Below are 72089 nucleotides of genomic sequence, written 5' to 3'. Positions count from 1 at the left end.
CCCAACAATGTTCTAATTTTGGAAATATTCCCACCGATAGAAATGCATCACTTTATAGGAATTGTCAATCGTCTTTTCAAGATACTTAAACTGCTTGAATAAAAGCTTTTAAGTGACCAGCTGCCCACAATATTCAAATGAGCGCGTATCAGAGCCAGTTCGTGGGAAATTAATGCAGGAAGTTTCTTAAAAATTGGGTGTGCTCCAGCAACAGGTTCCCAACATTCTTCACGCAACTGAAGTATTTAAAAGTTTTTAATTTAGTTGTGAAAGCTTACTTTAGATTTATCTTTCAGCCGCATTTTGTTAAAATGTTTGAAAATTTCAAAAGATGTTACTTAACGGTAACTGGTGCAAGCGTAACATCCAAATTTCACACCATCTTCTACCACATCAAAGATTTCATCAGTCACAAAGGATTCCCCTTGGGGTCCTATAGTAAACAAACTGTCAAAACTGCTCATCAAGATTTTTAAAAACATAAGTGAAGGTATAAACAAAACAATAATTATCCATACTAGAAAGAAAGATTGTTATGCTGCATAACTGATGTAAACAGTAAACATCTTTAAAAAACTGCTACCATAATTCAATATATTAGATTAGGCAACAGAAAGTCATAGCTTACGGTTTATAATAAACATTTTAACCAATTTAATTTGTCACTGCTGTTAGTAATTATGAATTTAATATTGCATGTAAAATTATTGAAGGGCGTTTGACTAAAAGAGTATATTAAGTAGGGTGAACAAGTAAAAGATTATATTAAGTAGGGTGTGTCGTTTTTAAATTTTTTTTTTCAAGAAAAAAACCGGGGAGTTAATAAAAGTTGCAGAAATTCATGAAGAATATGGCTTTAAATACCGAAATAAAAAATGTTTTTCTTAGGTGATTTGACTTATATTTCAATAAAATTTTGACCTGGTTTGACACAAATGTTTTCGCATTAAATTTATAATATTTATTGAAACACCTTGTTTTTAAAAAAAAAAAATACCTCGCTCTATTTCTAACATCAATACCAATAAAATTATTATGCGATTTTAGGCCTAGCTGTATTTAAAATACATTAAAAAATAGTTTAATTTTTATAAATCAACCTCAATCTAGCTTGCATATTCATATAAAGCCATATTCTCCATGAAATTCTGCAACTTTTAGTAATTCCCCGGTTTTCTTGAAAAAAGATCCAAATCGACACTCCTGACTTTAAAATACTCGGTTTTTACTTAAACATTAATAACCTTTTTTTTTACTATATTTGATAATTATCAGTTGGGATATAAATGTTGATTAAAACTAATTTTAATACGAATATTTTTACTTTAAGAGCTTATATATAGTTTAAAAGAAATATTTTTATTTCAAAATTAGACTTTGAATTTAAACTTTAATATGCATGTTAATTTAAAACTAAAATTAGATTGAGATTGATTTATAAATATTAAAATATTTTTCAATGTTAATATTAATTGTTAATTTAAATTAAAATTGTTAACTTTTTTTCAATCTTAAATACAGTTTTGGCCTAACATCGCATAATAATTTTATTCGTAATAATGTTAGAAATACAGAATTTAAAAAAATCAAAAATAGAATTGTTTCAATAAATTTTATGAATTTAATACAAAAAGATTTAAGTCAAACTTTAAAGGTCTTGTTTACTATTACTTTTAGGCATTAACTTTCTACTCGCCTGTTGAGTTCCAACAAACCTTTCTCTCTTTTCATGTACACTGTACTAGAAACTTCAGTAACTTGCTTTACGCAACGTTCAACAGATTGTCCATGACATGGCTAAATCAGCACCTGCATAGAAGTTGACAAAAACAAATTAATTTCAGAAGTTGTTAGAGAGGTTGGTAAGACTGGTTCATAAACCAGTGACTCCTATCATATCGGGTTTACCAGTTTTTTATTATTAAAGTTCAGAAAAGGATTTTTTCTTGGTTTAGGAGGAGAATCATCTTTTTGTTGATCTTCATTTCCAGGACCTCTAATATCTTTTATCTTATTAATTGCTACACTTCTATCCTCTTCAGTATAAAAACACAACAATGTTTATAGTATAGACTCACTGAAACAAAACCAAGCTGATCTTTAAATAGAGGCTGATACTATTTTAAAAACATATTTTTGAAATTTGAGTTGCTGCAGCTGGTAAAGTACATGCTTGGGATCTTTAATCCAAGAATGTTCAACTTTGATCTTAAACCAACAAGGAAAATAAACACCCACAATGTTCTCGGTGAGAGACCTTAAGTTTTTTAAATCTTTTCCTTGAATTTCTTGTTTAGAGATCCATATTCTACATATTCTACAATAAAACTTTGGCGGTAAAATATCATTTATAATGGCACAAATAACTTTATAACCATAAAATTGATCTGCAGACAAGCCATTTATTATTTTATCATTAAGAGAAATAAGTGGATCACTAATTTTATTAGTTTCAAATACTGGATTCATATCTACACCTTTTCAAGATGTAATTGAGAACTTGAAAGTTGAAATTAAGAAACGTAAGATGTAATTTAGAAGATGAAAGGTGTAATTAGGAAACTTATGTAATGTAGATGTAATTAAGAAGATGAAAGAAGAAGAAAGATGTAATTGAGAAGATGATAGTTGTAATTGAGAAACGTAAGATGTAATTTAGAACATGAAAGTTGTAAATAAGAAATCGTAAGATGTAATTGAGAAGATAAAAGTTGTAATTGAGAAAAGTATAAAGAATACAAAATTCTTTTGCATTTTTTATTTTGTATTCCTAATATACTTTGTAATTTAAGGCTGGAAATAATAATATAATATCAATAAAATATAAAAAGTCATGAAAAAGGCATTTTGAGGTTTAGTCGGTAACTGGAAAAATCCTATTGGGTGTCAATTAAAACTTTCTTTTATTTTTGTTTGTGAAAAATTTAACTGACATTTCAGATAAATACTAAATAAAACACAAATGTTTATTTACATAAAAAATTAAAATATTTAGTTAAGCACCCACTTGGACGTCTTTGATATTTAAAATCGTTGCCTAATGCGTGGTCGTATGTTGTACAGCGCGTGTACAATCTCCTCCCATTGCTGTATTTTTTGCCGAATTAACAATTCTTTCTAAGTACTGCATTCGTTGTTTCATAATCCCAGCACCGAATACAGGTGGAATGCGAATAACATTTTTAACATTTATTTTTATTTTGGACTAGATAGCTTCCACTGGGATTAACATTGGGCTGTCGGGTCTGAATCGTAACAACTTAGCCGGTGAATTTTAAAACACCCTTTCCAAACGAGCGTGACATGGAGCATTGTCTGTTAAGACAACCGAATCCTCTAAACGATTCCCGGATGAAACTCACTGGTTAAACAAAGCCAAAATCCACTCGTTACAAGAATCTGCTTTAAATGATCCTCTGCGGTTTTACATCATGAGGAAATTTGTTGTTGATATAGCTCCAATTAAATGTATGTTTGCACCTTTTATAGAAAGTATTTTCATTATTGCTTTTTTTCCCTGTTTGGCAAGTCCTTGCGTTTTTCTACAAAAAAGATTAAAATTTGTTTCATCCAACTAAACTATCTGATGACCATTTGTGATGTGTTCGTTAATGTTCCTAACATATTCAGCTCTTTTTTGTTTGTTTTTATTACAATTAATTGTAGTAGGCTCTTTGTACACTTTTTTAAATGAAAACAGTCTGCCTTCAATGTAAATGGCAATTGTGGTTGTGCTGACGCTAATATTATATTGTCTTAATATCCTTGTTTTAATGTCCACCAATGGCCACTGACAGTCACTTTCAATCCATGTTACTGTTTCTTCGATATGATCATCGGTTAATTTTTTTGATTTAAAACCACATCTTCCAAAATAATTTAAATTTCTGCTGCGGACCCATTGTATGCTGTCTTATGACTGACTCCTAAAATTTGCGCCAGAGTCACCCAATCGTTGTTTGGCTCAGCACGTTAAATTACTCTTCTTCTATCATTCGATGAAAATAAAACATAATGTTTTCTTTCAACTTGTTCAGTTGAAAGTATCTATCTGTTGACCAACCTTGCACCCCTTCTTCATCTATTAGGCCGGCGCAGATGTATTTTTAATACATTGTTTCCAGTTTAGGATGTTGAATGCTGGATTTAGTTGACTCAATGCATGTGTTTTGCTTGTGTCTCTGTTTTTATGACTAGGCAACTCATTCTATTATCTCCTAATGATAATACAGCTCTAAAACTCAGTTTTATGGTTCTGAGACCGGCTGGTAGTCACGTTTCCCGAACTCTGTGGTAACTCTAAGAGAGGCTGATTCCATCAACAGCTGAAAAATATCAAAGTATTGACAGTGCCATGTTGCGCATGGATGGTTTCCCTGTTTGTTATTTTGGTGTGCATTGCTGAGGCCACATTTGAAGCCCTTTGTTATGGCTTAGGGTTTATTAATAGTAATGAGGCAATTGCTTGGGCCATTAAGCAGTGTTCTGAGTACTATCTATGCTTTGAGTCAAGTTCTTCAACAAATTTAAAAATGAATAAAGTACCAAAAACTATGAAACACAAAAAACCATCATCATCACCAAGTTCTCTAAACCTATCATTCACTAATATTCGAGGTCTTCAAAGTAACTTTTTTTCTGTTGAATCTTATCTCTTGCAAAGTTCACCAGACCTACTTGCTCTTTGTGAGACAAATTTTAGTTCAACTGTCTCATCTTGCGATCTTAGTGTTGATGGTTATCTTCTTTTATTTCGTAAAGAATCCAATGGTCACATATTTGGCCTGGGCATTTACGTAAGACTTCACCCATTTATCGTAAAACTATGTTTGAATCCACAGTCTATTCTTTCATGCGCTTTCGTTTAGCACCACTTCACTCTATCACCTTTCGCTTAGTTCTATATCGCTCTCCTTCTTATCAAGACTGCACTCTTTTTGATGTTATTTCTGATCATATTGACCAAGCCCTCTCTCTTTATCCATCAGCTAATATAGTTGTTGTTGGTGACTTTAATGCTCACACTAATCCTAACCCTGACGGTGACTTTAATATCACACTAGTTGCATTACCTGATATTGCAAACAAACAGGTTGATCCATTGCTTGACATTCGTATCACTCCAGCTTCTTTATCTAAAGTGATTTCCTGCCTAGACTCTTCTACAGCTCGTGGCCCAGTCAACATACCTGTTATTTTCTTGCAGAAGTGTTCTACGGAGCTGCTGTCTATACTTTCAAAACTATTTAACAAGTACTTATCAGAGTCTTGTTTTCCAGTCTGCTGGAAAGTGACATCTGTTATCCTTATCTTTAAAAATTCCGGAGAGCGATCTGATTCGTCTAACTACCATCCCATTAGTCTTCTTTCTATCATAAGCAAGGTTTTTGAGTCTTTAATTAACAAACACTTAATTTCTAATCTTGAATCTAATAACTTACTTTCTGACCATTAATATGGATTTTGATCTTCTTGTTCTACAGCTGATTTGCTAACGGTAATAACCGATAGGTTTTATCGTGCATTAGATAAAGGTGGAGAGGTTAAGGCCATCGCTCTTGACATTTCAAATGCTTTTGATAAAGTTTGGCATGCAGGTCTTCTTCATAAGTTTTTTTTTATTGTGTATCTAGCAACATCTCTAAGATTATTGAATCTTTCCTTTCCAATAGTAGTATGAAAGTTGTCCTCGATGGACAACACTCTTCTTCTTATTCTATAACTTCAGTGGTTCCTCAAGGTTCTATCCTTGGCCCTATATTCTTTTTAGTTTACGTTAAAAACCTTCTAGGTATTCTCACATCTAGGGTGACTTTGTTTGCTGATGATACTATCATTTATTCTTGTCGTGATAAGAAACCAATACTCTTTGATTGCTTGGAGGTGGCATTTGAGATTGAAAAGGATCTCACTTCTGATTCAGCTTGGGGCTCACAGTGGCTGGTGAACTTCAATTCAGATAAAACTCAATTGTTATCGCAATAATTTAGATCTTCCTATATTTATAAACGGTGATGTACTCGATAAGTCATCTACTCTTCATCTTCTATGATTAACTCTTACTTCCAATCTTTCTTGGAAACCATATATCAAATCCGTTGCAAAATTAGCATCTGCTAAGGTTGCATCTCTTTATCGAGCTCGACACTTTCTTACTTCGGATTCTATTCTCTATCTCTATAAATCTCAAATCCGGCCTTGCATGGAATACTGTTGCCATATCTGGGGCAGATCTTCTAATGATACCCTTTCTCTTTCAGACAAGGTGCAAAAACGCATTGTAAACATAGTTGGACCTGTTCTTGCAGCCAACCTCCAACCATTATCACATCGTGGTAATGTTGCTTCTCTTTCTCTTTTCTACAAATACTAAAATGGGTACATCTCTAAAGAGCTAGCATCTCTTGTGCCATTTTCTAAATTTCATTCTCGCGTTACTTGTCATTCGATTAAGTCTCATCCTTTTTCTGTGACTGTTTCTAAGTGCTCCAAAAACTCTTACTCGCCTAGTTTTTTTCCTCGAACATCAGTTCTTTGGATTTTGATTCCTTCATCTTGCTTTCCTGATTCATATGATTTGCAATTCTTTAAGTCTTCTGTCAATCATTATCTTACGCTACAAGCTTTATCTTTTTTCTTCCAGTAACTTCCAACTTTAATTAGTGGTTGCTTTAAGCCTTGTTGGAAGTAAAGACGTTTAAAAAAAAAAAAAATTGTATATGTTTCATGTCTACAAATTGGACAAGGTGGTTCTGATTGTTCCAGAAGTGGAAGTAAACAAATTTGGTGAAATAAATGCTTGCACGGATTCAATTTAATAACGGACTTTCTGTTCATAGTGTTTTGAAAAATAACACAACGATCTCTCAAATCCATTACTGCATTACTGTATTGCTGGTGCATACAAATGCTAACCTTGATATTATTAAGTTATTAAAATCCATGTTCAAGACGATCTTTTATAATGCCCTTTAAGCTTACATTAAGTTCGCAATTACAAATAATGTATTCTCATTTACATATTACGATATCTAAGTTACAACTTTTGTTTTTCAAATTACATATTGGGATTTCTTAATTACACGTTGTGTTTCTTAGTTCCATATTGCGACTTCTAAACTACACGTTTTATTTCTCAATTATATCATACTTTTCTTAATTACGAATTTCAAGTTCTCAATTACATCTTGAAAAGGGGTAGCCAAATCAAAATTTGGCCCAATAATACCGGACCATTTATTGTTAAGTTTTGTTTGACCATCTAAATTTGTATGGAGGTGACATATAAGCCAAACAAGTTTTATTTTAAATTTCATTTTTATTTGCTTGATGACTCCACCCTTCCAAATGTAAACACTGGTTTACATTTGTAAAGTCTCCACCAGCAGCCAGTAAAAACCTTTCAACACCTCTTTCAGTCAACCATTTAACAGTCTTATTTGCTATAATCTTAGCATGCTTAATACTTTTTGTTGCTTTTTTAGGAGTAAAGTGAAATAAATAATTTCCTCAAGATCGGAAACAAACAGAGTAATGTTCTTCTTTACAGTTACTAGAAATTTTGCATTTAAGTGATCAAGTTCAATCATTTTTTTGGTTTGATGAATTCTCCCATTAGAAATCATGCATTTCACTACTCCACTTTTTGCTATTTTGTCAAAATCCTTACTAAGATCAGAAATAATTTTTTCTTGCGCTCTAGCAACTTTACTATGGTCAATAGCTAGTTTTTTATTTACAGATGTTATTAATCCTGCCTCAGTAAGTGTTGCTGTAGCAGTTGCAAATTTTTTTGAGATGGTTTTGCTAGCACTAGAGGTAATTCTACATTAGTATTGTCATCATTGTAATCATTTAATTCTGTTTCATTACTGAAATCATTTTATTTTTATGGTTAATCTCATCTTACTCAATTTTTTTAAATTTTTATTAAAATAACATTGCTGTCTTTATTCTAAAAACACTTTTCTCAATTTTTTTTTAGTAATCTTTTGAACTGTTTTCTGGTTTCAATGTTATCAGGTAATCCAATTTGAAGTTTACTAAAAGGTCCATTTTTAATACTTTGAAAATATATAACTTTAATGTCAATAGATGGTATTTTGTAATCTTTGATACATTTGCATTTATAATGAACTTCTTCGTCACAACCATAAGAACAAATAAAATCATCACATTTTACAATTACCATTTTTTACAATAGCATCAAAAAAATTTTCAAGTTTTTCTTCGATGTATATTATTTGTTTAGCTCTTTTTTTCTTGGACAAGAAAAAAAGAGCTGAATCTTGGCTGAATCTTGTTGTTCCACAACATCAATACTTTATCTCAAAGTGTTTTGTCAGTAAATAATTTAGGTAATGTAAATTCCAAACTTGCACTCGACCATTGCTGAAATAAAGCCGGAAGTATAACTCTGGCCATCTCTTTTACAAGATAGTTTAATTTTTTTATGTCTTCGCAGTCCTCTCTTAATAAAATTCCATATCTTTAATAAGGTCTCTGCTGGCGATGTTTTCAGTACCAATCTACGCAACTGGAGAAAGTTGGGAGACAATCGTGAGATTGTAGATTTAAAGAAAGCTTACCTGCAGGTTCGTATTGACGAAGCATAATGGAAATATTAACGCCCAGAATAATGACTAAAATCTTAAAAAAGATACTATCATTAGACAAAGTTGTCGAGTCTGGGATGGATTCACTTATTGATGACATCATTGTCAATAAAACATAGTGTTAAGTTGCAGAGTTTAAGAACTTTTAAAAAAAAGGGTTTCGAATAGTTGTGCATGGGGCTCTTTGGTGAATGAATGTGCTGTCAAATTAGTAAGTAGTTTAAATGAAAGATTTAAAAAGGAAGATCCCGTTCATGGGTTATGGAACGTCAAAAACACTTCTTAAGCATTAGTGTAGTGAGATGCAAGCAGTTTAGCTGTTGGCGTAGTTTTAAAAGTGGCTGGAAAATAGTAGAAGACTGTTTATGGCTGAGGAATCAAGATGATACGGCTTACATTAATTTCGCAAAGTTAGAAGCCGTGATAAAAGGAATCAATCTAGCAACAAAATGGGGGTTTGTATGGCTGGTTAAACTCCTTAATTATTTGTGACAAACCCGTTCGAGTCCACAATTTTATAGAACCACTTGTCCGTCGCCGGTGGTTGTTCATTAAAGACCTTGTGGAGAAGTGCGGTATAAAAATAAAACTTTTTCTGGTAAAGTAAGCAGAAAATAAAGCCAATGCTTTTACGAGGACCACAAAACCGGCTGCATTCGAACCATTCTGTAATGACAGCAAATGTCATACCGCTTGATGCAAAATCTTTTCATAATCTTCATCATTTTGGAGTCAATTGAACCCTTTAACTGATGAAACAAGCATATCCGAAGGAGAAAGTTTGTAGAAAAGACGTTGAATTAGCCGTAAAAAGTTGCGAAAGATGTTTGTCGGTGGATCTTGCGCCAATTAGATGGGAAGAAAGAAACCTTGAAGTTTGAAAGAGCTGACACCGTTTAACTAATGATGTAACGCACAATAAATCAGAGATTTATTTGTCTATTATTGACTGTGGCAAAAGGAGCAAGTTTGCAATTTGAAGAAAGCTACTGAACGATAAAGAAACAACGGTGTGTTTCCATTTAGAAGAAATATTCGGAGAAAGTTGACCTTCGTGGCAATTACTACTTGAAAACAGCGAGACTTTTCGCTCAAAACTTGTTGGTGAATTATGTGCAGAATGGGGATTGTTCATCCTGTTTCGTTGCGCTTACAGGCCATCTGGAAATGGAATTGTTGAACGTCATCATTGCACAATCAAGTGTATGGCAGCCAGAAGTGGCATAGATCTGTTAAACTTGGTATATGGTATAACTTGGCTTCCAGAAAAAAATGGCGAGGAAACATCGCTCTTCTACAAAAATAAATTGTGAGTGGAAACCAGACCCAAATACTGCCAAAACTAACGAGGAAGTTCTCCACAACTATACAAAAGGAAAAGAAGTATTTTTAAAACCATCGGACTTAAAATGTACGAGCGAATGGAACAGAGGAAGAGTCTCAGATGCAGAACGAAGAGCTTCGGTAGAAATCAATGGATTGCTGAGACACATGTCGGACATCCCTCCTGTTCCCATTGAAGCTGACTTGTCTACTAGAGAATCGGATGAACCCATCGCGGACAACTTGAGTCTTAGAAGATTGAAGCGAGTGCGGAAGTTTCTAAATAAACATGCGGGCTTTGTAATGTAAAGATCAAGGAGTGTTCCAATTAGTGTAAATAATTGCATTATATATAAACTATTTTCGTTTTGCATCAATAGAAAAGTTGTAAGTTGGTCATATATTATATTGTATATAACGCTTATAATCTTTATTATAGCCTCGTTGCTATTACAAATATAAAGATATTTACGAAGAGCATGAGAAAAACAAATATAGTCTTATTTTTGCACATTATATTTAAATAGTTGTTTGAAAATACTATTTATAATTCCTAAAATACTTTTTTGTAGCTAATTATACTTTTTATTCGCAGTAGTACCCAGTCTTTTCATTCCTGGAAGTCTTTTAATGATAAAACTGTTGTCACCAATATTAAACTTCAAAAATAAAAATGTTTATCAATTTAATATTAACTTAATAATAAATTAATAATATGTAACCAACTAAAAAATTATCCTTCATAAAAATATTTTATGAACTTACAATACTTATAACCAAGTAAAAAAATGCAGAATAAAATTCAGACAATTGTAAAGTTTAATGAACATAACTTTGAAATTCATGAATACGAAAAATAAAAACATAGAAAAAAAAAACACAAAACAAAAATATAAAAAAAAAATAATTATTAACATAAACAGTTATGAAGATCTAAGAATAAAAAAATAAAACTTGAATCTTCAAAAACTTTCAAGTATATTTTTTTTCTCACAAAGCCTGCTTACCCCGGCCAAATAAAATAAAAAGTAATATTTATTATGTTTAATTATCCTAATAAAACAATAATGTAGAATAAACATAAGTTTATTTTATAAAATGATCTGGTTGTATTTCTTGGTTAAATATGGACAAAACTGATGTGTAGCCAGATAAGATATATGTAAACATTTTTTCATACTGTTTTATATATATACTATTTAATAAATAGTATATATAGTTTTATAGATTGTTCATTTTTTAGCAGTTTATATAAATCAGATGTAAAATAGAATATTTAAGTAATCCCTCTGCCTTCCATATCGACATCGGAAAAAAATTAGGTACCAAAAGTGCTACTAAAAATAAGGTGCCAGATACTAAAAAATAATCAATAAAATTTTGCAGGTGCATTTGCAAGTGCAACATGTTTTGTCAGAAGTTTTCTGACAAAACCCGTTTTCACTACGCTAACTCTAGATGAACTAAAAATTGGCGCAGAATTTTAGCACAAAATTCGGAGCCGTAAAACGCAATTGTCACATTAAAAAAATTTTGTAAAAAGTTTTATAGTTGATAAAATAAATTTTGTAAAAATAATATTTATTAGTGGGTATAAATGTAGGTAATATTTATACCTACTAATAAATATTATTTTTATGGAATATATTTTATCAACAATAAAATTTTTTACAAATGTCAACTGACAAATATATACAAATTTATAACATTTCAAAAAGTCACAAAACATTTTATGTTTTATGACTTTTTGAATTTTTTATGTCATTATTACAGGTATCGATTTCAGATGTGAAACTGTGTGTATAGAAGATCCAGTGGGCACAGTACGTTTTTAAAACGTTCTTTGGGCGTTTTTATTAGGTTTAACCTTATAAAAACGTCTAAAAAACGTTTTAAAAACGTTTTAAAAACGTACCGTGCCGACTGGGGAGATAACATAGTGGTTTATCAAGCATCTTTTTTTAGACTTATTTGTTATAATTTAGATAATACGAAGAATGTGTAAAAACACATATATTTTTCCATGAACAAAAAATATAACTTATCTTTCAACATATTAACACATTAAAACATTTAACTTTTGACCAATTAAGCCATAAGCCTTGGTTACTTAACTACATATTTTAGTGTAGACTGAACCAAACGTAAAATGTTCCAGTCTACTCGACATTTAGTTTTAATAGCCGCGCGAACAATTCGTGCTGAAAAAATTTCGGCCAAAAAAAACACCGTGTAAAAGATTTCAAAATTTGTATCACAGGGTACCTTGATATGTACGCTACCACCCCATTTAAGACGGCATTATTAGGATTTAGGTCGGCATTATTAGGATCCGTGCTAACCATGATAAATGTAAAACTAAAATGAAGCAAAATTAAAATGGAAATAAAGTTGTCTGTAAGAATGAATAATTCTATTTAGTTTATGTGTTTATTTATGATGCATTTTATTTCAAATGTATTCGTTATACTATTGTGTTTATTTATTCGGCAATCTTTAAAGTCGTTTGTCAATAGCTATCTTGCTTTATAAACTTCATCTTTTCTCTTCCAGTAATTTCCAACTTTAATAGTGGTTGCTTCCACCCTTGTTGAAAGCGAAAAAAAATGTCAAGGTATTAGGATTTAGTTGTTTGATTAAACATGTTATTCAAGTATATTTTGATTAAAGACTATTTATGTACATGAATAGTGTGTTTAATCATTATCATTTAAAACGTATTTTATAAAAGCGCATACATAAATAGTATAAATTAAAAATATAATAACAACAATAATAATAATAAAAATTCTTCTTCTTCTTCTTCTTCTTCTTCTTCTTCTTCTTCTTCTTCTTCTTCTTCTTCTTCTTCTTCTTCTTCTTCTTCTTCTTCTTCTTCTTCTTCTTCTTCTTCTTCTTCTTCTTCTTCTTCTTCTTCTTCTTCTTCTTCTTCTTCTTCTTCTTCTTCTTCTTCTTCTTCTTCTTCTTCTTCTTCTTCTTCTTCTTCTTCTTCTTCTTCTTCTTCTTCTTCTTCTTCTTCTTCTTCTTCTTCTTCTTCTTCTTCTTCTTCTTCTTCTTCTTCTTCTTCTTCTTCTTCTTCTTCTTCTTCTTCTTCTTCTTCTTCATATTGTTATTATTATTAATATTATTATTATTATTATTATAATTATTATTATTGTTATTACTATTATTATTACTATCATTATTATTAGTAGTAGTAGTAATATAATAGTAAAAATAAAATAACATGAATAGCCTTGGTGTAACAACTTTTCAGTAACATAATGCTTATATAATCGTTATCCAGGTGTACCGCGGTGCGTGTATTATAAAGCGTTACTTTGATGCTAATTTTGATTTGTTAAATAAATAAAATAAAAAATTTATTTAAATTGGATACCCATTATTATTAGGTTAATTTTAGACCAATGCTCTACAATAGAGCTCAGTTTGTTAGAGCGTCAAACGAAATGTTAAAACCCGCACTGATGTGCGATACGAGTTCAAACCTTGAATAGCATTTCGGTACGCAAAACTGTTTAATGGACGCTACTTTGGATTAGTCTTTGTGACTTTATGTCAGGGTTACTATGCTACACAATAGTAACAAAAATAGTGCAAAACTCAAATGAACAAAAACAAAACAAAAATCAAACAAACAAAAACCTCTTTGAGGGCGTTGTTAAACAGATGACGTAGCAAGTTTAAGCACGAACATTTCGGGACAATATTAATAAACTAAAAAGCGTATCGGAAAAAACAAATAAGTGGCTCGATTATGTTAAAAAGATGTCGGGTAAAGACAAAATTAATATCTTTCCATCTCGTATGTAAGTATATTTTAATTTTGCTTTGCTATATTTTAAAATATGTTGATTTTATCTCTGTGTTTTTTTTAGAAATTACTCAATTTTATAGATTTGTTTGAGGCAACAACTCGATGTTTAATTAATCAATTACATTTCAGTTTAAAATTAGCTAAATATATTACAGTTAAGCAAACCTTCATAATTTCTCTTAGTATTAATAAAATAAAATATTAACCCCATTGAAGAATTATTGTAAATAATTTATCTAATAAAGGTATGTGTATAAAAATTTCAAATTGATTGAACATTATATTGTTATATATCATTGGAAAGAAGATCAATACAGTAGTTAAAAAGTAAAAAGTCGAGTAGTTCCTTTGAAAATTATGATGAACTAAATATCGATTTTTTAATATATAATTTTTTAAAGAAAATGTGATCAAAACAAAATTTGTATTGACAAAAATTGTTATGACTTTGTTAATTCTTATCAAATACTTGCAAATACTTGCAAATACTTTAGTATCAATAGAGAGTATAAGTATAAGAGTGGTTTAAAAGTCAAAGATGGCCAAATAGACCACCAACTTAAAAGGAAGCGTTAAACTTTTTCCATTAAAAGAAGCTGCAGAGTCGATCTCTTGAATCTTCTTCTAGAAGAAGAAGTATATTCAAGAGAGAGCTACTCTAGAAGTTCTTCATGTTTAAATTTGTTCCTTGTATCCTGAATTAAGAATGAAACCTTGACACTGTTAAGCAAACTTTATTTTTTTAAAGTGATTTTTATTGCAATTTTAAATAATTTTAGTCACCTTAAAAAAAATTAGGAAACATAAATTTTAAAAACTATAATGCTTGTTAAAAACTTTTTCTTTTTTTTTTCTGCATTATTAAATTTTTTTGGAATTTTAATAATCAGGATGGTTTAGATCATAGATAATTTATATATATAATATAGCTTATGTAGCTTTGCAATCTGTTATATTTTATATTTCATTACAATCAATTGTTTTTTTACTTACAGTTTTTTTTGAGATCAGCAGTAAAAATATTATAAGATATAAAGTAAATGACTCATTTCACTTCATTATTTTCATTGAAAATACAATAGAACCTTTTTGTTATTATGGTTTACAAGTCAGTATCAGAGAATAAAAGTCGTTTAGACTGTCAAAAAGCTGTTAGACTTAATATTGCTTGTATAAGTAATCTTAAGTTTTTTTAAGTTATAAAAATTTTACATTATAATAGTTTTTTTATTAGTAAAGCATTATACTGTGTATAATGTGCATTTGTTTTTAATTTTTTATACAATTTCAACTTATTACAATTTAAGAATATCTCTAGATAATAAATATAACTTTAAAAAAAATTTGAATCTTTTTTAAAAACTAAAACTTGCTTAAGTTTTAGTTTTACCAAAAGCTTTGAAAATTTTTAAAAAATTAGTATGAACTAAAATCAATATTTCATATCTCACTCCAATCAACATTCACTATCAATTTTATATTAAATGTTATATTTTTATCAAATATTTTATATTAAATGTACTATTTTTATCAAATGTTTTAGGGCAATGACTGTCATAAAAAATCAATTAAAAGGTGCTCAGAAGGGACATAGTTTGCTGAAAAAAAAATCTGATGCTTTAACTCTTCGCTTTCGAAAAATTTTAAAAAGCATAATTGAGGTTTGTTTATTGATTTTAATTATTTATTTTTTTAAATAAGGTATGCACTCATTTTTCATTTTTGTACTTAATTTATTCTACTTTATTTATCTTTTCATTTTCATTAATATAATTAAAGTAATTTCAATATTTTTAATTTAAAAGTCAGTATTTTTTTATTTTAACAAATTATCATTATTTTTTGTCTTGGATTTTTATTTATGGATTTACTTGGTGGAGCGTCGATCTACTGGCGTTTCGTTTTTACTGGCATTTTTAAATTAATTCCAAGTATTCCCTAAAAAAAATATTGTCCCTTTAATTAAATATACTGACTGTTTAAATGCAAGTGATTCAATAAAAGTCTTTTTTTTTTAACAGTAAATCTAACATGCATAAAGTTTATTTTAACAGCATATTGGCTAGGAGAAGCCAACTCCGACTTAAAACACCCCTGCCTTGGGGCTCTTGGTTGAGTAAAGGCTAGAGATAGTGTCTCAATAAAAATACTCATCTTGGGCAGATGTTAAATGCATCCGGCTACTGTCTTGTAGATGGCCTTTTAGGCAAAGACTTGAGTGGTAAGCAGATTCTATTTGTTGACCAGCCTTGCACCCCTTCCTCATCTATTTGGCTTGAGCAGATGTAATTACGATATATTCTTTCCAGTTTAGGATGTTGAATGCTGGATCTTCTTGACTCAATGCATGGGTTTTGCTTGTGTCTCTGTCTATATGACTAGGCAACTCATTCTATTATTTCCTAATGAAGCTTCAGCTCTAAAACTCAGTTTATGGTTCTGAGGCCGGCTGTTAGTCAGGTTTCCCAAACTCTGTAATAGCTCTCAGAGAGGTTGGTTCCATCAACAGCTAAAAAATATCAAAGTATTAACAATGCCATGTTGCGCATGGATGGTTTCTCTGTTTATTCTTTTGGTGTGCATTCCCAAGGCTACATTTGGAGTCCTTTGTTACTGCTTAGGGTTTATTAGTAGTAATGAGGCAATTGCTTGGGCTATTAAATAGTGTACTGAATACTATCCATGCTTTGAGTCAAATTCTTTAACAAAATAAAGTACCAAAAACTAAACAACACAAAAAACCATCATTATCACCAAGTTCTCTAAACCTATTATTCACTAATATTTGTGCCTTTGAAGTAACTTTTCATTTGTTGAGTCTTGTCTCTTGTAAAGTTCACCAGACCTACTTGCTCTTTGTGAGACTAATTTGAGTTCAGCTGTCTCATCTTGTGGTCTTAGTGTTGATGGTTAACTTCCTTTAATTCGTAAAGACTCCAATAGTCACATGTTTGGTCTGGGCATTTGCATTCGTAACAATTCACCCATTTGTCGTGAAACTAGGTTTGAATTGTTTTTTTTCTTTCATTTAGCACCACTTCACTTGCCTTTCTCTTATTTCTATATTGCTCTCCTTCATCTCAAGACTGCACTCTTTTTAATATTATTTCTAATCATATTGACCAAGCCCTCTCTCTTTATCCTTTAGCCAAAATCATTGTTGTCGGTGACTTAAATGCTCATCACACTGAATGGCTTGGCTCTAGTGTCAGTGACTCTGCAAGCATTAAAGCCCATAACTTTTGCCTTTCTCAATCCCTAACTCAAATAGTCAACTTTCCAACTCGCTTTCCAGACAACCCAAATCATTTGTCTTCTCTACTCAACTTATGTCTTGTTTTTGATCCTAGTCAGTGCTCAGTTTTTCCACATTCACCCCAAGGTGCTTCTGATCACAGTTTGATCTCTCTAAAACTATTATTTTATTCTTCATCATCATCTGAATCCCTGTATCATCGATTTTCTTTGTGATGGCTCTTGGATTGAAATCTTTTGTCTTCCTGCTGTCAAATGTGCTTTTTGCATAATTTCGTGGATTCAGGCTAGCATGGAATCTTTTATTCCCTCTTGACAATTGCAGGTCAACCCTCACTCCCTCACAACCCTCACAATGTGCTGCTGCAATTTTCAATGGAAACCGTTACAACAATATCTATCAGCAAAACAATTCTCCAGAAAACAGGTCTCTGTTTATTTCTGCTAGGAACCATTCTAAAAAAATTTTGTCATGCGATAAAGCATGCTGTTCTCAGGTCATGAAATCTTGTATTTCATCACAAAAATTAGGCTCTCATAAAAGTCTAATTTTTTATTTAATTATTTATTAATTATTCTTTAATAGTATCAATAATAAGGCCAAATCTGTTATTCCACCTCTCTTGTATAGTTCAGACTTTGTCACCTCAGATTTGCTAACAGTAATAACCGATAGGTTTTATCGTGCATTAGATAAAGGTGGAGAGGTTAAGTGCATTGCTCTTGACGTTTTTAAAGCTTTTGATAAAGTTTAGCATATATATATATATATATATATATATATATATATATATATATATATATATATATATATATATATATATATATATATATATATATATATATATATATATATATATATATATATATTTATGCTGCATAGGTAATTAAAGTTTTTCATTTACTATATACTTAAAGACAGAAAAAATAAGAGCCACTGTAAAATTAATATAACCATAATTGAATAAAGTAATATGGGCATATTCATGTAGTTGATTAGTTAATCTATAATAATTTTTTAAGTATTATATTTTACTAATTTTTTTAATTTCTTATTTGTTTTTTTTACAGACCAAAGTTATGATGGGGGATGCAATGAAAGCAGCTTCATTTTCATTAGCAGAGGCATACTTTACTGCTGGAGATTTTAGGTGTTAGATTTTTTTCAATGATTTTTTAAAATATTTTTAACAAAATATTACCATTACAGTTTTTTTATTTTTTATTATGCTTATTATATTATTTTTTATTTTATTTTTAATTATTTTTTTGACATCAAAAACTTTCAGTATTGAATTTTTCCTATAGGGACAAAGCTCTTCATTATTTGTGGTGTACCACACCATTCCATCTTTGATTCTGTGCTGTTCTTTATCAATATTCCTTATAGATCTTTCTGGTAATCTTTTTTCTAATGTGGTCTATTTGATGCATATTTGGTGACACAACAATAATCTTCAGTCTTGTAAAAAGGTGATCAATTTTTGATTTCAAAGACAGACAGTCTTTAATTTTCTGTGACAGTGAGGGACTTAATAAATTTAATTTTCAACCAAACTTGTTTATTTACTGCTAATAATTATGACATTCTAATACTGCTTATAATTATGACATAACATAAATATAATTTAGCATTTAGTGAAAGGTTTTTATGGTGCTTGCTATTCTCTTTATTCCATTTTCTATCTTCTTATATATAAATAAACTATGCCTTGTTGTTAATTTTTATTTAAAATTAACTACGCCTCAACATACCATGAAATAAAACACGCTCCAATACTTCTCAACTGTGGCGATGGCATTAAAATTTCTACAAGCAGTTGGAGACCTCTGTTCAAAAAAATTATCCAAAAAAACGGAATTAAATAATATTTGCTAATTTTATATTTACATTATTATGTAATCATTTATGGCTTCTTTTTAATGTCGTCTTTGAGGTTTTTATGTAATATTTGTAACGGTTTTTTGTATTATATTTTATGTCTAATGACGATCTATGCAAAAACAGGTCGAAATATTACAAAGAAAAAATTTAGTTTGAATGCAGCTGTTATTTTATTCTTTATATTTTAAATATATATATGTATATATTACTAATTCCTTTTTTTTTTTTTTTTTTTTTTTTTTTTTTTTATTCACCTCCTCAAGGCCGAAGGCCACTACAGATGAGGAGGCTACTTATTAGTGGTTATAACCCTCTCTCAACTCTATAGCTCCGAAACACGAACCTTGACGAACAAGGCCGCTGCGCGGAGAAACAAGTTGAGCGCGGTACTACCAGGGACGTGGTGGGGATCGAACTCGGAACCTCTCGCTTATGAAGCGAGCGCTTTACCATTACACCACTACCGCATTGCAAGGAGATATATAATTCTACAGTAAAACTTCAGGAACAAAAAATTAGAAATGCAATATCAAAAAGCCAATTAATCTTTCTTCAAAGGTGCGTTTCCAATCATATAATTCCACCATCGTTAAAAGTAAGATCACCAATTAAATCGAAAAAAGCAGAAAATATTACTAAAGAATATCAAAGAAACTTATTGATACGCGCCCGAAATGAAGCAAAGTATAGATTTTTTACTAGTAGGAATGTTATAAAAAATGTTTGTTATAATTTAGGAAAAATTTTGACACCTAATCACTATAAAATTATTGAAAATGTTACTTTAAAAAAAATCGAAAAAACATCATTACAAAATTAAAAAGAAACATTTAAAAGATAAGTTTGAAAAACTTTATAAAATGACTTCCAATAAACAAAAACGATCCAACGGATTGAATAAAAGTATGTTTAAATATGGAATCTTAAACTTATTGCAAACTTAGTTAGTCACCTCCACGATAAATCTCCTGAATCTTAGACCAAATTTTGGATTGTTGTATAAAAAGTTGCTTTATATTGAAATTTTAACACCAATCGAACCTTTTGCTTTACATTAAGAAAAGAATAATAAAAAATCTGATGCAGAAAAGGTTCGACTAAACTTGAGTAAATTTCTTATTAAAAATGTAAAGCATAGATTACCCAATAATTTAACAAAAGAACAAATATTATCTTTAAATAATTTGAGGAAAAAAATGAATGATTTAGCAGTTATTCCATTTGATAAAGGAACAGGATTTGTACTAATAAATGAAGTAGAGAAATTTTATAAATTAGAAGAGGAAATTAAGCACTCAGTAACTATTAACTATGACCTGACTCAAACCCTTATGACTAAATTCCAGAAACTATTATGCAAGTTACGAAAACCAAAAATTAGATAACAATACTTATTTTCAAATGTACCCTTCTGACTTTGTCCCTCCACGTTTATATGGAGTCATAAAAGCTGACAAGCCAGAAAAGAATTATCCAATGTGGTCACTCGTTTCTACTATTGGTACCCCACCATATGGATCATCAGAGTATCTTGTAAAAATTATACAACCAACCTTAAACAAAAACAAAACAAGATTATTAAACTCCTCGTTTGTCAATGAAGCCAAATCTTGCTTAATTGATCCTAGTGAAATTCAAGTTTCTTTTAATGTGGTGGCGTTATATCCCTCCATTCCAATTAACAGAGCAATTCCTGTGATAATCAATATTTTAAACAACAATATTGATAATCTTTAAAAAAGAACCAAACTAACTCTTAGTTATATACATGAAATGATCAAACTCTGCCTTAATCAATGTTATTTTTTATACAGAAATGAGATCTATACCGAATTTAGGACCTATAGGTCTCGTAGTTGCTGAAGCAATTTTACAGCATTTGGAAACAAAAGCTCTTAATATTGCTAAGGTTGGTCATTTTTCGCCAAAGACTTACAAAAGGTATGTAGAAGACTGTCATGCAAGATTCGACTCAATACAAAATCATGATAAGTTTCTGGAGTTGTTAAATAAAGAAGATCCAGCAATAAAATATACTTCAGAAAAAGAAAACAATAAAAAGGAATTAAACTTCTTGAATATAACTGTAACCAACACTAATAACTCATACTATAACTTTAAAATCCATTGAAATTCGGCTATCACTAATATACAAATAAAACCTTCATCAAACATTAATCCAAAAATAGTTATGGGTGTTTTTAAAGGTTTTATATTTCGTGCCATTAAAATTTGTTTAAAAAAATATTTTAATGATGAAATACAATTTTTAGTGAACATGTTTGCAGAAAATGGACATGGATAGATTAAAGCTTGAAACAACTGCTAAGAACTATATTCAGAAAAGAATCAACCTTTCTAAAATAAGTTATAATAAAACAGAAACATTTAAATATACAGTTAAACTTCCATGGCTCCCAAGATTAGGTCCAAAACATAGAAAAGAACTTCAACCTTACAACGTCAGAATAGTTTTTATCACACCACCTACGTTAAAAAACATCTTATGCAACAATAAGTCTAAGTTAATTCCCAATAGCAATCCCGGTGTCTATAAACTCACATGCTCTTGTGGCAGTATATACATTGACGACACAAAAAAGAAAATTTTAACGAGATGCATTGAACATCAAAAAAACTATTTAAAAGGTAAATGGGATGCATTTGGTGCAACCGAACATAATAGAGAATGTAATGGTATGGTTGATTGGTCAAATCTGGGAACTCTAGCAATAAAATCAGAGTGCGATAAACGTAAAGTTAGAGAATCACTTAAAATTAACTACGCCTCAACATACCAAGAAATAAAACATGCTCCAATACTTCTCAACCGTGACAATTGCATTAAAGTTTCTACAAACAATTGGAGACCTCGGTTTAAAAAAATTATCCAAAAAAACGGATTTAAATAATCATAAGTAATCATTTATGGTTTCTTTTTATTTTTAATTAATATTTATTAAAATTTTTATGTAATATTTGTAATGGGTTTTTTGTATTATACTTTACGTCTGATGACGATCTGTGCAAAAACAGGTCGAAATATTACGAAGAAACAATTTAGTTTGTATGCAGCTGTTATTTTATGCTTTATATTTTAAATATATATATATATTTCCATGTACAACAAGATATGACATTGAAACATTTTATTTATATATATATATATATATATATATATATATATATATATATATATATATATATATATATATATATATATATATATATATATATATATATATATATATATATATATAGTAGTACTGCACTCAACTTGTTTCTCCGCGCAGCGGCCTTGTTCGTCAAGGTTCGTGTTTCGGAGTTATAGAGTTGAGAGAGGATTATAACCACAATTAAGTGGCCTCCTTATCTGTAGTGGCCTTCTGGGCCTTGGGGAGGTGAAATAACAAAAAATAAAGAACATTGTCAAGACAAAACAATTTTATTTAATTTTTGGATCAAATATTGTTGTGGGATCAAATATTGTTGGCATTTTTTTTACATTTAGAAATAACTTTATTATAATAAAGATTTAAAGAGTTTACTTTATTACAATAAAGATTTAAAGAGTTAAAAATGAGTAAATCTCACTTTTATAACTATGTTTATTTTAGATGTTTAACACATGTTTTATGAATAATAAATGTTTTGATAAATACAAACAAATATATTAACTTTGAAAAAAAATTATTTCGACTTTTTTAACTTAAAGTATTTTATTTTGAAGTTGAAAGTTTTGCTTGTTTTATTAAGCATTCTTTTCCGAAATCTTCAGAGTGTTTTTCACAATAATTGTTTAAAAAAATGTTCGCCAAAATGCAGCAAACTTTTTTAACACTTCGAACAAGCAATTGAAATTTACTATTACAGTTAATAAAAATGTCAATTAATCCTCCCTTGCACACCAATGGTGAAACTTTATCCATAAATATAACATCAAATATAAAAAAACAATAAATAACAAAGTAAACCAAATTGTCAGAAGGTTCTTTTAGTCTTCCCCTGTTCAGAGCACTAATCAAAGCACTCATCAAAGCTCCGTATTTTTGAAACATATCGAAGGTGTCTGTTTCCTCTAAAGTTGATTGTAATTCTAAAAGTTTGAAAGCAATAAAACCTGCTATATAAATAAAAGCCCTTGTTTGCATTCATTTGGTAACTGATCCTCACAATTTTCACATATTGACATATCTAATTCCACATCAAGTTCACACTTACCACATTAGTGGCAAGTAGGAGGAAGTATTGTAAAATCTACTTCTTTGTCTTGCAACTTTCTAGTTTTATAAATTTTAAATTTTTGATTACCATTTTGCACAGTTATCAGATGTGTGCTACCTGACCTTTGCTAATATTTCCTAAACCATTTTTCTGGTGCATCTGATTGCATATATCCTAACAATACATAAGATACACTGCAGTTCAACAAATGCTTTGCACAGCTTGCTAACCTTTTAGAAGTTTTTTGCAAGGCACTCCCAGTATCCATTGTTAACTTTTTCTCTCTAAACTTTGAATTTACGCAGTTTAAAATTTCAGCAAAATAAGAAAAATAGATTTTTAAGAAATCTATTTGCCAATCATTGACTGAAGTAAAAGGCTTTCTTTAAGTATCATTTAATCTTATATCTAGAGCTTTTGCTTTACTGTTGACAATAAGCCACCACTTGACAACTGTTTCAATGAAAAGTGCTGTATCTTCAGCTTCAGGAAATTTAACACATAATGCTGCAACTGTTTCACTCACAATTTAACACATAATGCTGCAACTGTTTCATCACAAAAAATGACAAAGCTTTTTGTGTTAACGATGGTAACTTAACAATTCGATTATCTGCAGCATAAAGCTGAATTATAAATTTAATTCTGCAAGTCACACAGTATCGTTATCATTTAGCAATTTATATTTTAGATATTGAAATTTTTAGTGATTCAATTGTTTCAAATACATTTTAAAACATGCACCGTGTTGTTTAAAAAATAGTATGCTGGAACATTTTTTGCATTAAAATAATGAAATGTTTTTTGATTTACTTGACAGTTTTCCATTATTAACCCAAGAGGCTTTCCACCTGCAATTATGATTTATTGATTTAATTCTTTTATCACTCTTGTTTGAATATTTATTGTAACTTTACAAACTGGAAAAACTTTTATAACAAGTTGTGGACTACCAAAAGACAAATTAGCATTTGTGCTAAAACTGTTTTTGCTTTTTCTTGGACGTTTTCTGCTTCACCATAACAAAATTAATAATTTCTTTAAAAAATAATTTTTTTTAATGAGTTATTCTAACTAATTCTGCTATTATTTCTACAATTATTTAAGCTTTTTAAAAAATAGTTTAAATAAATACTAAAAAAAAAATTCTGACTTTCCAGTTGATTAGTTAAAAATAACTCTACATCAGAGTACTTTAACTCAGGTTTTATGTACACCTTATCAGCCAAGATAAAGCAATATTTTTGAGATTCCTGAAGCTCCTTAAATATCATCTTTAAATATTCAGTATCTTCAGTATCTATCAAGTTTCTTCACTTTGTCATTTTGTAGCTCTTATACACTTGCAAAACTCTCTACGAGATAAAATATATTGATCAAGATTTTGAATAAAAATGCAATGCATCTGAAATGTCTTCTAAAAAAATTTGTCTATTAAAATAGTGATTTTTAATCATTTCATGCTTGTCAAGTTTAAAAAAAAGTTTTGAACAATTTTTGTAAAAATAGAAAATTAAAATAAAGCAATAAAATCATTGCAACGGAAGATTTAATTTAACTTGTTCATAATTTAAAGTAACTTAAAAAAATTATCTTTCAAATGATTTTTAGAAAGACATGGAAAAATAGTTACAAATATTTAAATTTATTATAAAAAATACATGCCTACAAAAAAATCATTAAATATAACATTATTTGTTAATTTACACAAAATGTGATTATTTTAAACAATCACTATAAATAATTTTTTATTTTATCTAAAGTCTTCGCGTAAAAATAAAAACTTTACAAAAGATCATCGATTAAAAGTTATTTCTAACGTGACAATTTTTTTAAATAGCATTTAAGTTGCTAAAACATGAAAACTGCCGTGGCCAAATTGAAAAGAAAAAAAGTTATAAGGGTGGTCAGTTACAGCGTGTGATCGCTCGTTATTCCTGTCCAAGCCTGATATATTGAAAACTTAGGTAATGGTCCGCAAAATCATATGATATTAAAGATATAATTATTTATTAGTGATTTCAAATTTTTTTGCAATTGAAGCATTCTCTTTTTTAAAGTTTTCGAACTCATCAGGTAAACTATTTCTTTCAGAGCATATTAACCCAGTGACTCATTTTCTAGACACTATTGGAATAGTAGACACTGATACACCTTCAAAGATTAATGGAGGGTGAATTGGAACTAAACTACCACCTTTGACTTTTTTTAATTCTGCATCTTTAGACCAGTACTGAGCACAAATTTGCTTACAATCTGTAAACACAAAGTTTGCATTTGTAAGTTTTTTATTCCATAACTCGCGATTGATGAAATGTTTTCATTATTTTATTTTCATAAAAATATATTTATACAAATAAAATAATTCTGAAAATGGTTTCACTCATTTATGAATTTGTTTTAGTGTTGTTGTACTAGAAAATGTTGATAAAGCTTGGGTTAAAGTTAAAAGTAGAAGTGACAATGTTGCTGGTACTTTTTTTTAATCTAATTTTAAATAAAAATTGATAATTTTGCTTTATAATAGAATTATTTTAGGATATTTATTTTTATTCAAGGTGTTCGTTTACCTGTGTTTGAATCGTATTCTGATGGTTCTAACAGTAAGTTTCTTAATACTAATAAAAATGTTATATATGATTTTATAGTGCAAACTTTATTGTTATATATATATATACATATATATATATACATTATAGTTATGATTTTTTTAACTTTTGTCACAGTTTTAATTGGCCATAGTTTTAAAACCTGAGAAATTGATAGTTAATATAAAAATTGCATAGTAATATTGAATATAGTTAAAAAATGTCCCCCACCCACCCACAATTAAGTTATGCTATAAAAATATTGTTGTTTTTATGACTATTATGGAAGTATTTGATTTTTAAATACGTTATAAAGCATATAGCACACCTTAGTAAAAACTATTTAATGTGCTTGTGTAATATGTTGGTCTGAACTGAAATATCACACGAATACAGAAAATAGTTAATACTAATGCGTTTTATGTTTTACTCATTTCTTTTGTCTCTACCCATTTCAATGTTTTTTGATTAATTTTATATTTATACAGTAAATTTTTAAAGAAAAGTATTTTTATTAACATAATATTAAAACATAGAACATTACTAACATATTATCCATGCATTTTAGATTTTTTTTATATGTCAAATAAATATAGCAAAACTGTTGTTGACAAATATTCAAGAGTATGGACAAAAAATTTAGTTTCCTTTGAAAAACGTATAACATCAAGAATTGATCTACCCTTTATTGAAAAACTATTGGATTCATTTAATAGAATGCTAAAAAAAACTTTTATTATTGGGCGTTACAACTACCTGGCATCAATTGAAAAAAGCAGAAAAGAAAGAGTAAAGTTAATTGCTGTCGAAATAAGTAAGTTATGGAACAAACTCAACTATCCATGTATTTCTAAAAGTCAGTTGGAAGAAAAATTGAAATGGTTATAGAAAAACATGACAAGTATCTTAAAAAGCCTGGCAAAAACGAAGAATGCTATGTTTTTGGAGATCTTTTTGATATCACCAATATTTAGGGCATATAGCTTAGTCTGGAAGATAAAAAAATTTTTAACATACAATTATTAAGTTCAGGAGAAGTTGGTCACAGTACTAACACACAAGTGTCATTACATCCTTCACAAGTCAGATTTGTAATGCAAAAGATACAACTTTTACAAGCAAAGCAAATAATTGTCCAGTTAGCAGTTCAACTGCATCAGAAGAAATTGGTTCAGATTTAGATTTACAAGACAATTATGAACCAGTGGAATTAAAAAAATCAAGAAAGAGAGTATATAATAGAACAAAGTTAGCATCTAATCTTGTGATAACTGAATCTTTAAGTACAAATAAATCAGCTAGAATCTGTAAAAAGTTATTTGAAAAAGGTATTGAAATAAAAACTCCAAGTCAGACAGGAATATGGAGATCAACTATAAGGCAAGAGGAAAGCATGAAGAAAACTGTTGCTAAAATGATACGAGAAGAACAATTCTGTCTACATTTTGATGGAAAGAAAATAAACGAGACTGAATACCAAGTTGTGATACTTCAAAATGAGAAAAGGAAAATTAACTAAGGAATTGTTAAATGTGAAAGTGGAAAATCCAATGGTATTTTTGAAGCTTTTAAAAAATTGCTAAATGATTTTGATGCAAGGAAATGTATTTCAAGGATTATATGTGACACAACAGCAGTAAACACAGGAAGATTAAATGGTATAGTTGTAAAAATACAAAATTGAGATGGACACCAGAGGCTTTACTAAACCACAATTTTTAGGATGTCAGCATCATATATTGGATCTCCATTTAAAACATGTTTTGGATCATTTTGTAAATTGTAAATCAATAAGCCTGGTTTTGATCATAAATTTGTGAAGGACTTAACTGAAAATTATGAAAATCTTCAAAAAAATTATACATATGAAGCTGAGCCTAATCATTACATAAACTTGGAATGGCGAGATCACTTAAAATTCTTTATGAGCTATGTGAAGCTTTTAGTTACTTCAAGAATTATAAAAAATTACCAAAAATTAAGTGGCACAAGCTTCCTCTATTGCACAGTGCTAGATGGAACTCTAGAGCATCATATGTTCTTCTTGCCTATTTTCCTATACCAACATGGAGGTGTGAACTTGAAAGTGCAGCAACTTTTATTGCAAATCAATGGTTCAGTAAACAATTATTTGATGATAAATCATATGACTATATGCTTGATGCATTGACTGAAATTAAGTGTTCAGATGCTTTAAAGTGCTTTATGAAACACTGGAGCAAAGAAGATATTGTAGTTCATATTCAAAGAACATTGCTGAACGAAGCGTTAAATTGATGGAAGATCTCCTTCAAAATTCAAAAAAGTGGGAATATGCAAATGTGAAATTTATTGGAAAGAATGACCTGTGAAGCGTTAAAACTAACTTGCTGAAAATAATTACTTTTCTTGATCGACTTCAATGATATGTAGTTTATAAATACTAAATATAATTTACAATTAAATCATGCACCGACCCAGGGGGGGGGGATATTTTTGCAACTAGACTACCATTAAACCAGTTTTTTATCAATTACTCAACATTTCTCAGGTTATAGAAGTATGGCCACAACAGATTCAAAAAATGTCATAACCCTAATATACATATATATATATATATATATATATATATATATATATATATATATATATATATATATATATATATATATATATGTATATATATATATATATGTATATATGTATATATGTATATATGTATATATGTATATATGTATATATGTATATATATATATATATATATATATATATATATATATATATATATATATATATATATATATATATATATATATAACAGTTTTTAATATACTTGATAACAAGGGTATCAGTATTCCCTTGGAATATCGTAAAAATAAATATATTTTTAACAAATAGAAATTAATCCATAAAAAGAAGTTTTATTTTAAAATATTTTTAAAATGTTTTTACAAAACTTGACTTAATGCATTACTTATTATTTACAAAATTTGACTTAATGCATTAAAAATGGCCAAACCAGTTAAAAGTAACCTTATCAATGAACAAAGGAGAGCTCTTTATGAAGTTAGGAAAGATATGAATATTCAGATATATCCTTTTGACAAAGGATCTGGATTAGTTCAAATTGATCAAAATAGTGCTCTAGAAAAATTTAAGAGCACTTGAGAGGTACAAGAAAATTAAATCACGACCCAACTATTCAAGTTCTTCACAAAGTTCAAATCTCTCTCAGAAAGTTAAATAAACTTGGATGTTTTACCAAAAAAGAATATAAAAATATCTACCCGAGTGACACCGTACCACCACGTTTATATGGAGTAATTAAAGCCCATTAGCCTGAAAAAGGTTATCCAATGTGGTTAATTGTAAGCACCATTGATACACCTACATATAGCATCTCTAAATATTTAGTCAATATGGTACAACCCACTCTAAACTTAAATAAAACGCGTGTAAAAAATTCTCAACAACTGTGGATGTTTTGGACAATTGTGGGCAGCAAGTTTATAGAAAATTGATTATAATGAGGTTCAGGTCTCCTTTGATGTTGTTAATTTGTACCCTTTGGTCCGGATTATAGAAGCAATCATTTTCCAAGTTGAAAGATTGAACATCTTCAACTCTTGCATTTTTATCAATTGTATATATTTTAAATGTTGAAGATGACTATCAAGAGTTCTTTTACTCTATGCATATTGTTTTCATAAAGTCTAAAATTTCCTTTCTTGAAAGATTTTGTTTTATGTAGCATTCCAAGCTTTCCATTAAACGCTGTTTTCATATATTAGTCGCCATTTTATATTATTTATTTTTTATCAAGGCATTTGTAAACAAGTAAAAATGTATGGCAATGGCAATGATGGGCCACGTAGAATTTTTTCGGAAATTTTTTTTGTTATGGCAAAAATGGGCCACCCATTATTGTCATGTAAAGATGTGATTTTGTTAAACAGAATTCTTTTCATAAGTGAATTTTTTGATTCTTATTAATTAAATATTGTGTAAAATTCTTTGTCGTAATACCTTTAAGAACATAAATTATGTTTACCAATATCTTATTGGTAACTGATAAAATCTATCTATGAATTGTTTAGAATCTTTATTAAAAAATACTATATTAAATATGTTAATATTAAAATAAATAAATTGTGATAAACAAAAAAAGTTATGTTAAGTATATGATTGTTTTAAGAAATAAATTATTATGTAATATAATCTTTTTCAAATACTGAAATTAGATACAATTAATAATTTTTGTTAAATCAGTTAAAATTATTTTTAGCGAGGTTTAAAATTAAATTTAATTACAACTACATTACAATATATTAAAAGCAAATAGTTACAACACATTAAAAGCAAAGGGTCCTGAAGTATTTGTAAACTGTTTTTATATTTGTCAATAATTCGTTGATGTAAAAAAGAGCGCATATTTTTTTGATAAAATAAGCGCTCAATTCAAAAGAAAATTTTAATGGCGCATCAATAGTTTACAATATTACTTTTATTTATGCAAATTATTACTAGTCTACACATAGCCCTATAATAAAAAATGACTAGAATATGCAAAAAAATCTGTTTAATGCGAAAAATTTTATAAAAAATAGCAACAGGCAACTTTAAAATTTGGCAGGTGACCTCAATTAATGAACTGGTTGCCTTTATTTGCCCTTCTAGCGACCAGCCAAAAATCTGAGTGAAAACTACTGGTATATATATATATATATATATATATATATATATATATATATATATATATATATATATATATATAATATATATATATATATATAATATATATATATATATATATATAAAATATATATATATATATATATATAAAATATATATATATATATATATATATATATATATATATATATATATATATATATATAATGCATATTTCAACAACAGCATATTTGCGTTCCCTTAGTTATTGGTTACATAGTCATAAAGAGTTTGTTTTTTTGTTTTTTTTAATTTTGTTTTTTTTTTTTGTTTAATTTTGTTTTTATTAATTTTTTTTAATTTTTAATTTTAGTTAAAATTTAAAAAAAATTAAAAAGTAATTGAGTTCAAAGCTATTTTATATCTGCAATATGTATTTATATATTATTAGATTTTAATGGTACAATAATTAAATTGAAATGACCTGATGAATATAATATTCTGTAAAGCTTTGTAATATCTATTTTGTAATACTTTATATAATTTTAGTTTAAATAATTTTAAACTTTGTTTAGCATTTGAGTTGACAGGACTTTCTCGTGGTGGTCAACAAGTAAACACCTGTGCTGCTACATTCAACAAAGCAGTGAAATTGTTGGTTGATTTAGCTTCTTTACAGGTAGTTTAATAGACAACTGGTACACAACAAATAAATGTGTGTGCTTATGTATGAATTTTAAAAAATTTATTGGAAAAAAAAATGTTAGATCATACAAGAAAAAAATATTGGTCAAATGATTTTTAGGAATATATTTGAGTAGTATTTTTAGTTTTTAACTTTTTTCCATGAGTTGTAGTGTAAAAAAATTTGCTATAAAATATAACTTTTAAAATATAACTTTTTTTGTACTAAAAAGCAGAAAATAAATCTGGGTAATATGAATACTTTTGCTACGTTTTTAAAACCTGCATTTTTAAAAAAAGATTGTCTATTCGCAAAAATTTTAGATCCAGCATAATCGTTTTTGAAGATATTCCAATTTTCGCTATTCAAATTATTCAAGAAGATATTCAAATTAAGAAAAATTAAAGAATTTAAACTTTTTTTTTTGCGTACAATTTAGGTTAGTAAAAATTTAAACATGATTTGTATGAGCGTACAAATAATGTAAGCAATAGTGTAATGAGAACACTATTTGTATGAGCGTACAAATAATGCGAACGATAATGTAATGAGAACACTATTTGTATTAGCCTACAAATAATATGAGTGACAGTCTAATGAAAACATTATTTGTACGAGCACACAAATAATGTCAGTGACAATGTAATAAGAACACTATTTGTGTGAGCATACAAATAATAACCTTCTAGAAATAAATCATTGAAGTTTACACAAAAAAAATCTCTTTGAGGAAGACTTGAACCCCCAACATTATCACCTGCGCCTCAAAAAAAGGACATTATTACATACATAGCACTATGCTATGTATGCTACGTATGGTGTAACAAATAAAAATCAAATCTGTGGACAAGTTGTGATCAAATTTGTTACTTGTTGAAAAGTTCTGATCAAGTAAAAGAAAAATTATAAAAATGTTATCTTTGTAAAAATTTACTCTTTCTGCTTTGAATATTTAGGATATATTAAATAAGCTCTTTAACTTGACTTACAATAAGGCTTTAAATTATTTTTTTATCAATTTTAATTGTTTTTCTTTACTAAGAAAAACAATTAAAATTGATTGAACCTGAGTGAACCATTTAAAACTCCACTATTATTATTACATTATGCTAATTATTAATTTTCTTAAGATTTTATGTTTTTAGAACACAATTTCTTATTAGATTTTATTTGCTATCAGTGTTTTTATTTTTCATTTCAAATTTAAACCTTTATTCCTTTTAACTTTTTTTTTTAATGGATTTTATTTAACATAACAAAAGTTCAAGAAAAAATACAAACTTTTATCATTTTATTTATATTTTTATTTTAAAATATTTCTTTAAATTAAAACAAGTTTTCTGTTGCAAAGGCCTATACCTCAATCTTCTGATTAGTGTGACTTTGATAACAAGTGTTTTTAGACATCCTTTGTTACACTGGATGAAGCAATTAAGACTACAAACAGAAGAGTAAATGCTATTGAACACGGTGAGATAATTTATAACATAATTTCAAAAACATTTAATTTCATATTTGTGAATTTCTTTAGAATTTTTGTAATATGATAAACATTGTTTAACAATATTTATTATATCGTATTGTATTTTACAATACACTTTAGTCCAGAGTGGCTGGACTTGAGTCCAGAGAGCAACCAAGTGATCATCACCTTGCCTCTTGTCATGGTCTCACCATATCATTTCTTTTTTTTTAACTCATTATTATTAACACAATTGAACATTTATATTTACACATTAAAACAATCCTCATCTATCATAACTTAATAAATAATTATAAGAGTCAAAAAAAAAAGTTGGTTCTAATGCTAGTAACAGTTAAACAACTCTAATGCCAGAAACAGCCAAAACTCAATTATTGTAGAATTTGAAAGGTAGAATAGAGAAATACGGTATTCGTAGTAGCATCCAATCTTTCCAGAACTGAACACTTCTGTGAAACAAGCTGAGTTAATTAAGCTTAACATTGAAAGAAAAATAGCAATCTTGAAAAACTGTGGATTTGTCATCCGCAGTGACAGGGTCCGCTGCATTGATGTATTTAAAACCCTTGAAATCAACGACCATTTAATACATCCATTTGTTAAATGGTGAAAAACCCATATTGCATGCTTAAAACCAATCAATACACAAAAATATCAATGATACTATAAAACCATCTGCATCAGCCCAAAACTGTTCAAACAAGTCATCAAAGACTTTTTTAAGCCAAGAAATCAATTCAAACATCCTCACGCAAATTAAATCACAAAAAACTTGCCAATCAAATCACAAAAAAAACAAGATAACTGAAAGTTATTTAAAATGCTGGTACACAAACTCTACGTCGTTAAATATTTGGATCTAAAAGGTATTGTTCATTGGTTAAATGCTAACCTAATATGTCTTAATGCAAAAAAAAACTGAAATAATCTTTTTTTCATCTTCTAGAAAAAACATAATCTAAACAACAATTCTAAAAATTCAAATCAAAATTAATAATAAATGGTTATATCCTACAAAAGTTATTAAATATCTCAGTGTTTTGATTGACTGCAATCTCTCGTGGAATTTTCATATTGATGAGCTACGCAAGAAACTAACTCGAGCTAACGGCACACTTTCAATAATTCGTCATTATGTCGATAAATTCTCACTAAAGAATATTTACTGTGCGTTATTGTTACTGCATCTTAGTCACTGTTGTCGAAATCGCAACTATCACATCAAAAAGTTGATGTCCTCTTAACGTCAATACATAAGAATCATAAACTTCTAACCTTTTAAGTCAGAAACATCAGAATCTTTTAAAAAACTAAAAATTCCAACTTCCAGCCCTTTGTAAAATTTGCTTATCTTCTTTTTGTTTTTGACTCTCATAATAAAAGTTTACCCTCTTCTATAACAGACTTTTTTACAGAAAGTAAAATAATACATAAATACCCTACTAGAAACATATATAATGGAAAACTTAGTGTACCATCTTTTAAAACTCAGTAGTATGGTAAACATTCTGTTGTCTATCTGTGCATTTGTGAATGGAACAAGAGTCTTGTATGCATAGTGAATGAGTTCAAAAAACTACAACTTCAAACACCTTTATTGTCTTTTCTTAATCTTAAACAAAATCAATTAACAAAAAATCTGAGAACAGTTTTGTTCTAATTTATTGACATAATTTTCACTTGATATTTAAAATATATTCTTATTTTTTTGATTATGATTACTACAACTATTATCATTAACTTCTTGTTTGTTTACTTTTTATTATTATCATCAAAGTATGATTTTTAAATGTTTACTTTGTTCTATGTGTGTATGCTTATTATTAATCATATTATAGTTAAAAACTGGCGTCACTCTTTCGGTCCGAATTCTGTTTTAGTGACACCATCCTTATCAATCATTTAGTTATTATTATTAAATACTTATTATTAATTTACTCATTATTATATTATTTTATATTATTAATATTTTTTTTTATATATATATATTTTTTTTATTTTATCATTCAATTATTTTTACTTACAACAATTAATAGAATTATGATTCTTTTTATTATTATTATATTTATTATTATTATAATATTATTGTATGGTTTAAGAAAGAAAATAAATATCTTGTTGTTTGTTGTTTATATATATATATATATATATATATATATATATATATATATATATATATATATATATATATATATAGATATATATATATATATATATATATAGATATATATATATATATATATATATATATATATATATATATATATATATATATATATATATATAAATCCTAACTGGTTGTCAGAAAGTTTTTCCATATTTTGTTGACACAAAAAAAAATTAAAATGCAAGACCGGAATTATTTTTTATTACTTATTAGACTGCCTGCCACAACCAAACCCTCAGTCGATGTAGTAGACTCCCTTGCAAGTCAGGCTATAAGATAGTTGCTGTAGCTGCACTGCCTTGCGAGTCAGGCTATAAGATAGTCGATCTAGCAACACTCCCTTGAAGCAGCAGGCTATAAGATTGTCGATGTAGCAACACTCCCTCGTAGCAGCAGGCTATAAGATAGTTGATGTAGCAGCACTTCTTTGTAGCAGCAGGCTATAAGATAGTTGATGTAGCAACACTCCGCACATGATTTACAGTAAAAAAAAACATTTTATTAAAAAAAATAAAAATAAAAACATTGTTTATATTATTAAAAACATTCAGAATGTTTTAAAAACATTCAGAATGTTTCAAAAATATTCTTGTCAATTAAATTTGCGTTTTTGCAGGTTTTTTAAAAAGTGATTAAATTCCAATTAAAATAATGGTTTTAACTTTATGACATCACAAAAATGTGGGATGAAAGTCAAAAGTTAATTAAAAATATTTGTTGTCAGAAAAATCATTTTTTACCTTCCATACTCTCAAATGCAACAATTTATAGAACTATATATATATATATATATATATATATATATATATATATATATATATATATATATATATATATATATATATATATATATATATATATATATATATATATATATATATATATATATAGGCCTTGGCAGGAGTAAATGAGCGCAAGAGCCTAAAACCAACAAGGCGAGCTATGCGAGCTGCTCTTCTAAACTGCTTGTTACAAGAGCTTTTAGTTTTCCACAAGCTATCTGTTTATTTATATGAAAATTGCTTATTAAATACAAAATTTAATTTTATACTTGTTACTAGCATATCTTTGTAACGTTAATGTTACAATAATATACACATAACAGGAGTCATTTATTGCGCCGTGAAAAAATTCTTTAGAAGTAAAATTTTTTTAACTTTTTTTAACTGCAAAAACCGTGCCTGTTTATTATCCAATGAATTAAATTTTTTTGACTTTGCGTTTTTCATTTTAGTTACAATAATAATTAGACTTTTGAGGAAAAAAAAAACTTTTGCGAGAGCTGTAAGTTGTTCCCATAAAGTGTTTTAGGGGAAGCGAGAGCTAAAGCTCTTGCTTCACGCTGAGGCCTGTATATATATTTATATATGAGATATATATGTATATATAGGATATATATATATATACATATATATATATATATATATATATATATATATATATATATATATATATATATATATATATATTTATATACATATATACATATATATACATATTATATATATATGTATATATATATATGTGTATATATATATATATATATATATATATATATATATATATATATATATATATATATATATATATGTTTTTTTGAAATTATATTAAAAAAAAATAAACTTATTTCATTTTTAGTTTAAAAGGTCATTTTTTCTGCAATAAACTTTAAAATAACAATTTTTTTCAAAAATTAATTGTTATTTTTGAAATTTTTATAAAATTTTCCTTCTTTTGAGACCCAACATGGCATACTTTTGAAAAACTTTTTTTTACATAATATTAGGGACCCATTAAAATTTTAGAGGTCTTGAGGAACCTCAAGATAATTTCCTAGAGCATTCATATTTTTCCAGAGTATTTCTGAAATGAATAGACAACTTTTGCACACCCAGGCTAAACGAACTGTAAAAAAAACTAAAATTCACTCCACCCTAATATATATATATATATATATATATATATATATATATATATATATATATATATATATATATATATATATATATATATATATGTATGTATGGATGTATGTATGTATGTATGTATGTATGTATGTATGTATGTATGTATGTATGTATATGCATGTATGTATATGTATGTATATATTTTATTACTGTAATTATTTATTTTTATATATAGTTATTATTCCAAAAATTGAGCGAACAATTACTTATATTACAAGTGAGTTAGATGAAATGGAAAGAGAAGAATTTTATAGGTATATTATTTTCGTTTCCCAAATCTTAATTCTCTCCATAAAGCAGTCTCTTAATTTATTTTTCTTTAAATAGTTATGCAACTGTGTATATATGCTCATGCACACACACGCATGACCATATATACACAATTAGGAGGCTTGAATAAACATTAAATAATCTCATTCTGAATATCTAATATCAACTAAAATTTTTTAAATTTTTTACAAAAATCTGCACAATCAGAAAAATCAAAATTTTTATTACATGTATTAATTTCCTCACACTTTCTATATCTATTAAATATCATTTAAAAGAATGTTAATAATTTTATAATATTTTATTATTGATTTATAACGTTTTTTTTTTTAAATAATGTAAGATAAATAAGTTTTTAATAAAATGTTTGAGTAATAAATTTTAATAAGTGTTTTAAATTTATCCAACAAAAAAATTAAAGTATTTTTGAACAAAAATATCATATTTTTTTATTCATTTATATTACTGTAATAGAATGTTTCTCGATTCTGAGCAGATTTTTGCTTAAAAATAACATGTTTAAAATGGTTACAGAAAATCTTTATATTATACTCTCATAGCTATTATCTTGTGCACAAGCATGAATCTATTTTATCAAGAGACAAGCATGAATCTATTTTATCTTGTGAACAAGCATGAATCTACTTTATCTTGTGCACAAGCATGAATCTATTTTATCAAGAGATAAGCATGAATCTATTTTATCTTGTGTACAAGCATGAATCTATTTTATCTTGTGCACAAGCATGAATCTATTTTATCTTGTGTACAAGCATGAATCTATTTTATCTTGTGCACAAGCATGAATCTATTTTATCTTGTGCACAAGCATGAATCTATTTTATCTTGTGCACAAGCATGAATCTATTTTATCTTGTGCACAAGCATGAATCTATTTTATCAAGAGACAATCATAAATCTATTTTATCTTGTGAACAAGCATGAATCTACTTTATCTTGTGGACAAGCATGAAACTATTTTATCAAGAGACAAACATGAATCTATTTTATCAAGAGACAGTATAACAGGTTTACATCTACACAAACCTTTTCAATAAAAAAGGGATGCAAAACTTATCTACAGAAATTTTCTGTTTATTCTGCAGAAATTTTGTCTGCTTATTCCAATGATGCATATTACGATACAGTAACTGGATGAAATTAAAATCTGTTCAAAATATGTGTTTTTATTAATACACAATGTCTAGCCTTTTGTCAAACATGATCCCCTAGCTAGGGATATTTATAAGTCAGAGTTGAATTTTTTTACCCATCGCCTAGATAAGTGAGTTTTAGAAAGCAGCTGGACATTTGGCAGTTTATTCTGCATGTTACTACTAGCCAAGTAATCATCCTGATCCTCACTTAACAAGGTTTTTGGGACAGGTGTTAAATAAACATTTGACTTTTTTTGTCTTGATCAATAGGTATAGGTAGAAATTAAGAAAAAAAACAAGACATCACGTCACGTTAACCACAAAAATTTAGTTTTTTAAACCTTTTAAATTTTTAAAATTTTTTTAAAAATAACATATTGTTTCATTTTAAATTGACCATTAATTTTATACATTTACATTTCACATTCATATTAGTTGAGATTTGGTATATATTTTTTTTAAATGGCTCGAATATTATCAAATACAAATTGAAGCTCTAGAATTTTTAATATTGAGGTGTTGAGTTTAAAAAATTGATGTTTTTATTTTATTCTTCTGTTTATTACATGTTATTAGGTTGAAAAAAATTCAAGGTAAGAAGAAAAAAAATAAAGAAGACAGAGAATTAGCTCTTGAGCAATATATATCAGATAATCAAAGATTAGGTTGGTTTTTTTTTTTTTTTTTTGAGTTTTTATAGTTAATAAATTAAGTTTGATATATTTAAATAAAAATATTGATAATAAATATTCAATGGTAAAAAGTATTCATATGGAGTACAAAATTTTTCAAATAAATAAAAATCACCAAAATCAATGTAGTTTGCTACATATTTTTAAAGACGTTAAGAAAGATTGTAAATTTTTTAAATATAATTCCTATCTGTTTAGATTTACAGCAACTTGAACTTTGTTCAATAATTACTGAAAAATGAGGGAGGGGAGTGCCAGTTAAATTAAAATGAGGGAGGGGAGTGCTTATTAAAATAAGCCTATCCAATCACAAGGTTGCTTACCGTGGCTAGTTTCAAAAAAGTTCTATTTAGCAAATAGATCAAAATCTTCCTAATAAAAACAAACTCTAATTTTTTATATATATATAATTTTGATTTTGAACAAATCATAAATTATTATAAATGAAATAAAGAGTAGTGTAGGCTGTCATAACACATATATAAACATATATAAACATATATGTGTTTTGTGATTAACTCGCTACAGCATCTTTATTATTATTACTATTACTATCTTGATAACTAATGCAGTGTCTCTTTATAGTAAGGTTTCCCTAACTCTGTTACTGCTCTCAGGCAGGCAGATTCCATTAACAGTTGTAAAATATAAGAGTATGAACAGTGCCATAGAATGTGTTCCTGTTATGTCTTTTGATGTGCATCATCAAGGTGTTATCGTTCATTTTGATAAACAGGAATAAATAACTAATTGCTTAGGGTGTCATACTATCTATGATTAAGCTCTCTAATTATTTAAAAACATGAATAAAGTACCTAAAATATCTACTATAGTGTTTTTAAACAATGTTTATAGAAAATTTTCAAATTTGTATTACAGTGTTTATATAAAATTTTCATCTACAATCAACAGAAATATGATCATGACTGCTACACATTTATCTTCTGGTAGTTTTTGTTCTCTAAAAAAATTTTAATAAGCGTAATTATTTTTGTCATCTTGAGTTTTGTCAATTGATTATTTTTTGTCAATGTTAAGATTAAATATTATAATGTAAAGTAATATATTTCAAAAAAACCAAAAGTTAAAAATTTCTTTAGATGTATAATAACTTATTGTACATATTTATAATACAAAATTTTCCAAAATTGTTTTTGAAAAATTAAGAGCTTTAAATAAAGTTTAAGAACTTTAAATAATGTTTAAGAACTCGAAATAAAGTTTTAAGAAGAATTTTAACTTGAAATAGATTTTTTTACAGTTTTCAGTTTTTCTTTTAATTTAAATTTTTAGTAGAATCAAAACTAGTGTCATTTAACTAAAATCTGCAATAAAAAAACTTTAACTGTATTTACCTGCTTTAATTTGTAAAAGCCCACTGAGTTTTGATCTCTGAGCCTGTGCCTTGACTCAAATTATTTAACAGGATCGCAACAACAAGAATATGTGGACATTTCTGAAATTAAAGGTTTAATTTGACCAAAGCGATTACGATCAGTCTTTATCAAGCTGACATAGACCAACTTAAGTTAGGTAATCTAGCCAATGTAAAAGTTTAGAGAATACCGATTTAATATATCTATTATAACATTTTAGAGAAGAGTGTAATTAAGAAAGTTATTTATAGCTACACTTACATGAAATACTGATTCATTGGAGAATATCTATTTAAAAAATTACTTTTACAGCTCGCCATCTAAAAGAAAAATTTATTAAAATACTTTCAAAAACGTTTTTACAATCTCTACTTAGTTGATGTAATTTTCAATTACATCCACTAAGAAAAAAAACAGAAAGTAGCCTAAAATGAAAAAACAGAAAAGTAGCCTAAAATGTTTTTAGGAACATAAAATATAGCATTTATATACAAGCACTTTTGTATTTGCACTTTAGTAATGGGGTAAAAAAAAAATTTGATTTGTTACTGTAAATAAATAAACAAAACAGTTAAATGTAAAACGAATGTAAAAAAAAAAACTTTTATCTCCATGGATAACAAAAGGTATACTAAAATTGTCGAGGAAAAAACAGAAACTTTATAAAAAATTTTTAAAAAGTAAATCTTATTCAAATAAAATTAAATATAAAAAGTATAAAAATATTTTTGAAAAAATCAAAAAACTTTGCATGTTGAACTCTGTTTCTAATCTATAAAACAATTGTATTTAACTATTTAAAATTATTTAAAAAACTAAAAGAGCAAAAAACAAAAAAATCAAAATGCCTTATGTAAAGCAATATAAAATTAAAAAAAATCAAATGCAATTTCTTTATAATATATTTGATATATAAACCTCTACAATTTAACTCATTCGTTTAACCACTGGTTTGCCATTGACTCCGAGATTATTTAGCTAGTTCTACATATAATTCAGGTAAAAAAAAATGTAGATGAACTATGTGTATATATACTTGATTCTTTTGACTCACATAATATTTAGGAAGTTCTTAATATAATTCAGGTAAAAAAAATGTAGATGAGCTATGTGTATGAATATGTGGATATTTATGCTGTTTGTTTCAACAGTTTTTTCGAACTTTGAGATTCAAATGTAAATTATATTTTCATGAGTTCTGTAAATGATTAGATAATTCATCTACATCTTTTTTACCTGCATTAAATGTAGAACCTTATGGAAAAGTGTGTCTCGACTCAGCAAATTTAGCAGGATCACAACAACACGAATATGTGGATATTTCTGAAATTAAACAAATGTGAAATTAAAAGTGAAAAAATGGTTTAAATCCGAAGTAAATAACTCCAGTATTAAAAATTTTCTGTTGCAATGTGATCACCCCTGCCCCTTCAGTTAAATCAGAAAATAAGAAAATCAAATATAATTTTTTAGCTTTTAGAAAATAAAGGTCTGGCGATCATGGTCTAAGACTATTAGAAACTGCGAACGAAATCATGGTTATTTAAACGATAAGGAAACAACTCAACAAACACTTACGAAACATTTTCTTTTAAAAGTTTCTAAATATTTTCTAATAAGTTTTTGAAATTGCAATATTTTTTCTTTATGTATTTATCTATTTTCAATTCAAATAAAATGGTCAGTTCCTGAAGTTTTGACATACGGTAAATTATAAACTTTTTACTTTCTTTAACAGATACGACTGATGGTATGGATACTGCTATTACTCGTGAGCCCAACTTGCTAAACATTGAAGGCGATGACGAAGATATTCTTTTTAACTAAATCATTGTTAGTTTTTTATATATTAATTTGTAATTGCATTTAAATCTTATGAGAATAGAATTATCTTTATGAATTGTTATATATTTACAAAGATACAAAAGCCACCGAACCACACCATCGAACCAGCCGACGTTAATCTTTTTATTCTCTTTAAATTGATTTGTATCTACTATTAAAGTGAAGCTCATAAATCAATTATTAGTTAATAACTCGTTATATATTTTAAAAATACTCCTATTTTGGTCATAATTTAAAAACGCTTTTACCGCGATCGAAATAGGTCTAGAGTTCTAAACATAATGAACCATACGATTCCCTGGAACGTAGTTCTAGCCAATCAGATTGCTAGGGTTTTAAGTTCCTAAGGTAGTTAAGTTATTTTTTTGTTCCATTTTGTTACTGTTAGCACTGTAACATCTTTATTAATGATCTCATTATTTGTGTTGACTATTTTTTTTCAGATTCACTTCACCTACCTCTACTAGATGTACCGCTATTTTTGTTCGGTTTAGACACTTAGTTATTTATAGTTCTCTGTGAACATAACTTACTATGGTTATTGTATTTAATTTTGGGTTTGCACAAATATAGTTACTGTTAGTACCAATATATAGTAACACCTATATTTGCTTATCAAATATTTTAAAATTTTCTTCGTTATTGTTCATTTTTATATACTTATTGTATTATTATATTATATTATTATATACTATATTATGTAATTATTGTAATATGTAGTAAAAATTATTGTTTGACGCCGTTTTTACATTTTGTGTTTAGATCTGTTTTGTTTTATATCTATCGTATATATTTTATATCTATCGTATATATTTTATATCTATCGTATATATTTTATATCTATCGTATATATTTTATATCTATCGTATATATTTTATATCTATCGTATATATTTTTTATACTTATGTTTAATAAGCAGCCATTGCGCAGTGGTTATTGTTTATTATTACTTTAATTATTGTAAGATATTGTAAAATATATATATATATATATATATATATATATATATATATATATATATATATATATATATAAAGGATTGAGGGTTTACAACCCCCTAAATTGAGGGGGGTTTAAACTTTATATGTTCATAATTTTTGAACGCTAAGAGATAATACTATGAAACTTAAAATTTATCCATGAATATAAGTCTAGTTGAGAATAGGGATGGCTCTTTTACTTTCTTTTATTTACTTACACGAGTAAGTTAATTTTTATCAACAAGTATATTACATAAGTAATTTTAAACGTTTTATGTAAATTTACATTTCCGTATAACTAATTAATTTTTTTGAAACGACTTATTTTATAATTTATTTATTTTTTTACTTTCATGTTTTTTTCTTTTTTTACTTTCAAGTTTTTTTACTTCTTTTTTTACTTTCACTTTTTTTACTTTCAAGTATGTTATGTAAAAGAAGATTACATCAAAAAGTAATTTACTTTTAAATGTAAAAGTAAGTTACATGAAAAAGCTGTTTACTTTCCCATATAAAAGTTAATTACTTATGAAAATTACATTACATAATATAAAAGTTCCTCAAACTGTTATTTACATTTACCTATAAAAGTAACTAATTAAAAAAAACTATAAGAAAAAGTAACTTGCATATGAAACTAAGTTACATAAAAGTAATATACTACCAAATATACATTAAATTTACAGATAAAATAATATTTTTAAGTAGGGATTTTTTATTTTAAAAGTAATAAATTTTTTTTTTAAATAAATTATATAAAAAAAAATTTACAAAAAGCTTACGAATACAAATACAAAATTACATAAGCTTACATTTTATATAATTTGTAAAGTAAATTAAAAGTAATTTATATAAAGTAAGTAAATTTACTTATATTTTAAAATAACTTTGACAGGATCTTGTACAAAAGCAATGCAAAAAAGTAAAACTTCAAGTCACATTTAGTTTGCCGCAACATTTGATTTACGCGGTTTAGTAAAGTTGGAAAATAATAATAATAGGTTTCTGATATGATTAAAACCCTCTCTAGGTTCGGTCCATGATAGTTTTAGCTATAATAACCATTCTCTGAGTCAAACCGTCTCAAAGGTATTCACTCTCGAAAGGTCTGGAATTTAGACAAAGCTGAAGCAAGGCAGTTAACAGAAGGCGGAGACTCAGAAAGGGTAGTTTATTTGAAAGGAAAATAATTAGCATATTTGTTAGTTCTTTTTTACAAGTTTTTTGCGTAATTGTATTTATTATTTAAAAACGAAGGAAAGGAAGTTTAAACCTGTCCTGAATTATAGGAGCTATAACACCATGCTCTGAAGATTAAAGATCCCCGAACTTTTTAAGAGAACTCTTTATTTTTGTAAAGATTTTGTCACTTTGATACTAAAAAAGTCCACCTGCTCAAGAATATCCTATGAACTTAAAAGTCTTGATTTAAACAACTGCGGTACTTTTATATAGGCATAAAAATTTAAGAACTTTTCACGTAAATATTTTTATCTGCGTGTAATATCAGTAGCTACCGCAATGCCAGTGTAAGCAAAACTTACGGGTCCCACAAGCAACTGAACCTAGAGCCGCAAGGTTAAGGAGCCCTAAGATATTATTGTTCCAGAGAAACAGAAATTGGACACCTTGGCCACGTTTATCGCATTTAGACCACTTTTTTTTATATGCATTTAGGTTCACATATTTAAGAGCGAAGAAAGGAAGGAGGAGTTAGTTAGGGGCACGGTCAATGAGAAAAAATATATTTAAAATAAATTTTCATGAAAGCCTAACTTTAATAATAATTTTTATTAACTTAAAATAAACCTTTTTTGTAGTTAAAGTGCATTTGACAAATGTAAATGTCAAGTGAAAATAATAAATGTGTGACGTAACATTAATCACTCAAGTCTTTTCATAGTGCTGAAATTTTTATATTTTTTATTTGTTGGGTTAGAAATAAATTAAAATCAAATTTTCGTTTAATATTAAATAAAAATAGGAAAAAAACTTAGTTAAATAGAAACTTATTAAGTAAAAATCAGCAATGTCTAGATCATAAGACAAAAGTCTTTTTAAAGATATCTTTAAGACATCATTCAGACGTCTATAAAAAGAGGAACTTAAGATATCTTTATAAAAACGACCTATAGCCATATGATGTAAACGTCTTTAAATGCGTCTTTTAGACTTTTAAAAATGCGCCTTTAAGAAGCCTTTTTGACAACGTTCTAATCAGCTAAAGTTGATAGACTAATAAGCTTATCATTAAAAAGTCTAATAAGCTTGTCTTTAAAAAACCTAATAAGCTTGTGTTTAGAAAATCATTTAGCTTGCCTTTAAAAAGATGCCTTTAACGCGTCGTGTTAAAGACGTTTTTAGAAGCAATTTTCATAAGTTCGAATTGAAATTGTATTTTAAGTATTATTTGGGAGAAAACATATTGATCATGTAAGCACAAAAATTTCCAAAAATATTGGCATTTTATACAAAACCCAAAATTATCTAAACAAAAAAGACTTAACCCAACTCTATTATCTATTTATACACAGTTATATATCGGCACCCCATCTTTGGAATAAAATAGTATTACCTAATTTTGATCCTTCTATTACTCTTCCTGTTTTTAAAATTAAGTTAAAAAAAATTCTCTACAGACAACATTCTAAAACTCAACTAAAATTGTATTTGTTAAATCTTCTTTATATATATATGTTATAAATATTTTTACTTTTTAAGGTTCCAATGATAAGATCCTTATGATCTTCTTTCGGAAACCTAGCTTTATATTGTAAGTACGATGAGTTGTACCATTAACGTAATTGTATTACGACTTACGTTTATGTATTCCAACTTATGAATTATGTAACAAGACTAACATTGAAAAATGAAAAAAATAAAAAGCAACGAGAAAACACTCGTTTTGTTCTCCAAGAAAATGTCTTCAAAAATATTAGGCAGCATATGATATTTTAATCTAAACATAAATAAAATAATATTATAAATATTTAATTGATAAACATTTAGCACTCCAAGCTTTCTAAGCAGTGGATTAGCACTGGTGTGTTAATTAACATTTAATAGAAGGCAGCTTGCTTGTTTTTGTTTTTTTAAGATACACGTTGGTCTTGACGGATAAGTGCTTGGCAAATGTTACAATAGCTAATATAGTTATGAATAAATGAATAAAAAAAAATTTTAAACACTTTTTATTCAGTTTATATCTAGTTTCATACATAATTCAAATATTTTTTGCTCATCAATTAAAACGCCATAGAATTTAACACAGAACGTCCGTTGCAACTTTGTTTTTCTATTGAAATATGGGGGAAATATGGGAGTTTTAAGGGCAACGTATCAGATTTCGATGATTTAGAAAAGAAAGTATATTTGCTTTTAATTGTGTTCAGAGATGATTTGTTAGCTTTAACACTTCATTGAGGTTGTCAAGTTCACGGTTCATAGTGGTAAAGATTGTCCTAATATCATACAATATAAAATAATAAAATAAATTAAGTAAGTAAAAAGATAGTAATAAATAATGGTACGGGCAATATAAAAAGAAAAAACAAAATATATGTGTTCTACAAGGCTCGAACTCCGAATCTCCAGATAATGACGCAGCAAACTAACCACAACGCTATAGTGTCGATATGTAATCGTAAAAAAATGTTTATAAATGTCGTATAATTAATGTACTAAAAATTAAACAATAGGAAACTGACAACTACCTGTGTTTCAGCAAAATATTTAAATATCGCGAATAAAATAAATATAAAATAAAAAAGTACCAAAGCGTAAAAATATATGGGTACAAGAGGTAAAAAAATGTAAAAATTTTTTGACAAACCTAATATTTCATTATTCTTAAGATAATATATATTTTATAAATAAAATAATAATGAATTACATCATTAAATTTCTGATATTGCATCATTAAAGGCATAATTACTAAAACCTATGAGCGCAGGTTTCAACGAATCGGGATAAGTGTATCTTATGTTTAACGGTTTATCGTTTAGTTCTTTAATTTTTTCTATTGATTGAACGTGAATAGGTTTTTGGAAAATTTCATTTTCGAGTGCTTCATTGTCTGTTTTTGACGAGAAACTGTTGAAGGACGCAGCTGTGTAATATGTATTATTTTCGTTTAATTCAAAGTTAAAATAACAATCACCTTCAGATATAATTTTATCAAAATGTTCACGTAACTCAGTAAAAGTAGGTCGTTTTAATGGATCTTCATTCCAACATTGCAACATTATATCGTACCTAATATATATACAAAAAAAATTATTCAAGGTAAATAAGTAATCTAAAATAGAAGATGAAAATTAAGTAAAAATTACATTAACTCAGAACAGTTTTCTGGTCGATCCATTCTATAGCCAGACTTTAAAAGAGTTAGAAGTTCACGATTATTTATTGTCGGATAAGGCGTACCACCTTGTAAAACAATAAAAAATACAATAAAAAATGCAATATAAAATGGATTACTCGAATTGGTGAAGGGTTAAAATTACCTAGTGTAACAATTTCAAATAAAACAACACCATACGCCCACCTAAAATATTTTTAAAAACTCTTTTATAAATAAACGTATATTAATAGTATAAAATTAATTTTTTTATGCAATCGAAATAAAAATTATAATAGAACTAAAACACATTCGATTAGAATTAAAATTTACACATCACTGTATGTAGTGAAAGTTTGATCAAATATGGCTTCCACGGCCATCCACTTGATCGGTAAACGACGATTTTTGCTACTCATGTACTGTAAATTGTCATTGACTCTACGTGTTAGACCAAAATCAGATATTTTGACATTTTTTTTTGAACCAACCAAAATATTTCTTGCAGCGAGATCTCGGTGTACGAGATTGATGCATGAAAGATATTCCTAACATATTTAAAAATTATAAAAAAAAAAAAAAAATGAAGAAGTAGAAGACAAAAAAATTAACAAATCAAAAATAAAAAAAATTAATAAAAATAAATACACAAATAAAAAAAAACTATACCATTCCTGATGCCACTTGCCAAGCAATACTTAGTAAATCTTCTGGCGTTATAACTTCATTTGAAAGAATCATATTTGGCATAACTCCTGATGATAAGTTCTCATTTGTTGTCGTCTATACAAAGTTAATTACATGTAACTCATTTTGTAGAACTCAAATAAAAATAAAATTCAAATGCAAATGTTGGAGGAAAGGTTGGAGGGTGCCACCTGCAATTTCTTTATAAAGAGATAAAAAGAGAGGGATGGGGTTGATATCAGCATCTTAAAAAATAAATCAGTTATGCACATTCAAAGTACAATAAAAAATTATTAACAAATAACAAAACAAAAAACCTCGAGAAATTGTTGATAGCTTTGTGTGTATATCAAGCTTCCGGCAGTCTCTCCTTCAACCTTTGATGCACAAAGCTGAAAAATTAAATTTACAAGTAAAACATGATGCCTTTAAAACCTACATGTGTAGACTGAGCATTTTCATTTTAAAATCAGAAGTTTTATTTTTTTTAATTATTGCAGCAAATTTTTTGTATACAGGATTTTATACTTAAATCTATTTTAAGCAATAGATATAATAAGAAACACTTTTCCAGACCAGATTTGGTTATCAAAAATAGTCGATTAAGTCGATTTTTTAGTCATATTTATGAACTCTAATTTCATAACTTTACCTTTTTTAATAAATTCACCTACTCAAAACTCCAGAGGGGGAAGGTAATATATAGCTCAGGAAAAAAAAACAAATTCCATTACAATTAAAGAGGTTGTTATATAATACAATACTTTTTTATTTATATTGTTATATAATACAATACTTTTTGATTATATTTGAAATTGTCAACCCTAAACTTCGAAAAACCTTTTAAATTTTAACGACCCTTTTGATGACGATTGAGTCTTTTAAGCACAAATTGATGTTGATAGATGTTATTCTATATAAAATACATCATAATGTATATAATACAAACAAAAACTCACACGAGTGTTATAAGAAATATAAAATATTATTAAAATTTTTTAAAATCTTGTAAGTCTTGTAAATGGAAAAGAGTATCCTAACAGCACCTACCAGATATAAACACGAAGGAATGTTTAATAATGCATTAAACAAAACGTACTGTGTAGAGCATAATTTTTATTGTTAAATTTACGATTGAACAAAAAAAAAAAACTATAAAAGACGACAACAAAAGTAATAATGTAAAACCATTTATAAAAAAAAAGATTCAGTTAAACATGCAGCAACAGAAAAGTCCATAGTAATTTATTTAATTATTCACAAAGCATTGTTTCTATAAAAAATTATTTTAATAACTTTAGTTTTTTAAGAAACTTGTAAAAATCTTAAATTTGTACAAACCTTTGTTCACTTTTAGGCGGGACAGTCACACATTTCACTCAATAATATTAAATATTCACAAACTTTGGTGTTTTTTTCCTTCAAAACAGTTGCTTCAAAACAGTTTCTCAATTCAAATTATCTTAAAGTATTCAAAAGTTATGACCATGTAAAGTTTTCACCCCCATCAAAATGAGGAAATTGTAAATTTGATAACGCCGTAACTTTCAAATAGTTAAAGATAATTAGACGAAATTTAAAATCTGTCTATGAATTCGAATTTATTATATAATAGTAAATTTAAATATTTTATTAACTCATTGCCTTTGCATTAGAGCAATAAATCTGTTGGAATATTTTATTCCCAGGCTCCAATTAACTCATTTTATGCAAAACAGTATCATCTGTCGTAAGAACTAACATTCTTAAATTTGGAATTTTCACAAAAAGCGACGTTTTAAAAAGATCTTGCATTACTAAAAAACAATTAACTTAAAAATATGAGAAATGGTGTGGCTACATCTTTAAATACTAAATCTTCTTTAAATACTAAATCATCTTTAAATACTAAATCATCTTTAAATACTAAATCTTTTACTCTAGAAAAAATGTAGCATCAACAAATGCTGAAACCACCTCTTATTAACAGTTGTAAATCAGTTTTCCAGCTCCACTAAAGTTAAAATACATTACTTTTCAATATTTTTATCATATTTTGGTCCTATTTTCACAAATTTAAATATTTAAGAAAAATTTAAACCTAAAACTAGTCTTATAGACCTTTCCATTAATAATGTATAAAATCATAAAATTTTTGTATAAAATGAATTATACAATGTATAAAATCTTAATGTATAAATCATAATGTATTAAAATCTGGGAAAATATTAAAAGTAATTCTATATAAATTGGTCAGAACATCACCCATAAAAACTTTCTTGAATCACACTTTTGAACAAAAATTTTAACTTTATACTTAAATATCTCATACAGTGGCTTGCCATATTATTAGACTTGACAAGAAAACAACAAATTTAGGCTGTAAATAAGATTTTTGTGGACAATTTTTTATCGTTTAAGGTCATTTTACTATCGATAAGTAAAAATCAATGTTTATCAAAAAACAAGTACATATATTTAAAAGATAATTATGGAAAATAAAAAAAAAAATCCTGAAAAAGTTAAATATTTTAAATGTCTCTTTGCTACAATTACGCTTTGTATGCGCCGTTGCATACTCAAAATACACTTTTTAACCATTGTTTGCAGGTCTTCACTGTGGTTTCTTACACATATCTAAGCTTTTCAATCAACTCCTGTTTTAATGTTATTGTGCTATAAACCATTTCCTGCTCGAGCAGCACCCATACACCCCTACATTCTCAATCGGATTTAAATCCAGAGAATTTCTGGGCCAATCCAAGACATCAATGTTTCTTTGTTTTAAAAACTTTGTAATGGTTTTAACCTTGGGACATGGTGCCCCATCATGCATAAAAATGCATTTTTCTTCATTTGGGAATCATTGAGCCAGTTGTGGTATTAGTCTACCATTAAGAATTCTCTAATACTGATCTTGTCTCATTGTCCTTTTTACTATATGCAGCTTTACAGTACCTCAAAAATAAATTAACGACTACACCATGTCGGATGCTTTAAGGTTGGCACAATGCAATCTGAGTAAAATTTTTCACCCACTTTTTCCAAACAAAACTAGATTTGCAACTCATGACTTGAAAAATGCTCTCATTTGAAAAATAAACCTAAAACAGACAAATAAGGTTTAAAAAGAACCAAGTTGAACTTTACAATAAAAGATTTTATTCAGCATTACTTTTTTTCAGTTTTTTTGCGCAGTTTAGACATTTCTTCACCATAATGGGTGTTAAATTTGGTTTACATTTTGGCCGCAGGAAGTTAAACCAATTTTTTTAAAAGGTTTTAGAACTGTTTGTTGAGAAATATTGATTCCCTGTTTATTAGCAATCTTGGTCAATAAGTTGAAAGGGTGTTTTTTTTGTTGTAGACAAATAACTCTAATTTTTCTGTCAGTTCTAGGTGTTGTTAACCTTTTTCTGCTACAAGCACCTTTACGAGCAGGTTGTAAAGGTATGTCAAAATCAAGCTTTTGCTCCACTCTCTTCACTGTGCTTTGAGAAATGTTGAATATCTCAGCTATCTAATATTGCGACATGACTGTATTTTTTAATAACCCACAAATTTCACCTAATTTTCATGGAGAAATATCACATGCCCTCCCCATTGCTAAAAAAAAGAAGATAATATTCAATAAAATTGTGAACTTTTCCATAAGAATATAATTTTATACATTTTTGTTTAGAAAATGAGAGTATTAAGATATACACACCTTTGTGATAAAATATACGATATTAGTCACAAAACAATCTTTACAACGAGGTATTCAAATAATTATGTTTGTAGAAAGAAACACCTCACACAACCATTCTATGCAACGTTCTGTTCCAACTGTCAACATTCTGTTCCAACTGGTACGAATGAAAATAACGTTCCGTTCCAACTGGAACGAATAAAAATAAAGATATGAGCTATGTTGCCATTTATGAAATAACATCTTTGGCAACGTTGCCAAAGTAAAAAATAATGAATGAAAAAAAGTTTATGCGAGGAGCAAAGGTTTTTAGTGGTGTTATGTCTGTTTTTTTCTCTAAGCCTAATAATATGGCAAGCCACTGTAATTGATAATTTTAAATTTTATAATATTTTAACATATTCATGTTGAATGCATTAGCATTTGAACTTACTATATAGAAAAAAAACACAGAAAAAAATACACAAAAGCCTCTGTGCACTGTTTTTCCTGAATTTTGGCATATATTAAAAAGTTATGCATAAAATATAGTATAATGGTAGCATAGATATATAAATAATTGTTTAAACAGCGACAGCTTTCTATAGTAATTCATAATCTTGCTATGTAATTATAAAGTCAATTTAATTACAAATTAAGTCAATTAATTTCTGTATAATTACTTGTAAAATACTTTTCTTTTTTTAAATAAAAAAAATTTTTTCTTTAAAAAAAACACAAAAAACTTCAAAGATATTCTGTACTTACTTTAGTGCGTCTCTTTCTCAAGAAACTTAACAAGTCTCCATTCTCCATTAACTCAACAATTAAACACAACGGTTTCTTAATTGTTGAGCATCCAATCATATTTATAATATTTTTATGATATCCAATTTCTTTCATCAGGTTTATTTCTTCATAAAAATCATTAAACTCTGATTGGTCTGGACAATCTTGAGAAAATAACACAATTACGTTACATTAATTATTATTATTATATATATGGTACATCATTTATTATTGTTCAACTTTTTTTAGCAGTAAATAAAAACTTTTTTTAAATTTTGTAATGTGGCTTCAAATAATCATTTTTACTTTCTTAGCCTTAAAAAAGTATTGAACAAAGAAAGATTGTCAGTAAACTATTATTCACTCTTACTACAAAATGTTACATCAGAATAATCGAAAAAACATTGTTATTCTTAAATAAACACAAAAGTATATAAATATGCTTTTGATTCTTGTGAAATACTTTACATAAGTAAATAAACTTGCAAAAGCAATAATATTTTTTCTTTATCTTATTTCTCCTATAATTTTATATTTATATATACGTCCTATTGTTTTATATTTATTCATTTTAAATATTGATATATCTATGCATATGTATATTTGTTTTAAAGTTGAACTTTTGTATTTAATGAAGATTTGTTGTCCTGTTTTGATTTAGGTATACCTTGATGATGAAATTACTGTTGACTATGATTTGTGTTAAAACTTTTTCTTCTTAAAATAAATCTGTATTTATTAAACATCTGTTCATTTATCTTTGCTTTTATTACTTATCCTACTTTATATAAAAAGTTTTTGCAATAAAAATGTTTCATATTTCTTTGTGAGCTTTCATTGCTCAGTCTAGTTGAAGCACCACAGATTACCTGCATCAAATAACAACAAATGATTTTTTTTGAGACTAGAGTAAGAATTTTTCCAAAACAAACAATAAGCTCATTTTAGTATAAATATATATTTGGTATAAATATAGATATTTGGTATTAACAGAGGTTTTAAATATTTATTTGATATTTGTGATATATGTATTACATTTATCAACAATATGTATTAAATTTAATGTTTAAAAATATGTATTAAACTTATCAACAATATTCAACAAGATGCATTACAATTTAACAATATTTATTACATTTATCAACAATATGAAGGAGGTAACATATGTTTATTAACAAAACCAAGGTTGACAAAGGATGTTTTATAATAACAATTACTCAATTTTTATTATTAGTCAAGTTTTAGAATGAAAACAATGTTTCAGCTGAGCAAGCGCCTGAAAATTTTTGATTTCTGACAACTATTTTAAGTCTTGAAATTACTATTGTCATATTGATTATGATTATTATTAAATCAATGAGATGATTATGATTGTTATTAAATCGATGAGATAATTAAAAATATAAACAATAAATAAATTTAAATCTTCCCTAATGATCCCTAATGTTTTGCAAAAATGTTGCAACAAGTTTATTATGTTTTAAAGTTATAGTTATAAAATAAATGACAGATTTTTGTTTTTAAATCAAGTAAATAGAATTTTGTTAAAATTAAAAAATTTAAATATTTACGAACTTAAAAAGTTTTATGAATGCCTAATACAAAATATGAATAATAAATAGTGGAAAAAAAAAAAAAGTACTAAAACCTGAAAAATTACAAATATTATAAAAATTGTAATAAGGTATTTTGATAAACACTTTTGAAAAAAAAAATAGTTCAGTATCTGTGTTACATAAACATATTTTCATTGTTAAACAAAAACCGAGAAAAGAAATAAAAAACCTTTAAGCAGTTTCACAGCAACATTAACAAAAGATTCTTCTTTAATATTAGACAAAGACACTTCATATTTATAAATGGTACTTTTTCTTTTAGTAAGAACTTTCGAGCTCACTTTTGCAATAAATACAGTACCAAAAGCCCCTTCACCAATTTGTTTATCTAAAACTATGTTTTCAGGTAAAACCTCCCAATCATCAAATGGTTGAGTATCACAATCCATATCGAAACTGAAACAAGTTAATACTATTTTATTAAATAACTATTTATATCTACCTTTTAATAAAACTAATTTATCAAAAAATAACCTTTATTTCTCTATTTTACAAATTCAATGGAAAAGTCAATTTTATGCTTACATTTTTATTATTTATTAACATTTGTATATATATTTATCATAATAAATAACTTTTAAATTTTAAACATAGTTTTCTGATCTAATAAAGGTACTCCCACTTAAAACAATTGATTTTAAACAAATGTTCAAAATTTATGGTGCCTAATATACAACCTTATACTAATCAAAAAGTATAAAAATACAATTCAGTAAAAGAATTGCTTGTTTTAGTTTATTTGATAGTTCCTTTTTTTTCCAATGTATTTGTTTTATATACTTATGAATACATTTGGATGATACACTTATGAATACATTTGGTTGTTATACACATTTCCTATTTTCACATAATTAAACATAGCTTCATAATATTTTCAAGGTACATTACTTAATTGAGGGTAAAATGGTTTGTTCAAAAATCAACATAACTATCTTGTGTGGCCGTGGTGCAGTGGTTAGAGCGCTTGCTATATAAGCAGGAGATTCAGGTTTGAAACGAGCATATTTTTGGACATATTTTTGCGTCATTGATAGGAATGAGGCGTGAACTTCCTGGTTAAATGCACTTCTGCGGTGCTCTGTGACAAGACCGTTAGGACTTATTGGGGCACCTAAATAACAAAACAAAAAAAACAAAAACCTTTATCTTTTACAACCTCAAAATTGAATTTTTTCTGTCAATTATTAAATAGACAATATTCTATAACGGACTTTAAGTGACCTAATAAGGGCTAGGTTCATCAGTTAGAGCTTTAAAGTAGGGTTTTATGGAAGAAAAATCATTTCTGTCTAAAAAGATTTTCAAGTGTTGGATGTGCAGCAAAATTATCTAATATAACTATATTAAAACAATTTTTAGCCCATTCTTATGAAAACTGTCAATCTATTTCACAAATCCATTTCTCAAATATTGTTCTCAAACTTTTCTTCTAAATGGAATACTTTAATTTAGCAACTTTTAATAAAAAGCAGCAATTTAATACTTCAAACAGTGCATTGTATTTGACTTTACCAATTTTTGTATTCAATTTTGGTTTAGTTGCAAGTGTAATCATGTTGCAAACATTGTATTAAAAGTACTCATACTCAAAATATAACAATCATACAAAATAAGCAATTTAATAATTTATTATTATTTTATATTAAAAGCACATCAAAAAATAAGCACCTTTTTATGTGGAAAATCAGAAAAAACAATAAAGTAACTATTTTATGTAATTATTTTTGTAATAGTTTTCTTATAGCGCTACTTTACACCGGTTCTTTTCAGATCAAAATATAAAATAGAAATAAACAAAACAACATAATAAATAAAACTATATGCACTATGTTATAATAGTATTTTCTTTATCAAAAGTATTCTCATGCGCTGTCGTCTATACTTTCAAAACTATCTAACAAGTGCTTACCAAAGTTGAGTTTTCCAACCTGTTGGAAAGTGGCATCTGTTACCCCTATTTTCAAAAATTCTGAAGAGTGATCTGATTCATCTAACTACCATCCCATTGGTCTCCTTCCTATCATAAGCAAGGTTTTGAACCTTTAATTAAAAAACACTTAATCTCTCATCTTGAATCTAATAACTTTCTGATCATCAATATAGATTTTGATATTATTGTTCTATAGCTGATTGGCTACCAGTAATAACTGATAGGTTTTATTGTGCATTAGATAGAGGTGAAGAGATTAAAGCTATTGCTCTAGACATTTCTTTTGATAATGCCAAACTTTTGATAAAGTTTGGCATGCTGGTCTTCTCCATAAGCTTTCTTCTTACAGTGAATCAGGTAACATCTTTAAGACTATTGAATAATCCTTACCAATCATAGTATAAAAGTTGTCCTCAATGAACAGCACTCTTCTTCATATCCGGTAACTTCAGGAGTTCCTCAAGGCTTTATCCTTGGCCCTATACTCTTTTTATTTTACATTAATGAGCTTCCAGATATTCATACATCAAAGATGGCATTGTTCGCTGATGATACAACCATTTATTCTTGTCTTGATAAGAAGCCAACATTTTCTGATTGCTTGGAGGAGGCATTTGAGCTTGAAAAGGATCTCACTTCTGCTACAGCATGGGGCACACAGTGCCTAGTGAACTTTAATTTAGATAAAACCCAATTTTTTTCAGCCATTTATTTTTGCAATAATTCAGATCTTCCTATATTTATGAAAGGTAATGTACTTAATGAGTCATCTACCCTTTATCTTCTATGATTAACTTTAACTGCCAATCTTTCTTGGGAACCATATATCCAATCCATTGCAAAACTAGCATCTGCTAAAGTTGCATCTCTTTATTGTGCATGACACTTCCTCACTCTGGATTCTTTTCTTTATCTCTATAAATCTCAAATCCGGCCTTGTATGGAATACTGTTGCCATATCTGGGGCCAATCTTCCAATGATTCCTATTTCTCTTTTAAACAAGGTGCAAAAACCAAATGTAAAAATGTTAAACCTGCTCTTGCAGCCAACCTCCAACCATTATTGCATCATCCTGATGTTGTTATATATATATATATATATATATATATACATATATATATATAAATTTTTTTATACATGTTTGCGTCCAACACGGCTGCAAGCAGCCACTAATTAAAGTTGGAAGTTACTAAAAGAGAAAAGGTGACGATTGTAGAGCAAGATAACGATTGACAGTCGACTTATAAGATTGCAAATTATATGAATCAGGAAAGCAAGATGAAGGAAGCGAATTCCAAAGAGCTGATGTTCAAGGAAAAAAGCTAGATGAATAAACATTTTTGCTGCATTTAGAAACAGCCACAGAAAAAGAATGAGACTTAATTGAATGACGAGTAACACGAGAATGAATTTTAGTAGATGGCATAAGAGACGCTAGCTCTTTAGAGCAGTGCCCATTATAGTATTTATAGAAAAGAGAAAGAGAAGCAACATTACGACGATGTGATAATGGTTGGAGGTTGGCTGCAAGAGCAGGTCCAACTATGTTTACAATGCGTTTTTGCACCTTGTCCAAAAGAGAAAGGCATCATTAGAAGAACCGCCCCAGATATGGCAACAGTATTACATACAAGGCCGGATTTGAGATTTATAGAGATAGAGAATAGAATCCGAAATAAGAAAGTGACGAGCTCGATAAAGAGATGCAACCTTAGCAGATGCTAATTTTGCAACTGATTTGATATATGGTTTCCAAGAAAGATTGGAAGTAAGAGTTAATCCTAGAAGATGAAGAGTAGATGACTCATCGAGTACATTACCGTTCATAAATATAGGAAGATCTAAATTATTGCGATAACGATTGGCTGAAAAAAATTGAGTTATGTCTGAATTAAAGTTCACCAGCCACTGTGAGCCCCATGCTGTAGCAGAAGTGAGATCCTTTTCAAGCTCAAATGCCCCCTCCAAGCAATCAGAGGGTGTTGGTTTCTTATCACAACAAGAATAAATAGTAGTATCATCAGCAAACAATGCCACCTTAGATGTGAGAATATCTGGAAGATCGTTGATGTAAATTAAAAAGAGCATAGGGCCAAGAATGGAACCATGAGGAACCTCTGAAGTTATAGAATAAGAAGAAGAGTGTTGTCCATTGAGGACAACTTTTATGCCACGATTGGAAAGGAAGGATTAAATGATCTTAAAGATGTTGCGGAATACACCATAAGAAGAAAGCTTATGGAGAAGACCAGCATGCCAAACTTTATCAAAAGCTTTTGAAATGTCAAGAGCGATGGCCTTAACCTCTCCACCTTTATCTAATGCATGATAAAGCCTATCAGTTATTACTAATAGCAAATCAGCTGTAGAACGAGAAGATCAATTCATATTGATGGTCAGAAAGTAAGTTATTAGATTCAAGATGAGAAATTAAGTGTTTGTTAATTAAAGACTCAAAAACCTTGCTTATGATAGGAAGAAGACTTATGGGACGGTAGTTAGACAAATCAGATTGCTCTCCAGAATTTTTGAAAATAGGGATAACAGATGCTGCTTTCCAGCAGGGTGGAAAACAAGAATCTGATAAGCACTTGTTGAATAGTTTTGAAAGTATGGATGACAGCTCCGGAGAACACTTCTGCAAGACAACAACAGGTATGTTGTCCGGGCCACAAGCTGTAGAAGAGTCTAGGCAGGAAATCACTTTAGATACAGATGCTGGAGTGATATGAATGTCAAGCAATGGATCAACCTGTTTGTTGGCAATATTAGGTAGAACGCAACTAGTGGAATCAAGAGATGATATTGATGAAAACTTTTTAGCAAACAATTCAGCTTTGTCTTTAGGTGAGGTGACAAAGTCTGAACCATACAAGAGAGATGGAATTATAGATTTGCCCTTATTATTGATATTATTAAAGATTCTCCAGAAGTCACGAGAGCCTAATTTTTGAGATGAGATACGAGATTTCATGACCTGAGAATAGCGGGTTTTGGCGTTAGACAAAATCATTTTACAATGGTTTCTAGCAGTAATAAACAGACGTCTGTTTTCTGGAGAATTGTTTTGCTGATAAATATGGAAGTAACGGTTTCGATTGGCAATCGCAGCATCACAGTGTGAGGAAAACCATGGAGGAGAGTTAGGCTTGACCTGGAATTGTCAAAAGGGAATAAAAGATTCCATGCCAGCCTAAATCCACGAAGTTATGTAAGAAGCACATTTGTCGACAGGAAGATGAAAGATTTCTACCCAAGGGCCATCACGAAGAAAATCACAGAAAGAATCCCAGTCAGCTTTACTGTAGTTGTAAGAGGTACGATAATAGGGGGATTCAGGTGATGAAGAATAATGAGATATTAGTTTTAAAGAGATCAGAAGAACCTAAGGGTGAATGTGGAGAAACTGAGCACTGACTAGGATCAGAAACAAGACATAAGTCGAGTAGAGAAGGTAGATGATTTGGGTTGTCAGGAAAGCGAGTTGGAAAGTTGACTATTTAAGTTAGTGATTGAGAAAGGCAAAAGTTGTGGGCTTTAATTCCTGCCGAATCACTGACACTAGAGCCAAGCCATTCAGAGTGGTGAGCATTAAAGTCACCAACAACAACTATATTAGCTAATAGATAAAGAAAAAGGGCTTAGTTAATATGATCAGAAATAACATCAAAAAGAGTGCAGTCTTGAGATGAAGGATAGCGATATAGAACAAATAGAAAGGCAATAGAGTGAAGTGGTGCTAAACGAAAGCACATGAAAGAATAGTCTGTGAATTCAAACCTAGTTTCACGACAAATGAGTGAATTCTTATGAATGTAAATGCCCAGGCCAAGCATGTGACTATTGGAGTCTTTACAAGTTAAAGGAAGATAACCATCAGCACTAAGATCGCAAGATGAGACAGCCAAACTCAAATTAGTCTCACAAAGAGCAAGTAAGTCTGGTGAACTTTGCAAGAGATAAGACTCAACAGAAGAAAAGTTACTCCGAAGACCACGAATATTAGTGAATGATAGGTTTAGAGATTTTGATGATGATGATGGTTTTTTGTGTTTTATAGTTTTTGGTACTTTATTAATTTTAAAATTAGATCAAAGAACTTGACTCAAAGCATAGATCGTACTCAGAACACTGTTTAATAGCCCAAGCAATTGCCTCATGTTTACTAATAAACCCTAAGCCGTAACAAAGGGCTCCAAATGTGGCCTCCGCCATGCACACCAAAAGTACAAACAGGGACACCATCCATGCGCAACATGGCACTGTTAATACTTTGATATTTTTCAGCTGTTGATGGAATCAGCCTCTCTGAGAGCTACCACAGAGTTCGGGAAACATGACTACCAGCCGGCCTCAGAACCATAAAACTGAGTTTTAGAGCTGTACCCTCATTAGGAGATAATAGAATAAGTTGCCTAGTCATAAAAACAGAGATGCAAGCAAAACCCATGCATTGAGTCAAGAAGATCCAGCATTCAACGTCCTAAACTGGAAACAATGTATTAAAAATTTATCTGCGCCAGCCTAATAGATGGAGAAGGGGTGCGAAGCTGGTCAACAAATTGGATCTGTTTACCCCTTAATTCTTTGCCTAGGAGGCCTTCTACAAGACAGTAGCTGGGTGCATTTAACATCTGCCCAAGATGAGTATTTTTATCGAGACACCATCTCTAGCCTTTGCCTAAAAAGGCGTATCCTACAAGGCAGCAGGACATGAAGCAGATTGTACTGGGTTACATGTTACCAGTAGACGGATAACCTGATCTGACTGATATATATATATATATATATAGATATATATATATATTATTATATATATATATAGTACAAGAGACTTCATATTATTACTAGTGATGTGCCATCGGCAAAGGCCGATTAAGGCTAATTATAGGGTTTAATGTATGTATATAAAGCTAATATCTTAATATTAGGTATGTAACTTGCATATATGAGGTGTGCCTATGCACCAGTTTGGTTTGGCTTAATAGCCAATACCAATGCATCGGCCAATGCCAATTAATCAACCAATGCCATCAGCGGATTAATCGGGCAATGGTTACGCCAATTAGTTGGTTGGTGGTTACCAATAACATAGGCTAGTAGGTCGAATCACTTCTGATGAATAGGAACATGTTAAATATGTAATATAAATCCTTAATATTATTATAACACCCTTAAATAAATACATTAAACCTATTATTAACCACAATCAGCATTAGCCAATGGCACATCACTAATTATTACATCAAAATATTTAACCTTGAATATATTCTATGGATCGATATCTATACAAATAATTGCTTTGTAAAGTTGAGCACTTTACTCAAGTTGTCAATGCAATGGATAAAATAAACTTTGATTATTCAATAAAAAAAATTTCAATACTGTCAGAAAGAGACTTTAAATCAAAATTAATAAACAAAACGGAGTTACTCTTAAAGAAAATGAGATGGAAAGTGTTCTTTTTATTAATAACGATCCCAGAATTAAAGACAATATCGATTATAAAAACTACGGAATTAAATCTCCTATATGTCCATCGCAAATAAAAGAAATGTCATTTTTTGAAAAAGACTCAACCCTTGGAATTAGGAAAAATGAGGTCGGCAATAATTTGCCGACCTCAAATTTTTTGAGGTCGGCATTAGGTCAGCAAAAATTATTTGATACAAAGGTCTAACCATAAAACATTAAAACGAGGTCGGCAAATTTTTGCCGATCTCAAATACTTTTAGGTCAGCAGTTAGGTCGGCATTGCCGAATGGCGACCCTAATTTCGAGGGTTGAAGACTTAATCTTATTAAATCAATAAAGTTTCAAGACATACACAACACTATTCAAAACGGTATGGGAAAAGACATTAAAACTATACGTATATCTCACAAAACCCTAACACAGGCTGACAAAACATCAAATATGTATACACTGTCCAAGGAGGATTACAATAATCTGTTAACAAATGCTATTACCACTAACTACAAAAAAGCAAATCCAAAATTAAAAGAACATATAAACAAAGAAGGAAAACTAATTTTAAACCAACTATGAGGTATATAAAAAAATTGAAATAAACAGATCCTCTAACTGTTTTTTCACTTTGAAAGACCACAAGGAAAACTTTGTTAACAATCCATCTGTGTGCCTTTTGAACTATTTGAAAAATGAGGTAGGACAAATTACTAAAGTAATTTTAACAAAAATTAATTGTGAATTTAATAATAAACTTTTTTAAAACAATGGCAAAGTACGCAAAATGTTGTAGACTGGTTTAAAAAAATCACCAATAAGCACTTATACAAATTCCTAGCAATTGATGTTAACAATTTTTACCCTTCTATAAATGAAAACACCCTCAAAAATGCTATGAATTTTGCTGACCATCATATCGTTATAAAGAGCAAAGACAAAGCATTGATAAAGCATGCAAGAAAATCTTTTATCTTCAACTAAGATGAAGCAAGGATTAAAAAAAGGAGGTGGGTTGTTCGATGTAACAATGGGGGCAATTGATGGTGCTGAAGTTTGGAAATAATAGGTATTTTCATACTGTATCAAATTTCACAGCATTATAATAATGAAGACTTTGGCCTATATTGTGAAGATGGTATTGCCGTATTTAAGAACAAAACGGTCAGCAAATTATTAAAATCAAAAGGCATATAACACATATTTTTAAAAGAAACGATCTTCAAATCACCATTCAATCGAATTTAAAAATTGTTAACTACCTCGATGTTACGTTAAATCTAAATAACAATATGTTTCAACAATATTTTAAACCTGATAATCAAATAAGGTACATCCACTATAATTCAAACTGCCCTCCTAGCATACAAAACAAACCTTACCTACCAACCATAATTATTCTCAAGTCAAAATCAACAAAAAAAGCATCAAAAACATAATATTATTTGGCATAACCCTCCGTTCAGCTTAAACGTCAAAACAAAAATAGGAAATTTCTAGCCCTTATTGACTTAGATTTTTCAGCCGGCCACAACCTACATAAAATATTCAATAGAAATTCTATTAAGATCAGCTACAGTTGCATGCCTAACCTAAAATCTATCATAAACTCGTATAATTTCAAAATTTGGCACAACAAAAATCAATTAAAAATCAACCAATGTAACTGCCTAGATAAAGCATTTTGCCCTTTGAACAATCAATGCTTATCTGACAATATTGTCTACCAAGTGACCATAAGTTCCAGTCATCTTGATTGTAATAAAAAAGTATATTTTGGCATTAGTAATACACCATTTAAACTAAGATCCGCAAACCATCTAAAATCATTTGCATCAGTTAAGTATAGAAATGATACCGAACTATCTAAGGAAATATGGAGCTTAAAAGACCAAAACATAAAGCCTATTATAGAATGGAAAATTGTCAAACGTTGCAAACCTTACAACCTAGCAACAAAAATATGCCACCTTTGTCTCTACAAAATTTATGTTATTTTATCACATAATGGAAAAAACCTACTGAATAAAAAAAACGGAATCGTATTTCAGTGTCGACATTCAAAAAAATTCTTACTATCTTTATTTGACACAGGGGACTAGTAAACTGTAACGGCTTTTTATTTTTTGATTTGTTTTTTATGTAGATTTGTTTATAATGTCAGAAGTCATTCTAAAGCAATTTTTACGTTTTTGTAACGGTTTGTTTACGTTTTTTGTTTGTATTAACGGCTGATGATTACCTTCGGGCATGAAACTTTAAGTCCCACTAATCAGTTGTTTTTATTCATCAAATGAACCCTGACAGGAAAAATCACGTTAACAAATCCTGTTTTATTGTATTAATAAGGCACATTCATTTTTGCAAAGTCCCTGTGTAATAAGATATATAATTTCACGACCCGGAAGTAACCCACTGTCATAGGGTGGTAGCCCTCCTATCAAAAAATTTGAAGTGGTGTAATTAATTACAAAGCAATATGGTTAATAAAATTGATACCAATGGTTACTTGGCTGTTAAAAACATAGCACCATCAATCGCCCACCTTGATATCTGGATAATGGAGCTCATGAACATCATTTCAGAACAGAAAGCAACTATCTACTTGCAAGCCAACCAAATCAAAAATCTCGAACAAAAGATAGCAGTTATAAGAAATAATCTCATCTCTCAATCAGTCACCCAAGCAAGTTCAAATGAGCCTTTTTGGAGTAGTATTGTCAGAAACAAGCCAAACACATCTCGACAAAATGCTCAAGTTCTAGTCGAACTAAAACAAGCAGCTAAGTGTGAGAAAAATATAATAATATTTGGTATCCCTAAACCAGCCTATGCAGCAGATGTTGCCCAAGCACCGCCAGCAATGTTACACTGCATTACAGAGGTACTAACAGTACTAGGCCTAACCAATGATGATGTTAGTTTTTCCAAGCGCTTAAACACAAAAAAATTATCAAATAGCCGGCCTATTATGGTAGAATTTATAGAGCTTGCCAAAAAAAAATAACTCTTTAAAAATTTGCTACACATGAAACCTTCAAGAAATACTCAGTCAGTCCTGACTTGTCACCAGCTGAAAGAGAGCTTAAGTATCAACTACATATAGACCGCAACACTTGTAATGATAAACTTCGAAATTGATAACCCTGATGCGCACTTTTACTGGGGCATCCGCAATGAAGCAATCGTCAAGATCCGCAGTGTCCTCACTCCTTGCTCCACATCAACCAAATAGCTCAGCAGCCGACACCAATTGCTTACCAACCACCTGTACCACTAACATACGTTCTCTCTATAATAAAATTGAGATCATCAATCAGTTTCTCACAGATACAAACATTGATGTTGCCTCCCTAACAGAAACATGGCTAAGCTCTGCTGATAAGCATGATATTCTCTCAAGTCAATAGTAATTACACTTATAAGCACTGAATGCCAGGATCGCATAGGTGGTGACACTATTGTATTTATAATCAAAAAATATTTGGATAAAACAGAACAAATAAAACTGACAACCGACTCCCTGTCTAATTTAGAATCTGATTAAGAAATCGAACTAACTATACCTCAAGTGTACCCAAAATACCTGCCCCGAGGCTACTCCTCCTGTCTAATAATAGGCACCTATATCTAGGTTTGGTCTAAAAATGCACAATGTGAAGCATCATATCAACTTGCACAACTCATCGAACCAGCAATAACTTGCTGCATAATTGCACAATCGGCAACAAACCACTTATAATTCTCACAGGAGATCTAAATGGTTGCCCTACTGACTTTATTTGGCGTTCTCAGCAGCTCATTCAATTAATTCACAACCAACATGGAAATCAGCAGTTCTTGACATTATCTTAAGTAATGCTCCAAAATGCTACATATCCAATACCCTTCCCAGCTTTGGAAATTCAGATCACTTTTTTGTAGTTAGTCAGCCCCTACTCAATCTCTACAAAACCACTTGCCCGGCTCCCCGAAAGGTTACATATCGGTCAGGTAGAGTTGCTGATACTGTTGCATTAATACAATGTACCAATCTTGAAACCCTAGTTGACTCACCATATGAAATGCAAGCCACTTGCAACAACTTTTATTATTCCATACTCTATGCTCGAGACATCTGCCAATCATTGAAAACTACAACACTTGTCAACCTTGAACCTTGGATGACGCTGTTTATTCAGAGCCTTGTAAAAGAATCTCAGCAAACATAACACCAATTCCTAAAATCTAAAACCCACTATCTTCCAATGATCATGGTCTAATTGATATTACATACGCCTTATGCAAAGTTTTTGAACACATTGTCACCAAATTCATCATTCATCACACCAAGCACATCTGGGTCTCAAACAAACAGTTCCGCTTCCTTCCAGGCTGTAGTACAATGGAAGCTACTATTCAAGTTATAGAGGATTGGAGTCATGCTGAAAATAATAAATCAGTTTTTGCAATATTCTTTGATTTTACAAAAGCATTTGATCTTGTTGATCATGACAAGTTGGTGATAAAGTTGGTGAATATTCTACTAACTGGCTCACATCTTGGATCACAGCTTACTTATCTAATTATCGCCAAAGAGTAAAAATAAGTGATCACACCACTGACTGGAAATATATACAAGCTGAAGTACTTCAGGGTTGTATTCTCGGCCCAATCTTGTTCATTCTCTTTATTTCCGATATAAATACCAACCTAACACCTAAAACTATTCTCGAAAAACATGCTGATGACATCATGGCCTACATTATCTATGATAAAGTTCCTGCCAATTTACCTCAATCCATTGCTGATGGAGTTGCACATTGGTCTGTAGCCAATGGAATAAAACTCAACAGCTCCAACACTCATGCTCTATCATCTCCCATAGTCAATAAAACTGAGCTTGAAATTGTATACAGCTATAAATACCTTGGAATCCTGCTCAAACAGAATCTTGATTGGGATGAACAATGGATAAAAGTGCACAACACTGTAAAATCAGTGCCATTTCTACTCAAGCGCCTAAAGCAAATCGGACACACTCTATAAGTCTACAGATCATATGATATTAGCCACATGATATATAGTGCCCCAGTTCTTACCTCTTGCAGTTTTGCTGCAAAAAAAGAGATACATTATTTCCACAAAAATGCCTAACACATCAATGGAGTTGATGCAACCAACTCGAGCCGTTTCAATATTTGTTTTGACATTGAAGAGTTACTAGACAAGACCTGTATTATTACCTTTAAATAGATCCTAGCAGACACAAACCATCTGATAACCACTAAATTACTTTGCACCAATAGCAGAAACCCCAACAGATTCGTGTTTGCTCTAAATATCTCAATCACTACTACCTATCAGCAATCCTTTATTCAAAAATACCTATGTATTCTTCTTGATGATGCCAGTGACCCCTACATGCCACAAAACATCGGCAGCTCCGCTGCTTTTTCAAGACATAAATGATCAGTTCTTTTTCCTGCATTCGATAATAAAATTGTACAATTCATTATTTGTAATGCTAATCAATTTTAAAGATAAATAAAGATTTATAAAATAAAATATTTTTCCACAAAACCTTTGAAATTTTGAAAAATTTTCTAATTTTCTCAATCAGCTGCACAGCTTAAGTAAATAAAACCTAATCTGGTAAATGAGTATATATGAATAAGTATTTTTATCTAAAAAGTGGCAATAAAACACATTTGTCATAAAACCAAAATCATTTAATTATACTCACTCTGATGTCGTTGGTTGTTCTGACTTTTTTTTCTTCCTAATAATTCTGAACACAACAATAAAAACAGCAACAAAAAAGACAATGACTAAAAATATTACAGTAGCAATGATAACCAACGATTTGTCTAAAGTAACAAATAAAACTTTACAATAATTATAATATTTAAATATATAACTTTAGTAATACAACTGTCACATATAGTATTATTTTAATTTCATAAAAATAGATTGAAAATGTATTTTTGCCAAGTTTAAAAAAAAAACTGAGAGATATATGTAAACTTAAAAGAAAAAATCTTATAATTGTTAAGTTTAGTAAAACCTTAATTTAAAAATTGAAATAATTGGTTTGTTTAAACTACCTGAATTAAGATTGACAATGGATTGCATTTTTATATCTAAAAAATATAATTTTTAAACTTAAAAATTTGAAATTCAGTAGTAATTGTTTTTTTTTTGTAATGAAAATATTGTTAATGAAAATATAGAATATATATATATATATATATATATATATATATATATATATATATATATATATATATATATATATATGTATATATATATATATATATATATACATATATAGATATATACATATATATAAATATATATATATATATATATATATATGTATATGTATATGTATATGTATATGTATATGTATATGTATATACATATATATATATATATATATATATATATATATATATATATATATATATATATATATATATATATATATATATATATATATATTGTGATATTATTACAGAGGATGAGTTGTGATTTTATCTGAGACAAGTTGGACAAAAGTCGGCTAACACTAGTTGGGTCGGTGAAGGTGAAAGAACTGGTGAGGTGTCCAAGAACTACAGTAAGGTGCGACAGGTTTCAGCCAAAAAACATGTTCTACATATTCAAAACAACAGGTGTTGTTTATTTGGGTTATGTTAAAAAGGGAGACACCATTACTAGCAAATATTATATAAAAAATTGTTTGAAACCTCTTATATGTGGAATAAATAAGCAAAGACCTAAAACAGGCACTCAAAATTGCAAATTTCTCCATGATAACGCTTGACCCCATGTGACTGAAACCGTCACAAACTATTTAAACCAAGCTAGAATTACAATAATTTGCTACTCACCTCATCAGACTTACCTTCATCTGATTATTAGCTATTCGACTTGATAAAAAAATCTTGATGACGATACTGACATCAAAAGTCAAAAAACTCGTATAACAAAGCTACTTCAAAGTATACCCAAAGAAAAGTATGAAAAAACATTTGACAAATGGCTTGCAAGGATGCAACATTGTATAGATGATGGACATTATTTTGAACATTTAATAAAATAAAATTCAAAAAAGCTCTTCTTTTTTTTTTAAAGGGGAGTTCTACGAACTTTCCTAACAACCTAAGTAGTATATATATATATATATATTCCTATAGTTTACGGCTAAGAAAACGTGTTTGTGGTAAAAAAATGGCTCTTTCAAAATTAAGATTAGATTTTGTCAAAACGCATTAATTTAATTACGGAAAGTAATTAAAACACAAAACTGCAAATTAAAAGACTAGAATGTTTTTAAAAACATTCTAGTCTTTATATATGCATATATATAATAGTGATGTACTGATTAATCTACACTGGCATCGGCTTAATCGGCCACCTTATGCACAATCGTTTTCGGTATCATCCTCATTTTCTGATTTTCCAAACGATGGCATTTTAATATTTTCATCCTGCATTATGATAATAATTAAATAATAAATAAACTAAAATTTATGCATTACTTAAATTACATAATTTTTTTTATAAATTTTTATTTTTATTTTGTTTACAAACAATATTATTTATTCTTTAGATGATATTTATAGGCTTTAATTTAACAGCTGAATGTACTTATACTTTTACTATCATTGTGTTGTTTTTAGAATAATTTTATTTTGTGTTGTTCTATTGTTATACTTAAAAGTAACCTATTTAAGCATTGTTATCTATATGTGTTCAAGTATAGCCTACTATATTTTTATATTTTTATTTGTAATTTTTGTATTATTTCAATTCACCTCCCCAAGGCCACTGCAATCAAGGAGGCTACTTAAGATATGGTTACAACCCTCTTTCAATTTTATAACTCCGAATCACAAAACTTGACAAACAAGGCCACTGCGGCGAGAAACAAGTTTAGTGTAGTACAACCAGGGACATGGTGGGGATAGAACATCACAAAATAAAATAATCATAAAAACAACTTAATTATCTAAAAATAGTTTAGATATCTAAACAGCAAATGATTGTTCTTTAGATATCTAAATTACAATTAAATTAATAAAGAATTCTGTAAACTGCTTATGATGGTACCATTTTCTTTTTAAAATTAAAATAAAAAGCATTCCTATAAAATTGTATTTATTTTTTGAAAGTTTTCTTTTCATAGTAAAAAAAACTAAAAAATGTATATTTTTTTAACAGAGTTTTTCTAATATCTTTTAAAATGATGGTTTCACTCTAATTTGAGTACAAGTATTTGTTTACCAATAATGATTCAATTAAATAGATTACATGATTTAAAGTTGTATGGTTTTATATATTTAAAATTTTAATAATTAGTTAATTCATTGGTATCGGCATCAGCCTTTACCCATCCATCGGCATTGGTATCGGCATTAGCCAAAAAAGGACTATTAGTACATCACTAAGATATATATATATATATATATATATATATATATATATATATATATATATATATATATATATATATGTATATATATATATATATATATATATATAGTATATATAAAGCAAATTTAGTATATATTTAGTATATATTTAGTATATATAGAAAATATAGAGTATATATATATAGTATATATAAAGCATATTTAGTGTACCTGACCCTAACCCTGACTATGTGTTTTGAAGCTCTTGTTATGATAAATTAAAAACATCCCCTGCCTTGAGGCTCTTGGTTAAGTGAAGGCTAGAGATGGTGTCTCGATAAAAATATTCATCTTGGGCAGATGTTAAATGCATCTGACTGTCTTGTAGAAGGCCTCCTAGGCAAAGAATTAAGGGGTAAACAGATCCAATCTGTTGACCAGCTTCGCACCCCTTCTCCATCTATTAGGCTGGCGCAGATAAATTTTTAATACATTGTTTCCAGTTTAGGACGTTGAATGCTGGATCTTCTTGACTCAATGCATGGGTTTTGCTTGCATCTCTGTTTTTATGACTAGGCAACTTATTCTATTATCTCCTAATGAGGGTACAGCTCTAAAACTCAGTTTTATGGTTCTGAGGCCGGCTGGTAGTCATGTTTCCCGAACTCTGTGGTAGCTCTCAGAGAGGCTGATTCCATCAACAGCTGAAAAATATCAAAGTATTAACAGTGCCATGTTGCGCATGGATGGTGTCCCTGTTTGTACTTTTGGTGTGCATGGCGGAGGCCACATTTGGAGCCCTTTGTTACGGCTTAGGGTTTATTAGTAAACATGAGGCAATTGCTTGGGCTATTAAACAGTGTTCTGAGTACGATCTATGCTTTGAGTCAAGTTCTTTGATCTAATTTTAAAATTAATAAAGTACCAAAAACTATAAAACACAAAAAACCATCATCATCATCAAAATCTCTAAACCTATCATTCACTAATATTCGTGGTCTTCGGAGTAACTTTTCTTCTGTTGAGTCTTATCTCTTGCAAAGTTCACCAGACTTACTTGCTCTTTGTGAGACTAATTTGAGTTTGGCTGTCTCATCTTGCGATCTTAGTGCTGATGGTTATCTTCCTTTAACTTGTAAAGACTCCAATAGTCACATGCTTGGCCTGGGCATTTACATTCATAAGAATTCACTCATTTGTCGTGAAACTAGGTTTGAATTCACAGACTATTCTTTCATGTGCTTTCGTTTAGCACCACTTCACTCTATTGCCTTTCTATTTGTTCTATATCGCTATCCTTCATCTCAAGACTGCACTCTTTTTGATGTTATTTCTGATCATATTAACTAAGCCCTTTTTCTTTATCTATTAGCTAATATAGTTGTTGTTGGTGACTTTAATGCTCACCACTCTGAATGGCTTGGCTCTAGTGTCAGTGATTCGGCAGGAATTAAAGCCCACAACTTTTGCCTTTCTCAATCACTAACTTAAATAGTCAACTTTCCAACTCGCTTTCCTGACAACCCAAATCATCTACCTTCTCTACTCGACTTATGTCTTGTTTCTGATCCTAGTCAGTGCTCAGTTTCTCCACATTCACCCTTAGGTTCTTCTGATCTCTTTAAAACTAATATCTCATTATTCTTCATCACCTGAATCCCCCTATTATCGTACCTCTTACAACTACAGTAAAGCTGACTGGGATTCTTTCTGTGATTTTCTTCGTGATGGCCCTTGGGTAGAAATCTTTCATCTTCCTGTCGACAAATGTGCTTCTTACATAACTTCGTGGATTTAGGCTGGCATGGAATCTTTTATTCCCTTTTGACAATTCCAGGTCAAGCCTAACTCTCCTCCATGGTTTTCCTCACACTGTGATGCTGCGATTGCCAATCGAAACCGTTACTTCCATATTTATCAGCAAAACAATTCTCCAGAAAACAGACGTCTGTTTATTACTGCTAGAAACCATTGTAAAATGATTTTGTCTAACGCCAAAACCCGCTATTCTCAGGTCATGAAATCTCGTATCTCATCTCAAAAATTAGGCTCTCGTGACTTCTGGAGAATCTTTAATAATATCAATAATAAGGGCAAATCTATAATTCCATCTCTCTTGTATGGTTCAGACTTTGTCACCTCACCTAAAGACAAAGCTGAATTGTTTGCTAAAAAGTTTTCATCAATATCATCTCTTGATTCCACTAGTTGCGTTCTACCTAATATTGCCAACA

The 72089-nt window shown here is 28.8% G+C and overlaps 2 protein-coding genes across 4 annotated transcripts in view; one reads left to right on the top strand and one right to left on the bottom strand.

Annotated features, from left to right (window-relative positions):
* Positions 1-13591: 13591 nt before the first annotated feature.
* LOC105848964 (V-type proton ATPase subunit D) lies at positions 13592-42588 on the top strand. 2 transcript variants are annotated; one of them, XM_065804448.1, is made up of 11 exons: positions 13592-13747; positions 15299-15416; positions 18082-18161; positions 25524-25591; positions 25678-25722; positions 30933-31036; positions 32446-32512; positions 36835-36913; positions 38663-38751; positions 41893-41987; positions 42443-42588. In XM_065804448.1, exons 1-10 carry the CDS (start codon positions 13707-13709, stop codon positions 41979-41981), a joined length of 780 nt encoding a protein of 259 aa, XP_065660520.1. In that variant the 5' UTR covers positions 13592-13706; the 3' UTR covers positions 41982-41987; positions 42443-42588. The 2 variants fall into 2 exon arrangements, with proteins under 2 accessions (XP_065660520.1, XP_065660519.1); XM_065804447.1 differs by lacking the exon at positions 42443-42588 and having other exon boundaries at positions 41893-42054.
* Positions 42589-46803: 4215 nt separating this feature from the next.
* The window catches only part of LOC100201799 (uncharacterized), a 129453-nt gene continuing 104167 nt past the window's right edge, over positions 46804-72089 (bottom strand). The window contains exons 8-17 of one of the 2 annotated variants that reach the window (XM_065804449.1): positions 67543-67578; positions 67182-67305; positions 54229-54455; positions 52423-52607; positions 48323-48397; positions 47988-48101; positions 47652-47866; positions 47485-47525; positions 47311-47407; positions 46804-47233 (exon numbers count right to left, since the gene is read on the bottom strand). In XM_065804449.1, coding sequence (XP_065660521.1) covers positions 46876-47233; positions 47311-47407; positions 47485-47525; positions 47652-47866; positions 47988-48101; positions 48323-48397; positions 52423-52607; positions 54229-54455; positions 67182-67305; positions 67543-67578 — 1472 coding nt within the window. In that variant the 3' untranslated portion in view covers positions 46804-46875. The remainder of the gene's footprint in view (positions 47234-47310; positions 47408-47484; positions 47526-47651; positions 47867-47987; positions 48102-48322; positions 48398-52422; positions 52608-54228; positions 54456-67181; positions 67306-67542; positions 67579-72089) is intronic. The other variant, XM_065804450.1, reaches the window with a different exon arrangement.

This window comes from Hydra vulgaris, chromosome 09 (assembly GCF_038396675.1).
Source record: "Hydra vulgaris chromosome 09, alternate assembly HydraT2T_AEP".
Lineage (NCBI taxonomy): Eukaryota > Metazoa > Cnidaria > Hydrozoa > Anthoathecata > Hydridae > Hydra > Hydra vulgaris.
The sequence above is the reverse complement of the archived record's forward strand: the minus strand, read 5'-3'. Positions and strand labels throughout refer to the sequence as shown.

Excerpts from the sequence above, each read along its gene's own strand:
- LOC105848964 (XM_065804448.1), top strand. The coding sequence starts at position 13,707 with ATGTCGGGTAAAGACAAAATTAATATCTTTCCATCTCGTAT. Across the intron at positions 18,162-25,523 it reads TTTACTGCTGGAGATTTTAG|TGTTGTTGTACTAGAAAATG; the intron begins GTGTTAGATTTT and ends AATTTGTTTTAG. Across the intron at positions 31,037-32,445 it reads TTGATTTAGCTTCTTTACAG|ACATCCTTTGTTACACTGGA; the intron begins GTAGTTTAATAG and ends AAGTGTTTTTAG.